Source organism: Triticum aestivum, chromosome 5B (genome assembly GCF_018294505.1).
Source record: "Triticum aestivum cultivar Chinese Spring chromosome 5B, IWGSC CS RefSeq v2.1, whole genome shotgun sequence".
Lineage (NCBI taxonomy): Eukaryota > Viridiplantae > Streptophyta > Magnoliopsida > Poales > Poaceae > Triticum > Triticum aestivum.
The window spans coordinates 379,326,165-379,387,112 of NC_057807.1; the positions used below are offsets into that span (position 1 = coordinate 379,326,165).

The 60,948-nt window shown below is 49.9% G+C and overlaps 2 protein-coding genes across 2 annotated transcripts; one reads left to right on the plus strand and one right to left on the minus strand.

Moving 5' to 3' along the window:
* The first annotated feature begins 32,962 nt into the window (after window positions 1–32,962).
* On the plus strand, window positions 32,963–42,329 carry LOC123111946 (probable aspartyl aminopeptidase). Its single transcript, XM_044532829.1, has 11 exons — window positions 32,963–33,191; window positions 33,304–33,442; window positions 33,557–33,635; window positions 33,811–34,013; window positions 36,852–36,924; window positions 37,479–37,565; window positions 37,686–37,841; window positions 40,231–40,407; window positions 40,782–40,856; window positions 40,938–41,078; window positions 41,961–42,329. The coding sequence occupies exons 1-11, from the start codon at window positions 33,125–33,127 to the stop codon at window positions 42,180–42,182; spliced, it is 1,419 nt and encodes a 472-aa protein (XP_044388764.1). The 5' UTR covers window positions 32,963–33,124; the 3' UTR covers window positions 42,183–42,329.
* A 3,260-nt stretch (window positions 42,330–45,589) lies between these two features.
* On the minus strand, window positions 45,590–53,117 carry LOC123111947 (O-fucosyltransferase 35). Its single transcript, XM_044532830.1, has 9 exons — window positions 52,382–53,117; window positions 48,786–48,920; window positions 48,621–48,690; window positions 48,461–48,531; window positions 48,290–48,378; window positions 48,068–48,200; window positions 47,756–47,988; window positions 46,473–46,949; window positions 45,590–46,331 (listed from the first exon to the last, which is right to left on the minus strand). The coding sequence occupies exons 1-9, from the start codon at window positions 52,868–52,870 to the stop codon at window positions 46,130–46,132; spliced, it is 1,899 nt and encodes a 632-aa protein (XP_044388765.1). The 5' UTR covers window positions 52,871–53,117; the 3' UTR covers window positions 45,590–46,129.
* Between the last annotated feature and the right edge of the window lie 7,831 nt (window positions 53,118–60,948).

Genomic DNA, 60,948 nt, shown 5'->3' on the forward strand with positions numbered 1-60,948 from the left:
GCCTATCAGGCCCTTCATGGCCTGTTCGGCTGCCTTATGAAGCTCGACCAGCTACTTCAGCTGGTCGCTCAAGGGCACCGGGTGTCCGGCCTCAGCATACTGGGACCAGAACACTTTCTCCGTCGAGCTTCCTTCCTTGGCCCGGTAGAATGCGGCAGCATCGGATACACTGCGGGGCAGATCTACGAATGCTCCTGGAGAGCTCCGGATGCGGGTAAGTAACAGGTAATTTACTTTTACATGCTTGCTTTGCATAAAGAATGCCTTACCCGCCACAATTCTTTTCATCGCCTCAATCTCCTGGAGGGCTTTTTGGGCTTCGGCCTTGGCAGACTTGGCACTTTCAAGTGCCGAGGCAAGCTCGGACTCTCAAGTCTTCGAGTCACGCTCTAAACTCTCATGTTTCTCCGCGAGAGCATCTAGCTCTTGCTGCACCTCCGCCGCCTTCGCCTCTTGCTTCTCTCACTCTGTGCGCTCCATGTCCGCATTATTTTCGGCCTTGGAAAGCGCTTCCTTCAGGGTTGCCACCAGAGTTGTGGCCCCTGCAACATTCACATTGGTCCTGTCATTATCTGCAACCAGGTATTTTTTTTATATACTAACATAAGGTGTTACATACCTTCCTTGTCCTCGAGCTGCTTCTTGGCACGACCGAGCTTGTTCTCGGACCGCTCGAGGCTCTACATCAATGCATCGACCTCCGCAGTCAGTGCGGCAGAGGTCAGCAGCGCAGCCTGCATTCCCATATTGACATATTTATATTAGACTCCTGCGTATATCTTTTTAGATCCTCAGTCCGGCTTTTCTTTCCGAACACCAAACTGAGCATCAGGGGCTACTGCCTATGCGGTAACATTTTCATATGTTTTGAATACATACCTCAAAGCCTGTTATCAGGCTTGTACAGGCTTCTGTCAATCCGCTCTTGGCGGACTGAACCTTCTGAATCACCGCACTCATAATAGTGCGGTGTTCCTCGTCGATGGAGGCACCGTTAAGCACCTCCAGCAAATTGTCCAGCGCCTCCGGTTGGACGGAGGCCGCCGGCGTTGTAGGCTAGCCCTTCTTGCGAAGGCGCCGCCTGCCGGACTCCGGAACTACTGAAGGTTTCGGAGCGGTGTCCGGCCCAGGGCCGGACTTAGATCCCTCTGGGGCTTCATCCCCTTTGGGCCTGGAGTCCGGGAGGTCGCCTTGCGGCGCCTCCTGGACCACCTCCTCCTGGTTTAGCCCCTTTCGGGACTCCACCTCGGCATCGTCCGTAGGGCGAGGGGAGGAGGCCGTCGGGAGTGAAGCGCTATTCACGTCTGACGAATCCAGTGAGCCGCTCGACGAATCGCCGAGCTGAGCCTTGGGCAGACTGCATGATTAAATTTGGCGTCAGAAGATACCGTACAATAGAGGAGCGCCATAAGTTATTCTGCTATCCGGATACTTACGATTTTGCCAGGGGCTTGACCCTGGATGGCCATTCCTCCCCGCCGTCTTCGGCATCGGAGGCGTAGTCCGGCAGAAGGGTCCTCCCCTTCTTGGACCCTCCGGCCTCCCCAGTTGGGGCGGCCTTCCTTTTCTTTCCTCCCCCGCTAGAGGGGGAGAGGCTTCTTCTTCTTCCTCCTCCTCCTCGTCCTCAGAGGCGGAGGGTGCTTCGGGGTTGTCAGGCGACGAATCCAACACCACCTGGCGTCGGGAACTCTTTCGAGTCCCCATGGCCTTCTTCTTGGCCTTCTTCTCCGGCACCACGTGAGGTGCCAGAACCAGCAGCTTCGTCAAGCGTGCATCTGCTGGGCCTTCGGACAGAGGGGCCGGATAGTCAAACTGTTCGGATGTCCTCTTCTAGTCCTGTCAAAGGAACAGGAGTTTAGATCCTACATAAAGTCAAATTATGAAAATCAAGTTTCCCGTAAAGGACTAAAAGCAAGCTTACTTCGGAGGCTTGGCGCTTGGCGCTTGGCGCCGAATCCGTGATCCTCGGTGACGGGAGGGGAGACCTCGGAGCTCTTGAAAAGCACCTTCCAGGCGTCCTCGTGCTTTGTTTCGAAGAGCCGGGACAAGGGCTGGTCCTGGGCCGGGTCGAACTCCCACAAGTTGAAGGCCCGTCGTTGACACGGGAGGATCCGGCGGAAGAGCATGACCTGGACTATGTTGACAAGCTTAACCTTCTTGTTCACCAGGTCTCGGACGCAGGTTTGGAGTCCGGTCACCTCTTCCGGACTACCCCACAACAGGCCCGTCTCTTTCCAAGATGTGAGCCATGTGGGGATGCCAGATCGGAATTCGGGGGCCGCTGCCCAGTCAGGATCACGCGGCTCGGTGATATAGAACCACCCCGATTGCCACCCTTTGATGGTTTCCACGAAGGCGCCCTCGAGCCATGTGACGTTGGCTATCTTGCCCACCATGGCGCCTCCGCACTCCGCTTGTCGGCCGCTCACAACCTTCGGCTTGACGCTGAAGATCTTCAGCCATAGGCCAAAGTGAGGCTGGATGCGGAGGAAGGCCTCACACACGACGATAAACGCCGATATGTTGAGGATGAAGTTCGGGGCTAGATCGTGGAAGTCCAGGCCATAGTAGAACATGAGCCCCCGGACGAACGGGTGAAGAGGAAAGCCTAGTCCGCGAAGGAAATGGGGAAGAAACATGACCCTCTCATGGGGCCCGGAGGTGGGGATGAGTTGCCCCTTGTCTGGAAGCCGGTGCGCGATGTCGTCAGACAAGTATCCGGCCTTCCTCAGTTTTTTGATTTGCCCCTCCGTGACGGAGGAGGCCATCCATCTACCTCCCGCTCTGGACATGATTGGAGAAGGTTGAGGTGGGAAGTGCGGACTTGGGCGCTGGAGCTCGAGTGCGCAGGAATGGATAAGCAAGGGAGGAAGAAGGCGTAAATGGGAAGGGTGGATCCTTATCCCCTTATATGGGCGGCCGAAACTATGAGCCCCCACCATCCTAGTAAAACTTGCTTATCTCCCAAGCGCCGCGGTTAAATGGCGCGGTTAGGTTACCCACGCCCGTATTGATGAGAATCCCGGAATAAGGGGACATGATCTCTGCTTTGACAAGACGTGCCAAGGAAACCGCCTTGCTAAACGCGCTGAGGTGAAACAGTAAAACGATTCGTAAGGGCTTGGCCGTGGCGTGATGTCACGTTGCAGAATACGTCAGCAGATTAGATTTGTGCAGATATTATTCTCTCTACAGTGGTACCTGGAACTTATTTTGCAGAGCCGGACACTATCCTTATGTTCAACATCTTCTATGAAGTATTCAGAGGAACCCGCCTTGCAATGCCGAAGACAATTTGCGCGCCGGACTCGTCATTGAAGCCTGGTTCAGGGGCTACTGAGGGAGTCCTGGATTAGGGGGTGTCCGGATGGCCGGACTATGACCTTTGCCGGACTCCCGGACTATGAAGATACAAGATTGAAGACTTCGTCCCGTGTCCGGATAGGACTTTCCTTGGCGTGGAAGGCAAGCTTGGCAATTCGATATGAAGATCTCCTCCCATTGTAACCGACTCTGTGTAACCCTAGCCCTCTCTGGTGTCTATATAAACCGGAGAGTTTTAGTCCATAGGACGAACAACAATCATACCATAGGCTAGCTTCTAGGGTTTAGCCTCTCTGATCTCGTGGTAGATCTACTCTTGTACTACCCATATCATCAATATTAATCAAGCAGGAGTAGGGTTTTACCTCCATCGAGAGGGCCCGAACCTGGGTAAAAACATCGTGTCCCTTGTCTCCTGTTACCATCCGCCTAGACGCACAGTTCGGGACCCCCTACCCGAGATCCCCCGGTTTTGACACCGACACGGGCACTTGAAGCGCTCCTGCTCGATGGGATCCTCAGGCACGATAAATTCTTCGTCGTTGAGGCTCACCTCGTCTTCGGAGAGAGGCATATAATTGTCGTCCTCCAAGTCTCCATCCGTTGCTTGTTCATCCGGGCTAGCTTGCCCATCCTCCCGTCCGGCTTGCTCAGTGCTTTGCTGGGCAGGGTTGTTTTCGTCCTCGGCATCATTGTCTCGCATGCCGGTATCACTATTTTTGCTATGGCAGGGCTTAGAGCGGCGTCGATGATGCCGGTGCTTAGATTGTTTCTCAAGGGGATTATCCTCTGTTACCTTATCGCTATTGCTTTCTTTAGGTGTATCTACACTATGTATATCATATGATGAGGTGGCTTTCCAGCACCCTATGGGCGGTGGTTCCTGTTCTTCTCCGGCATCGTCGTCCATAACGTCGATGTCTTCGGAGTCAAAGTCGAGCAAGTTGGTTAAGTCATCGATAGCCGCTACTAAGTGGGTGGTGGGTGGGTAACGAATTTCTTCATTGTCCGCTTCCCACTCAAGCCAGACATAGTTCGGCCAAGAGTCTCCTGATAGAGAGAGAGACTTTAACGAGGTTAGCACGTCACCCAAGGGTGAGTGCTGAAAGATATCCGCGGAGGTAAACTCCATGATCGGTGCCCAGTCTGATTCGATGGGCATAGATGCACGCGGTTCGGAGCCTGTGGCCGAAGACGAGGCCGAGGGTCCGATGACATAGGCCTCATTGGAGGTGGAGTCTGTGTTTGGCTCTATCGCCGATGAGTATGCGGCCTCCGAGGCAGGGTCTATCAACCCGTCCCTGGATGGCACGATCTGCTCCGGACTCAGAGCTGGAGCAGCTGCAGATGCGGTCTCCTGGGCACAGTCCGACGAATGATCTAGGTCATGCTCATCATGATCGTGCATTGTACCTATCATGGGCTCTAATCCGTCGAAGATCAAGTCTTCGTGGATGTCGGCGGTGTAGTTCAGGCTTCCAAACCTGACCTGATGGCCAGGGGCGTAGCTATCGATCTGCTCCAGATGGCCAAACGAGTTGGCCCGCAGTGCAAAGCCGCCGAATATGAAGATCTGTCCGGGGAGGAAAACCTCACCCTGGATTGCATTGTTGTGGATGATTGAAGGAGCCATCAAGCCTTATCATGACGACACAGTGGAACTCTCAATGAAAGCACCAATGTCGTGTCAAAACCGGTGGATCTCGGGTAGGGGGTCCCGAACTGTGCGTCTAAGGCTAATGGTAACAGGAGGCGGGGGACACGATATTTACCCAGGTTCAGGCCCTCTCTATGGAGGTAATACCCTACTTCCTGCTTGATTGATCTTGATAATATGAGTATTACAAGAGTTGATCTACCACGAGATCGTAGAGGCTAAACCCTAGAAGCTAGCCTATGATTATGATTGTTCCTGTCCTACGGACTAAACCCTCCGGTTTATATAGACACCGGAGGGGGCTAGGGTTACACAGAGTCGGTTACAGAGAAGGAGATCTACACGTCCGAATCGCCAAGCTTGCCTTCCACGCAAAGGAGAGTCCCACCCGGACACGGGACGAAGTCTTCAATCTTGTATCTTCATAGTCCAACAGTCTGGCATAAGCATATAGTCCGGCTGTCCGAGGACCCCCTAATCCAGGACTCCCTCAACTGACACTGACTGTAATGTTACTGTCTACAAAGCTCGACTTATTGTGAAAGGTTTTCGACAAGTTCAAGGAGTTGACTACGATGAGACCTTCTCACCGTAGCGATGCTTAAGTTTGTCCGAATCATGTTAGCAGTTGCCGCATTTTATGATTATGAAATTTGGCAAATGGATGTCAAAACTGCATTCCTTAATGGGTTTCTTAAAGAAGAGTTGTATATGATGCAATGATACGTATCCAACGTATCTATAATTTTTGATTGTTCCATGTTATTATATTACCTATTTTGGATGTTTATGGGCTTTATTTTATACATTATTATTAATTTTGGGGACTAACCTACTAACCGGAGGCCCAGCCCGTATTGCTGTTTTTTTTGCCTATTTCAGTATTTCGAAGAAAAGGAATATCAAACGGAGTCCAAACGGAATGAAACCTTCGGGAGCGTGATTTTTGGAACGAACGTGATCCAGAGGACATGGAGTGCAAGTCAAGCAACAGCCGGAGCCTCCACGAGATAGGAGGGCGCCCCCCCCTGTAGGGCGCGCCCCCTGTCTCATGGGCCCCTCGGGTGTCTACCGACGTACTTCTTCCTCCTATATAAGTCTATGTACCCCGAAAACATCCAGGAGCCACATGAAGAAATATTTCCGCCACCATAACCTTCTGTATCCGCGAGATCCCATCTTGGAGCCGTCGCCGGCATTCTGCCGGAGAGGGAATCCACCATGGAGGGCTTCTACATCAACATCCTTGCCCCTCCAATGAGTTGTGAGTAGTTTACATCAGACCTACGGGTCCATAGTTATTAGCTAGATGGCTTCTTCTTTCTTTTTGGATCTCAATACAATGTTCTTCCCCTCTCTTGTGAAGAACTATTCGATGTAATCTCTTTTTGCGGTGTGTTTGTCAAGATCCGATGAATTGTGGGTTTATGATCAGATTTATCTATGGATAATAATTGAATCTTCTCTGAATTCTTTTATATGATTGAGTTATCTTTGCAAGTCTCTTTGAATTATCGGTTTGGTTTGGCCTACTAGATTGATCTTTCTTGCCATGGGAGAAGTTCTTAGCTTTGGGTTCAATCTTGCGATGTTCTTACCCAGTGACAGAAAGGGTTGCAAGACACGTATTGTATTGTTGCCATCGAGGATAACAAGATGGGGTTTATATCATATTGCTTGAGTTTATCCCTCTACATCATGTCATCTTGCTTAATGCGTTACTTTGTTCTTATGAACTTAATACTCTAGATGCATGCTGGATAGCGGTCGATGTGTGGAGTAATAGTAGTAGATGCAGGCAGGAGTCGGTCTACTTGTTATGGATGTGATGCCTATATACATGATCATGCCTAGATGACATCATAATTATTCGCTTTTCTATCAATTGTTTGACAGTAATTTGTTCACCCACCGTAAAACTTATGCTCTCGAGAGAAGCCTCTAGTGAAACCTATGGCCCCCAGGTCTATCTCTTATCATATTTGCTATCAATCTACTTTTATGTGCATCTTTATTTTCTGCATCTATATTATAAAATACCAAAAATATATTTATCTTATCATACTATCTCTATCAGATCTCACTTTCGCAAGTGGCCGTGAAGGGATTGACAACCACTTTATCGCGTTGGTTGCGAGTTCTTTGTTGTTTGTGTAGGTTCGTGGGACTTGTTGAGAAGCCTCCTACTGGATTGATACCTTGGTTCTCAAAAACCGAGGGAAATACTTAAGCTACTGTGCTGCATCACCCTCTCCTCTTCGAGGAAAACCAACGCAAGCTCAAGACGTAGCATGCAACTAGAAGGTTTTGTTGATCCAAAAGGTGCTAACAAAGTGTGCAAGCTCCATTGATCCATTTATGTACTGGTGCAAGCCTCTCGGAGTTGGAATATACGCTTTGATAATGTGATCAAAGCATATGGTTTTATACAGACTTTTGGAGAAGACTGTATCTAAAAGAAAGTGAGTGGGAGCTCTGTAGCATTTCTAATATTATATGTGGATGACATATTGTTGACTGGAAATAATACAGAATTTCTGGATAGCATAAATGGATACTTGAATAAGAATTTTTCAATGAAAGACCTCGATGAAGCTGCTTACATATTGGACATCAAGATCTATAGAGATAGATCAAGACACTTAATTGGATTTCACAAAGCACATACCTTGATAAAGTTTTGAAGAAGTTCAAAATGGATCAGTCAAAGAAAGGGTTCTTGCCTGTGTTACAAGGTGTGAAGTTGAGTCAGACTCAATGCCCAACCACTGCAGAAGATAGAGAGAAAATGAAAGTCATTCCCTATGCCTCAGCCATAGGTTCTATCATGTGTGCAATGTTGTGTACCAGACCTGATGTGTGCCTTGCTATAAGTTTAGCAGGGACGTACCAAAGTAATCCAAGAGTGCATCACTGGACAGCGGTCAATAACATCCTGAAATACCTAAAAAGGACTAAGGATATGTTTCTCGTTTATGGAGGTGACAAAGAGCTTGTCGTAAATGGTTACGTCGATGCAAGCTTTGACACTGATCCAGATGACTCTAAGTCGCAAACCGGATACGTATTTATATTGAATGGTGGAGCTGTCAGTTGGTGCAGTTCCAAGTAGAGCGTCGTGACGGGATCTACGTGTGAAGCGTAGTACATAGCTGCTTCGGAAGCAGCAAATGAAGGAGTCTGGATGACGGAGTTCATATCCAATCTAGGTGTAATACCTAGTGCATCGGATCCAATGAAAATCTTTTGTGACAATACTGGAGCAATTGCTTTGGCAAAGTGATGTAGGGCGGAACCCTATGGGGACGATCTTTCATGTTTGGAGTGGATCCTACGGGGAAACACAAAGAACGCGCGGAAGAACACAAGGGAAATCACGGGGAGGAACGAGAGAAACACTCAATCGACAAGTGATTGATTACACAAGGGCTAGATCACCGAACATGTAAGGTAGCACAAGATTCAAAATCAACAAAGGAAAGATGCAATAGTAACCGTTCTTCTCCGTGAGGAGGTCTTGGGGTCTTCCCTTGAAGGGGTCTTGAATCCGCTTGGGGAATCTTCTCCGAAGAGGTCGTGAGCTCTAAGGAGAAGTAACCAAGTGGATGAGCAAGGCTCTCACAAAAAATATGAGCTAAACCAATGCTAACCCTAAAACATACGGGAGGAGGGAGTATATATAGTCAAAGGGGCAAAGGGATACATGGGTCATGGTCCAAAGGAGCTGCGCGCAGGCAGAGGGCGCCGGATGTCCGGGCGTCGGGCCGGATGTCCGGTGGCTCGTGTGGCGCCGGATGTCCGGGCTGGAAGGGCCGGATGTCCGGTGCTTCTGGATGGGACGGATGTTCGGTGCATAGGCCGGATGTCCAGGTTGTTGGGGCCATCTTCTGACATTCGGGACGCCGTGTCCAGATATCCGGGTGGGAGGCCAGATTTCCGGTGGGGGGCCGGATGTCTGGGCTGGACGCCGGATGTCTGGTCGCTGTAGTTTCTTCTGCAGAGGGTTAGCCGTGTAGATCTCCAGGGGCCGGATGTCCGGGGTCCTGGCCGGATGTCTGGTGCCTGGAGGCTGCTTTTGCCTTCTTCCATTGGTTCTTTTCTTCCTTGGACTTGGGGTCTTGGCCATCTTCATGTGCATCCTCGGGAGGGTCCTCTTGGTACCTAATCATGCACAACATTCCGGATTGAGGTAGTAGCCATGTCTCGAGAGAATCATATGATATGTCACTAAGGAGAGAAGTCCCCTCGGTCTCGAGAGCTCTAGCTCGTGCCCTAGTCATGGGTCCTCTTGGTGCTTGGTGAGACGACAGAAGGTCCATGGGAATGACCGAAGGATGCTCTGCATCATCTTCCCCCCTTGGGAAAGATCTGACCTCGGATCAAAATCCTCATCACCATGGTACGGGGAGAGATCGGAGACGTTGAAGGTGTCGCTCACGTTGTACTTGTCATGTGGGAGGTCGATTTTGTAAGCGTTGTTGTTGTAGTGCACTAGCACCTTGAAGGGTCCATCGGCTCGAGGGAGAAGCTTGGACTTGCGTTCATTGGGGAAGCGGTCCTTGCGAAGGTGTAGCCACATGAGGTCTCCAATGTTGAATATCATGGGATGCTTTTTGACGTTGAGCTTGGTCGCGAGTCGTTGTACTTGGCACTCGATGGTGTGCCTTGTATCTTCATGCATCTTCTTGATGTAGCTTGCACGGGCACTTGCGTCGAGGTTGGTGCGCTCTTGTAGAGGAAGAGGTAGAATGTCCAATGGGGACAACGGGTTGAAGCCGTAGACGACCTCGAAGGGGGACTTGCCGGTCGTCGAATGTCTTGCATGGTTGTAGGCGTACTCGGCGATGGGTAGACACGCCTCCCACTCCTTGATGTTCTTCTTGATCAACACACGAAGGAGAGTGGAGAGTGTATGGTTCGTCACCTCCGTTTGGCCGTCGGTTTGAGGATGGTATGCCGAAGAGAACAAGAGCTTGATCCCTAGCTTGGCGCATAGCGTCTTCCAAAAGTAACTCAAGAACTTGACGTCGCGGTCCAAGACAATCGTCTTTGGCACTCCATGAAGTCGTAAGATTTCCCTACAAAAGAGATTGGCAATATGTGAAGCATCATCTATCTTGTTGCAAGGAATGAAATGTGTCATCTTAGAAAATCGGTCCACAACAACAAAGACGGAATCCTTGCCATTTTGAGTTCTAGGCAAACAAAGTACAAAATCCATGCTAATGTCTTCCCAAGGTTGATAAGGAATAGGAAGGGGCCTGTAAAGACCATGGGATTGAGCTTTAGACTTAGCTTTGCGACATGTAGAGCAACGGTTGGTGAAGCGTGAGACGTCACGGAACATCTTGGGCCAAAAGTAGTTCTTGGAGAGCGTGGCGAACGTCTTGTCGCATCCAAAGTGTCCCATGAGTCCGCCTCCTTGAGCCTCTTGCAAAAGGAGCAAACAAAGAGAAGACTCGGGAATACAAAGTTTGTTAGCTCTCATAAGATAATCATCCTTTAGGTAGTATCGTTCCCAAGACGTGTGTGTCAAACACTTAGCATAAGGAGTAGCAAAAGAAGGATCATGCTCATACAAGTATTTTATATGCTCAAAGCCAATAACATTCAACTCAAGTTTAGTGACTAGTGTGCAAATGCGTGAAAGTGCATCCGCAACTAAATTTTCCTTACTCTTAATGCACTTGATCACATAGGGGAAAGATTCAATAAATTCACTCCATTTGGCATGACTCTTGTTTAACTTAGTTTGACCTTTTAAGTACTTAAGCATTTCATGATCGGTGTGTATGAAAAACTCGTGTGGTCGAAGGTAATGTTCCCAAACATGTAGCACACGCACTAAAGCATACAATTCTTTGTCCTAGATGGGATAGTTAAGTTGAGCACCGGAGAGTTTTTCACTAAAATAAGCAATGGTTCGCTTTCCTTGCATTAAAACTCCGCCAATTCGGGTACCACTTGCATCACAATGAACCTCAAAAGTTTTGTTAAAGTTGGGCAAAGCAAGAATCGGAGCATGAGTAAGCAAAGACTTGAGCTCATCAAAAGCGGTTGATTGCAAAGATCCCCAAACAAAAGGAGAATTCTTCTTACTCAAGGCATGCAAAGGAGCAGCGATAGTGTTAAAAATTTCACAAAGCGGCGATAAAATCCTGCAAGACCAAGAAAACTACGCACTTGTTGCAAATTGGTGGGTTGGGGCCAAGTTTTAATTTCCTCAATCTTAGATTCATCAACATGGACACCTTTGGAAGATACAACAAAACCCAAGAAAACCACTTTGTCAACACCAAACATGCATTTTTTTCAAGTTTGCATAAAGACGTTCCTTGTGAAGGGTTTGCAAAACAGCCGTAACATGATTTATATGCTCTTTCATGGTTTTGCTAAACACAAGAATATCATCGAAGTAAACCACAACAAAGACTCCAATGTAAGGTCGAAGCACATAATGCATAAGACGCACGAAAGTACCGGGAGCCTCCGATAAACCCATAGGCATAACTAACCACTTATATAAGCCTAATTTGGTTTTGAAAGCAGTTTTCCATTCATCACCCTATTGTATGCGGATTTGATAATAGCCACTTTTAAGATCAATTTTTGAGAAAAAGTTGGCTCCGCTAAGCTCATCAAGCATATCATCTAAGAGAGGAATGGGGTGCCTATATCGAACGGTAATAGCATTTATAGGTCTACAATCGGAACACAAGCGGAAGCTTCCATCTGGCTTAGGCACAAGTATAACGGGAACGGCACAAGGGCTTAGGCTTTCACGTACATGACTGTTGTCGATGAGTTGTTGTACTTGCCGTTGAATCTCCTTAGTTTCTTTGGGTTTGACACAGTATGGAGCTTTGTTTGGAAGAGGTGCTCCAGAGATGAGGTCGATTCGATGCTCAATGCCTCGTAGAGGTGGTAGACCCGGAGGTAGCTCATCAGGGAAAACATCTTGGAATTCCTGCAAAAGAGATTGAAACACTAAAGGTAGCTCGTGAGAGGTGTTAGCTTTTGGTTCCCCATCCTTGCACACAAGGACAAAGTGCATAACATTAGATGGGTTCTCACACACTTCTCTCATCTCACGTTTTGTGGCAAATAGGATTAGGTTTTTCTCTCTAGGCGAAGAGGCGCTCAAGTTTGGCTTGTGGCTCTCACTCACTTTTTGGTGGATCACTTTCTCACTCTTCTCTCCATGATAGTTGGCTTGTTTGTCGGCTATCACTTGACTAGGAGACATAGGTCGTAGAACATATTCCTTCCCTTTCATCTTGAAGCTATAGTGATTGGTACGCCCATTGTGGATGACACCACGGTCGAATTGCCATGGCCTACCAAGAAGGAGGTGGCAAACGGTCATTCGGACCACATCACACTCCAAAGTGTCCTCATATGCACCTATTTTGAAGGAGACTTGGACCGTATGCTCAACTCGTATAATGTCAGAGTCACTTAGCCATTGAACCTTGTATGGGTGCGGGTGCTTCCTCTTGACCAATTGAAGCTTGGAGCATAGTTCTTCACTTGCCAAGTTGTGACAACTACCTCCATCAATGATGACCTTGACGGATCTTCCATTGATGCCGGCCTTTGTGTGGAAGATGTGGCATCGTTGGTCTTCTTCTAGTTGATGTTAAAGAGTCAAGACCTTGGAGACAACAAGAGCAGGGCTTGGATCCTCATCACAAAAGACTTGATCATCTTCATCCTCATTCATGCGCCGATGCATGTCCACTTGCTCAAGAGCTTCCATTTCCTCTTCACTCATGGAGTCATAAGTACCATCGTCGTTGAGGATCATGGTGCGCTTGTTTGTGCATTGGTAGGACTTGTGGCCTCGGCCGCCGCAAGTGAAACACTTGAAGGAGCTTGTCTTGACGGTCTCATCGGTCGGAGTAGATGATGAAGCACGCGGCTTGAAGTTGCTTGTAGTAGGGAGAGGAAGACTTGAGCTTGTCGAAGTTTTCTTGTAACTTGACTTGTCGTCATTGCTTGTAGATGGTTTGGTTGAAGTAGAATTTGGAGGAGTTGTTGAAGCTTGGTTGTTGGAGAAGCCGTAGGTCTTGGATGAGTACTTGGCATACTTGAAGTCATCTTGCACTTGGCGTTTCGCCTTGGTAGCTTGATGCACGAGCTCAATGAGGTTGGAGTAGGGTTGGAAGTCGGCGATCTTCTTGATGGGATGATTGAGTCCATTCAATAATCGTGCCATTGTTTGCTCATCATCTTCCGTGACATTGGCTCAGATCATGGCTATCTCCATTTCCTTGTAGTATTCTTCAACACTCTTTGTTCCTTGCTTGAGGAGTTGTAGCTTCTTGAAGAGATCACGGTTGTAGTAGGTGGGCACAAAGCATGCTCGCATGACATCCTTCATTTGAGCCCAAGTGGTGATTGGAGGTTCACCTCTTACTTGTCGGTGCTCAAGGACTTGTTCCCACCATATGAGCACATAGTCTTGGAACTCAAGTGATGCCATAGCGATCTTCTTCTCTTCCTCATAGTTGTGCAAACGAAAAAAATTGTCGACCTTCAATGCCCATGAGAGGTATTCTTCGGGATCATTGCTTCCGTTGAACTTGGGCATTGTGAACTTGAGCTTGTCGTAGCGTTCTCTTCATTGTATTGTTGGCGATGGTGATGATGACGCCCTTGACGTGGAGGATAATCAATCTCATGTTGCTCTTGGCGCAGAGGAAGTTCATGATCAACTTACTCTTGTTGAACTTGATGTTGAAGTGGAGCATGACGAGCTTGTGGAGGAGCTTGAGGAACATGACGTTGTACTCGCGGTTGGTAGTTCCTCTCTTGGAGTTCTTCTCGAAGGGCTTCCTCTTGATTGCGCCGCTCGTGATTGCGGTTGGCGATGGCTCGACTTGATTCTTGAAGGGCATGTTGCGCCTCAAGAGCTTGTGCTTCATGTTGTTGTTGTTGAAGACGTTGAGCCTCGGCGTCTTGTTCCTCTTGGTGTAGACGCGCTCATTCTTCCTCTTGGCGACGTAGACGTTGTCGTTCTTGAGCTTGTGCAAAAGCAACTTCGTGTGGTGGAGGATGAGGTAGATGCTCGTTGACTTGCTCTTGTGAATGCTTGTCATGTAGCGGATTGCGAGCTGCATGGCGGTCTTGACGCGCGGCTCGTCGAAGAGTGTTTGATGACGGTGTACTTGAGTCGGAGAAGGTGTCGTCGGAGTGTCGACTCGAGCGACTCCGTCTTGAAGATGAAGAAGTGGAAGGATGGCGGTTCCTCATCAAGGCGCGGATCTCGTCCATTCTTGCATCATTCTCTTGCTTGTGAGCATCGAACTTGTTGTCTAAGTAGTCTCTTGTACGTTGCTCGGAGAGTCGCAAGTCGGTGGCGAGGTTGTCGATGCGGTCGCTCATTGCCTGTTGCTCTTGGTGCAATGCCCTTTGAGCGCCAAAGAGGTGGCTCTTGGTGACGAATGATGACATGTCGTCGCCGTTCTCGATGAGGGGTGGATTGGTAGAAGAACTTGGCCTATCCATCATTCCAAACAAAGTGTAAGTGGTAGACAGAGAAGAACTTATACCAAATGTACCTTGACCGATGTTGAAGATGAATCAAGTTCACTCAAATGCGGACAATGAAATAGCACTTTTGGTACCAATTCTTGTCGGTTCTCACACCTACACAAGGAAAAGCTTATGGTGGAGCTTGGTTAGGATGGTGGCACAAAATTTGATGCAATTGTAAGTGAGCTTCAATAATCTTGGAAAAGATTCACAAATTTGCAAATGCAACAAGTAGACCAAGCAAGTTATTGTACACGGAAACACACACGCAATTAGATAGATGGGATTGTGCAAACCAAAAGTGAGCCAAAATGTGGAGTCCCCGAAAATGCTCTTGTTGCACAATACTAGAGAGACGCTAGCACGATTGCACAATAGGCGGATACGTAACTTGTGCACAACCTACTAAGCAAAATGCAACGATCTCTATCCCAAGTATGCTATATGTTTGGTGTCTCGGTGCTATGATCCAAGATGATCGGATATGACAATCTTAATGTAGTATGATGCTATGGTTCTTGCTTATAAGCTCTTTGCTTATCTTTCCTCTTTGCTTAAATGCTTGGGTGGCTCTTTCACTTTTGAGCTCTTTTCTCATGCAGAACTTCACGAACCAAGATAGCAATTGTGTATGCGATGACAACTTTGTGACACAAGATGATAACAAGATATATGCACCAATATGAGATGGTATGTATGATATGGAGTATGATCACTAAAGTGCACAAGTCACGTTGCCGGCAATACTCAATGGCTAGTCTCGACGGGTAAGCAACGCAAAAGATGGGCTATGATGGTTATCAATGCAATCGCAAACTATGACAAAGATGTCGTCGAGGTTACCGTCCTTGGCGATGATGAATAGTCGATGGAGATGAGCGGTGGTGATGTTGAAGTCGAACCGTACCTAGATAGCCGAAAGACAATAGGACACGGGAACCACAACCCAAACTCTCAAAGACCAAAACGTTTCAAAATCGACATAAGAGGTAGCAGTGAGCGGTGGTGGTGCCTGTTGAAAGCAGTGTGGGATGCGGAAGTAGTCGTGGGCATAGGGCAAAATTGGGCGAAAATATGGTGGATGATGGTGCGGGGGGTGGAGTTGCTGTTGCCAGGGGCCGGATGTCCGGGCTAGCGGCCGGATGTCCGGGACGCCGGATGTCCGGTGGATTCGGCGGATGTCCGGGCTCCTGGATCGGGGACGAACACGATGAACTCCGCGGGAAAAATTGCAACTCCGGGGCAAAATTCAGACAAATTTGTGGATGGAAATCATGGGAGAGGTGGGGAAAAGCTAGATCAACCTGATGCAAAGCAGATCCGTAGATCAAATCCAACAAAATTTCATCACACCAACAAATAACAAAAAAAATTGGGGGCTATTTTTGGTGGGGATTTTCGGATTTAGGACGAAAACAACAAAATCAAGCTAGAAAACACGGGGTAGGGGCTCCAAAAACGTGATCAACGTGGCTCATGATACCAAGATGATGTAGGGCGGAACCCTATGGGGACGATCTTTCACGTTTGGAGTGGATCCTACAGGGAAACAAGAAGAACGCGCAGAAGAACACAAGGGAAATCACGGGGAGGAACAAGAGAAACACTCAACCGATAAGTGATTGATTACACGAGGGCTAGATAACCGAACACATAAGGTAGCACAAGATTCAAAATCAACAAAGGGAAGATACAATAGTAACCGTTCTTCTCCGTGAGGAGGTCTTGGGGTCTTCCCTTGAAGGGGTCTTGAATCCGCTTGGGGAATCTTCTCCGAAGAGGTCGTGAGCTCCGAGGAGAAGTAACCAAGTGGATGAGCAAGGCTCTCACACAAAATATGAGCTAAACCAATGCTAACCCTAAAATGTACGGGAGGAGGGAGTATATATAGTCAAAGGGGCGAAGGGATACATGGGTCACGGCCCAAAGGAGCTGCGCGCAGGCAGAGGGTGCCGGATGTCCGTGCCTCGGGCCGGATGTCCGGTGGCTCGTGAGGCGCCAGATGTCCGGGTTGGAAGGGCCGGATGTCCGGTACTTCTGGAGGGGCCGGATGTCTGGTGCATAGGCCGGATGTCCGGGCTGTCGGGGCCATCTTCTGAGCATTCGGGACGCCGTGTCCGGATATCCAGGCGGGAGGCCGGATTTCCGGTGTGGGGCCGGATGTCCGGGCTGGACGCCGGATGTCTGGTCGCTGTAGTTTCTTCTACAGAGGGCTGGCCGTGTAGATCTCCAAGGGCCGGATGTCCGGGGTCCTGGCCGGATGTCCGGTGCCTGGAGGCTGCTTTTGCCTTCTCCCATTGGTTCTTTTCTTCCTTGGACTTGGGGTCTTGGCCATCTTCATGTGCATCCTTGGGAGGGTTCTCTTGGTACCTAATCATGCACAACATTCTGGATTGAGGTAGTAGCCATGTCTCGAGAGGATCATATGATATGTCACTGAGGAGAGAAGTCACCTCGGTCTCGAGCGCTCTAGCTCATGCCCTAGTCATGGGTCCTCTTGGTGCTTGGTGCGACGACGGAAGGTCCATGGGGATGACCGAAGGATGCTCCGCATCACAAAGGAATCCAGATTTCACAAGAGAACCAAACACATCAAGACATGCTTCAATTCCATCCGTGATCAAGTCAAGGAGGGAGACATGTAGATTTGCAAGATACATATGGATCTGAATGTTGTAAACCCATTGACTAAGCCTCTTCCATGAGCAAACCATGATCAGCACCAAGACTCTATGGGTGTTAGAATCCTTACTATGTAATCTAGATTATTGACTCTAGTGCAAGTGAGAGACTCAAGGAAATATGCCCTAGAGGCAATAATAAAGTTGTTATTTATATTTCCTTATATCATGATAAATGTTTGTCATTCATGCTAGAATTCTATTAACCGGAAACTTAGTACATGTGTGAATACATAGACAAAACAAAGTGTCCCTAGTATGCCTCTACTTGACTAGCTCGTTAATCAAAGAAGGTTATGTTTCCTGACCATAGACATGTGTTGTCATTTGATGAACAGGATCACATCATTAGAGAATGATGTGATGGACAAGACCCATCCATTAGCTTAGCATAATGATCATTAAGTTTTATTGCTACTACTTTCTTCATGACTTATACATGTTCCTCTGACTTTGAGATTATGCAACTCCCGGATACCGGAGGAACACCTTGTGTGCTACCAAACATCACAATGTAACTGGGTGATTATAAAGATGCTCTACAGGTGTCTCCGAAGGTGTTTGTTGGGTTGGCATAGATCGAGATTAAGATTAGGTATCTCCGGGCCCTCTCAATAATGCTCATCACTATAGGCCTTGCAAGCAATGTGACTAATGAGTTAGTTGCGGGATGAAGCATTCCGGAACGATTAAAGAGGCTTGCCGGTAACGAGATTGAACTAGGTATGATGATACCGACAATCGAATCTCGGGCAAGTAACATACTGATGACAAAGGGAACAATGTATGTTGTTGTGCGGTTTGACCGATAAAGATCTTCGTAGAATATGTAGGAGCCAATATGAGCATCTAGGTTCCGCTACTAGTTATTGATCAGAGATGTGTCTCGATCATGTCTACATAGTTCTTGAACTCGTAGGGTCTGCACGCTTAATGTTCGATGACGATTTGTATTATGAATAATGTGTTTTTGATGACCAAAGTTTGTTCGAAATCCCGTGTGAGATCACGCACATGACGAGGAGTCTCGAAATGGTCCAGAGGTGAAGATTGACATATTGGAAGGTTATGTTTGGACACCTAAATGGTTTCGGAAAGGTTCGGACATTTTCTGGAGTACCGGGAGGTTACCGGAATCCCCCGAGGGCTAATGGGCCTACATGGGCCATAGTGGAGAAGAGGAGGTAGCGGCTAGAAGGTGGCGCGCGCCTCCCAAGCCCAGTCTGAATGGGGCAAGGGGTGGGGGCGCGACCCCCCTCTTTCCTTCTCCCTCTCCACCTTTCCCCTTCTCCCCCTCCGGAAAAGGAAGGGGGAATCCTACTAGGACTAGGGAGTCCTAATAGGACTCTCCACACTTGGCGCGCCCCTAGGCCGGCCGCCTCCTCCCCTCCTCCTTTATATACGGGGGCAGGGGGCACCCCAAAGCGCATCAATTGTTCTCTTTGCCGACTGCGGTGCCTCCCTCCAGTGTTTACTCCTCCGGTCATAGTGTCATAGTGCTTAGTGAGGGAGTCCTGGATTAAGGGGTCCTCAAACAGCCAGACTATATACTTTGGCTGGACTGTTGGGCTATGAAGATACAAGATAGAAGACTTCTTCCCGTGTCCGTATGGGACTCTCCTTGGCGTGGAAGGCAAGCTTGGTGATTCGGATATGTAGATTCCTTTCTCTGTAACCGACTTTGTACAACCCTAGCCCCCTCCGGTGTCTATATAAACCAGAGGGTTTAGGCTTCTAGGGTTTAGCCACAACAATCATAACCTCATAGGCTAGACTTCTAGGGTTTAGCCATTACGATCTCGTGGTAGATCAACTCTTGTAATACTCATATTCATCAAGATCAATCAAGCAGGAAGTAGGGTGTTACCTCCATAGAGAGGGCCCAAACCTGGGTAAACATTGTGTCCCCCGCCTCCTGTTACCATTAGCCTTAGATGCACAGTTCGTGACCCCCTACCCGAGATCCGCTAGTTTTGACACCGACATTGGTGCTTTCATTGAGAGTTCCGTTGTGTCATCACCAGAAGGCTTGATGGCTCCATCAATCATCTACAACAACGCAGTCTAGGGGGAGATCTTCCTCCCTGGTCAGATCTTTGTATTTGGCGGTTTCGCACTACGGGCCAACTCGCTTGGCCATCTAGAGTAAATCGATAGCTACGCCCCTGGCCATCGGGTCAGATTTGGAAGCCTGAATTTTGTGGCCGATATCCATGGAGACTTGATCTTCGACGGGTTCGAGCCCATGACGACTGTCCACGGCCACCATGATGAACATGACCTAGATCTGTCATCTGGCCGCGCGCAGGAGATAGCGCTTGTGACCGCCCTGGCCCTAGAGCCGGAGCGGACTGCGTCATCCGAAGACGGGAAGCTTAACCCCTCCACAGAGGCCGCAGACTCAGCGGCACTAGAGCCGCACACAGACCCAACATCGGGCTGGGCTTGTGTCACCGGAACCTCGGACTCGTCTCCGGCGATGGGTTCCAGACTGCGTGCATCTGCGTCCATCAAACCTGATTGGGCGTTGATCTTGGAGTTCAGCTCCGCGGACATCTTCCAGCACTCGCCTTTTCGCGATGTGTTAAACTCATTAAAATCCCTCTCCTTGTCAGGGGACTCTAGGCCGAACTATGTCCGGCTCGAATGGGAAGCGGACGACGAAGAACTTCGTTTCCCACCCACCACCCACTTTATAGCCACTGTCGACGACTTAACTGACATGCTTGATTACGACTCCGAAGACATCGACGGTATGGACGACGATGCTGGAGAGGAGCAGGAACCACCGCCTATAGGGCGTTGGACAACCACCTCCTCGTATGACATATACATGGTGGATACACCCAAAGAAAACAACGGCGACGATGAAAATCCAGTCGAGGATAAACCTCCTGAGATATCGCCAAAGCACCGACGCCAGCGGTGCCGCTCTAAGCCACGCCGTAGTAAAAACAGCAATACCGTCACAAGAGAAAATAACACTCTGGACGACGCCGAAGACAATGAAGACCCCGTTGAGCCAACCTCCGAGAAGGAGGAACGGGAGGATGGGCGAGTCAGCCCCGGTGAATAGGCCATGAATGAAGACTCGGAGGATAGCAACTACCTTTCGTTCTCCGAGGACGAGGTGAGCCTCGGTGACTAAGATTTCATCGTGCTGGAGGAGCCCGCCGAACAGGAACGCTTTAAGCGTCGGCTAATTGCCACAACAAGAAGCCTGAAAAAGAAGCAGCAGTAGCTTCAAGCTGATCAAGATTTGCTCAATGAAAGATGGACTGATGTCCTAGCAGCCGAGGAATATGGCCTCGAGCGCCCAACCAAAAGCTACCCGAAGTGCAAACTGTTACCACAGTTCGATGACGAGGCGTTGGAGCCTGTCCTTCCAATGCATAATGCGGCTAACCGACCACCTACGTGGCCGGGACAAAGTGGCACCTCGAACCGAACACCAGCCCGCACCACCTCGCTGAACAAACAAAAATACAACAGCTCGGGGATATACACATGACCTGCAGCATGACTTGGAAAATAGAGCAGGTCAGACAAGATTGATCTACGGATCACAGGGGCATGCCCCTATGCGCTATGACAGCCACCTGGCCAGACGTGACAAACATAATCACGACCGGCCGAAAACCGCAGATGAACTCATTCCGAGCTACGTCACGACTTGGCCCAATATAGAGGCGCCACACATCCCCTTTGCTTCACTGATGAAGTAATGGGACATGATTTCCTAGAAGGGTTTAAACCCGTGAACATCGAATCATATGATGGCACAATAGACCCCGCAGTATGGATTGAGGACTTTCTTCTCCATATTCATATGGCCCGCGGTGATGATCTTCACGCCATCAAATACCTCCCGCTCAAACTCAAGGGACCAGCTAGGTACTGGTTGAACAGTCTGCCCGAAAACTCCATTGACAGCTGGGAGGACTTGGAGGACGCCTTCCTCGACAACTTCCAAGGCACATATGTCCGAACTCCGGATGCCAACGACCTAAGTCACATAATCCAACAGCCCGGAGAGTCAGCCAGGAAATTCTGCACTAGGTTCTTAACTAAAAAGAACCAGATCGTCGACTGTCCGGACGCCGAAGCCCTAGCGGCCTTTAAGCACAGCATCCACGATGATTGGCTGGCCAAACACCTCGGCCAGGAAAAACCGAATTCCATGTCAGCCCTTACGACACTCATGACCCGCTTCTGTGTGGGCAAAGATAGCTGGCTAGCCGGTAGCAACAACAATACAAGCGAACCTGGCACTTCTGAAGCCAGAAACAGCAACGGCAAGCCCCGATGCAATAGACATAAGCGTCGAAACAACGGTGACAACACCGAAGACACGGCGGTCAACGCCGGATTCAGTGGCTCTAAGTCCGGTCAGTGGAAGAAGCCATTTAAGAGAAATAATTCGGGCATGTCCAGTCTGGACCGCATACTAGATCGACCATGCCAAATCCATGGCACTCCTGATAAACCAGCCAATCATACCAACAGGAAATGTTGGGTCTTCAAACAGGATGACAAGTTAAATGCCGAGAATAAGGAGAAAGAGTCGCAAAGTGATGACGATGACGAGGAACCCCGACCACCAAACACAGGGGGACAGAAGAAATCCCCCCCCCAAGTCAAAACGGTGAACGTGATATACGCCACCCATATCCCCAAGAGGGAGCGCAAGCGTGCACTCATGGACGTCTACGCAATGGAGCCAGTTGCCCCAAAGTTCAACCCATGGTCGTCCTGTCCGATCACCTTCGATCGCAGGGACCAGTATCCGTCATGGCAGTTCAGCCGCACTGGTCCTCGACCCAATTATTGATGGATTCCACCTTACGCGAGTCCTCATGGATGGTGGCAGCAGCCTGAACCTGTTATATCAGGATACAATGCACAAAATGGGTATCGATCCCGCAAGGATCAAGCCCACAAAAACCACCATTAAAGGTGTCATACCATGTGTAGAGGCCTGTTGTACGGGCTCAATCACACTGGAAGTGGTCTTCGGATCCCCGGACAATTTCCGAAGCGAAGAGTTGATCTTCGATAACGTCCCCTTCTGTAGTGGCTATCATGCACTGCTCGGACGAACCGCATTCGCTCGATTCAATGCGGTGCCGCACTACGCCTACCTCAAGCTCAAGATGCCCGGACCACGCGGTGTCATAACGGTCAATGGAAACACGGAACGCTCCCTCCATACCGAGGAACACACCGCGGCCCTTGCAGCAGAAGTACAGAGCGGCCTTTCTGGGCATAACCGCAATTCAACGGCCAAGCTCCCGCGAGTACGAACTACTCTGCAGTAGGACAGTCCAGCTCGTCCAAAGCTTGACTAGCAATTCGGCCTCCGTCCCAGTCCCAATCAAGTAGTGACATTTGTGCCACGCGTACATAATTACGCACTTAAAATACCATGGGCATGAACGGAGGCACAACTAGACCGTGGTCCATAATGCGGCTCAACCGCCGTGGATCCGCATACCTTCACTTTTTCTTTTTCATTTCAGTTTTTTCTCTTCTCGAGGCTTTTCTAATAACCTGATCATCGGACCTATCACAGGACAGATACACCAAGAAGGCAAGGAGCTTTGACGTATAAGGGAACCCCCAGGTGGTCTCTGCTAACGATCGTTATACCTATTTTAAAAAACCCGCACGCAGCTCGCCCTTGGTCGTGGCATGTCAAATAGCCTTATTTGCTTATCGCATTACTTGTACAAATACACCTTGACGTATTAATCAAATTACAATGGAAAATAATTTGCGGTGTCCTTGTCTTTATATTTTTTTATCAATTGCACCCGTACACTCTGGTACGCCTTAATTCACCAGGGGCTTCATCATACCCCATAACACGGCAATAAAGTCAAAACACTTTTATAGTACAGTTCAGCACCCTGAACTTATAGCATTATATGCATCGGCTCCGAATCATGTCTTTGGTCAATAGTTGGGTTGGTCGGCTCCTGTGCTTACTACCTTATGTTCCGCTATATCGGCTTGGATAGTAAAGGGAGAACTACTGCAATTGTGTCCCGGTTCTTCCGGACGAGCACCTCAGTAGAGAAAGCCGAAAACTGACTGTCATGATGCGGCGAGAGCTGGTCAGCTGTTCGAGAGGTTTCAAATCCTTAGAGATTTTTCCCGCATTATGCGATGAGTCGGTTTTTATCCGATTAGGCGTGTATAGCGCCCCAAGTTTGGACTTCTGAACACCAGGGGCTGCGTCAAAATTTTCGTTGTCAAACTCCTATGGCTAAGTGAGGGTGATAAAGGCGTATAGTCCGATTGCCTTGTTCGTTGCGCTAAACACCTCCTTTAAGTACCAAAATTTGGAATAAAGAGTGTTTAGATTTATCCCGAACACCCGCATACTATCTACGTGAGGGCAGAAGCCGACGACTGGCCAACTCTCAGATTTCATAAACGGACGCACAAGAGGTAAATTTTTAAATAAACAAGCATTATATTACATAACGATCTTGTTTCATATTACAGGATAGGATAACATGAATGTATTCATGGGAATATGATATCCTTAGCACATTGCCCCGCTACAAGGCGGGATCCCTCCAGGACACTGTCAAAATACAGTTGGGGTCTGCGGTGCTCCTTGCCCTCGGGCGGTCCCTCGGTCATCAGCTTCGTGGCGTCCATCTTCTCCCAGTGCATCTTGGCGCGGGCAAAGTCCATTCGCGCACCTTTAATACAGACCGACCGCTTGATGGCTTCAAGCCGAGAGCAGGCGCTGACAAGCTGCTTCACGAGTCGGAAGTAGCTGCTAGGCATGGCTTCAACAGGCCATAGCCGGATTATCAAATCCTTCATGGCTAGTTCGGCCGCCTTATGCAACTCGACCAGCTGTTTCAGCTGATCGCTAAAGGGCACAGGATGTTCTAGTCCAAGGTATTGCGACCAGAACAGCTTCTCCGTTGAGCTCCCCTCTTCGGCTCGATAGAATTCCGCAGCGTCTGACACGCTGCATGGCAGATCCACAAACGCCCCTGGAGAGCTCCAAATCCGGGTAAGTAAGAGGAAGGTTTCCTTCACATATCTTTGCATAATGAAAGCCTTACCCGCCGTGATCTTCTTGGCCGCCTGGATTTCCTGGAGGGCGCCCTAGGCTTCAGCGCGGGCATCCTGTGCGCTTTGGCGGGCCTTGGCAAGTTTGGACCCTTGCTCCTTAAAATCACGCTCCAAGGACTCATACTTCTTGACGGTGTCCTGGAGCTCTTGCTGGATCTCACTGACCTGAGCCTCATGCTTTTCACGTGCGGCCTTTTCCTTAGCCGCCCTGTCCTCAGCCTCGGCTAGCGACCTCTTGAGAGCCTCTGCCTAGGTCATTGCCCCTAAAAAAATATTATGACACTTCAGTCAGAACAGATCGTTCATTAAACCTGAATTCAGACAAGGTTAAATACTTACCCTTGCTTTCCTCCAGCTGCTTCTTCATGCGGCCGAGCTCTTCCTCGGCCCGCTCAAAATTCTGCTTCAGTCCAGAGACTTCTGCAGTATGAGCGGACGCAGCTAGTAGCGACACCTGCTTGTTCACATAGACATTTTAGATTAGACTCCTGCAAAAATTATTTGATCCTTTGTTCGGCTTTTCTTTCCGAACACCGGACAGAGCATCAGGGGCTACTGTCTATACTGTGACATTCTTTTTATAATGGCGTCGCTTACCTCAAAGCCTGTTAGAAGGCTCGTGTATGCTTCGGTCAGTCCGCTTTTCGTGGACTGGATCTTCTCAATCACCATACCCATAAGGGTACGATGTTCTTTAACAATGGAAGCGCCTCGCAGCGCTTCCAACAATCTATCCGGTGCATGTGGATGGACAGAGGTCACCGGTGGAGTTGGCTCACCCCCCTCTTTCGAAAGAGGCGGCCTGCCTGAGTCCAGAGCCATATGGGCCTCCAGAGCTGTATTCGGCTGGGGGCTGAATTGGATACGGCCCCCATCGTCGCTGTCCATGGGGGTTTGCTCCCCCATGTGTTTGGCAACCGAGGTTTCACCCTCCGGCACCACCAGGACGGCTTCCCGAGCCTCTCCCTGGCCTGGGATCCTTCGAGACAACACCTCGGTGTTGTCCACGGCCTTGGGTGAGGAGGCCGTCGGAAGGGACCCGCTGTCCATCGCCGATGGGTCCAGTGACCCCTCCGAAGAGGAGGATAGCTCGATGTTGGACTGAACCGGACTGCAAGTGCATGATCCAACACGTTAAAAATAATAAAGTAAAAAGGTCGGATATATTACCGTGTTCGGACACTTACGATTTGGCCAGGGGCTTGTCCCTGGCCTCCCACTCCCAACTGCTGTTGGTGGCCGCTGCGGAGTTGTCCAGAAGGGAAGCTTTCCCTCTCTTGGACGTATCGGCCTCCAGGTGCGTGGAGGTCGTCCTCTTCTTTCTCCCCCTTGCAGGGGGGATGGATTTCTTCTTCTTCCTCCTCCTCCTCTTCCTCGTCGTCTTCAGCGACGGAGGAGTGATCCTCGGCGTCTTCGAACATTGTGTCCGAAGCGCCCTTGTGACGGAGACCTTCTCTGGTCACCTTGGCCTTCTTCTCCAGCACCTCATAAGGCGCCGAAAACAGCATCTTCGTTAGAAGCGGAGTTTCTGGGCCTTCGGGCAGCGGAGCCGGACAATTAATCTGCTCCGCTATCTCTATCCAGGCCTGAAAAAATTGATAGGGAGGCTTAGATTCCTTCATCAAATATGCCAGTAAAGGGTATACCTTGAAAACATGAAAGAACTTGCCGGATTAGCCTGGCGAGTTAAGCTAAGCCCACAATCCTCGGTCGTGGGCGGTGGTGTCTCGCCGGCCTTGAAGAGCACCTTCCAGATGTCTTCGTGTGTCGTGCATAAGAGCTCTAGTAGCGTCTGGTGCTTGGCCGGATCAAACTCCCACAAATAGCAAGTCCGGCGTTGGCACGGAAGGATCCGGCGAACAAGCATAACCTGGATCACGTTGATGATCTTGATTCTCTTGTTTATCATGTTCTGAACGCACGTCTGGAGCCCTGTCAGCTCGTCCGAAGAGCCCTAGGCCAGGCCTTTCTCTTGCCAGGAGGTGAGACGCATCGGGACTCCGGATCGGAATGCGGGGGCTGCCGCCCAATTGGTGTCGCGCGGCTCGGTGATATATAACCACCCCGATTGCCACCCTTTGACCGTCTCCACAAAGGAGCCCTCGGGCCATGTGACATTGGACATCTTGCCCACCATGGCGCCTCCACACTCTACTTGTTGGCCGCTCACCACCTTCGGCTTCACATTGAAGGTCTTCAGCCATCGGCCGAAGTGAGGTGGGATGCGGAGGAAGGCCTCGCAGACGACAATAAATGTCGAGATGTTGAGGATAGAGTTGGGGGCCAAATCATGGAAGTCTAGCCCGTAGTAAAAGATTAGTCCGAGGACAAACGGGTGGAGGGGGATCCCAGCCCGCGGACGAAGTGTGTGAGGAATACCACCCTCTCCTGGGGCTCCGGGGTGGGGACGATCTGCCCCTTGGCCGGAAGTCGGTGAATGATTTCCTTGGCTAGGTACCCGGTCTCCCGGAATTTCTTGATGTCCTCCTCCTTGACGGAGGAGGCCATCCACTTGCCTCCTGCTCCGGATCCGGACATGATTGGAGTGCTTTTTTGGGCGGAGAAGGCGAGAGCTTGGAGCTGGAGCTCGAGAATGGATGGGCAGAGGAAGGAGAAGGCGTGGGTGAAAAAGGTGAATCCTTATCCCTTTATAGAGACAGTAAAAGTCATGCGCCTCCCTACTCGCCTTAAAATTCGCCTATTCCCCAAGCGATGGGTTACCCATGCTCGTATTGATGAGAATCCCGTGATAAGGGGACACGATCTCTGCTTTGACAAGATGTGCCAATAAAACCGCACCTCGAAATATGGAGCGGTAGGCTAAAAAATGGTTTGAATAATGATCGAGCAGTGGCGTGATGTCACGCTACAAAAAGTTGTCAGCGGATTGAACTCGTAAAATATTATACTCTTCACGGTTGTGTGTGGTACTTGTTTTGCAGAGCCGGACACGTTTTCTATGTTCGGAAGGCTATGTTGGAATATTCGGAGAAGGAACCCGCCTTGCAATGCCGAAGACAATCTGCGCGCCGAACTCATCGTCATTGAAACCTGGTTCAGGGGCTACTGAGGGAGTCCTGGATTAAGGGGTCCTCGGACAGCCGGACTATATACTTTGGCCGGACTGTTGGGCTATGAAGATACAAGATAGAAGACTTCTTCCCGTGTCCGGATGGGACTCTCCTTGGCGTGGAAGGCAAGCTTGGCGATTCGGATATGTAGATTCCTTTCTCTGTAACTGACTTTGTACAACCCTAGCCCCCTCCGGTGTCTATATAAACCGGAGGGTTTAGACTTCTAGGGTTTAGCCACAACAATCATAACCTCATAGGGTAGAATTCTAGGGTTTAGCCATTACGATCTCGTGGTAGATCAACTCTTGCAATACTCATATTCATTAAGATCAGTCAAGCAGGAAGTAGGGTATTACCTCCATAGAGAGGGTCCAAACCTGGGTAAACATTGTGTTCCCCGCCTCCTGTTACCATTAGCCTTAGACGCATAGTTCGGGACCCCTTACCCGAGATCCGCCGGTTTTGACACTGACACTTAGGCAAAGCCCTGCGCGGATCACATCATCAACACCGTCACCATGCCATCGTGCTGACAGAACTCTCCCTCGACCCTCTACTGGATCAAGAGTTCGAGGGACGTCATTGAGCTGAACATGTGCTGAACACGGAGGTGCCGTATGTTCGGTACTTGGATCGGTTGGATCATGAAAGACGTTCGACTACATCAACCGCCTTAACTAACGCTTTTGCTTTCGGTCTACGAGGGTACGTGGACACATTTTCCCCCTCTCATTGATATGCATCTCCTAGATAGATCTTACGTGAGCGTAGGATTTTTTTTGAAATTACATGCTACGTTCCCCCAACAGAGATGTCCATCAACGCCACACCAGCGTGTGAGTTCACTCTGCTGCAGGCGAAGCAATAGTACAACCTAGCCCTTTGGGAGGAGCACCTCACGGAAGGCGCCAATTGAGGTCGATCGCGCATCCACCGCTGTCGGCGCGACCATCGTTCAGACGAACCCAGACATCGATGTCAACCAAGAAGTGCCTGCGTACGTGGAGAGCGTCCGCACATTCTGCCACAAGTGCTGGCAGGCGGAGAACAACGACACGTCGGACCAACATGGCGATGATGTCAAAGAGGTATCTGTCGTCAGCTTTGCATCGCTCATACTAGCCGCCAAACGACGATAAGGCGAAACATCCGGCATGGGGTTCCTTGACCTCACCTCGAGGAGAGTAGGAATTTTCAGTTCCTTTTTAGTTGTTTTAGGTTATTCTCCTATGTAAAGATTGATTCAAAAATCAATGAAAATGCGGTGACTGTTTGTATTTGGTGACTTTTTTTTAACATCAGTACAGACGCAAGCGTCCATATATATGCGCATAACCCCTATGAACGCATACACGCACACCCTATTCGTGTGAGCACCTTCGAGAGACTGAGCCGGCATATCATCTTGAGATTTACGAAGTCACCATAGGTCCATTGTCGTCGACGGAAACGTCCCATCTCACTGAAAGCGTATCGTCAAAAATTCTAAAATAAATCGAAAAATAATGTGAACACCAAGACTTGAAACCTGGTGGGCTCAGAATACTACTGTCCCTCTGTAACCCATCTACACATGTTGAGGGGCGGAGCCAGCCCAGCGAGACGCCCCGAGCCCCAGGCTTGCTAGAGTGCCACTACAGTGTCAAACAGTGCCCGAGAAGCTGCAATCAACAAAGGAATTCCTCCCCACGCCCGGAGCCCAGGCCCCCCCGGCCTGGGTCCTGGATCCGCCACGTTGGTGACTTTGGTTGGATGACCTTTGTTTCGTTGGGTCCGGACTAGTAAGCTTGCACGTGCAAATGCACGTCTCGACTAATATTACATACAAACATATGTGAGAATTAACATAGATAGAAAGATATTGTGTTTGTACCAAAAGTATTACAAATCAAGAAAATACGTTAACGTAACATATTATGCATATAGCCCAAAAAATAGGTAATGTTGTTTCCGTCGCCATTTAAATTAAGCTAACTGTTTCCAACAAGAAAAAATTTAATCAAGGTAAGCTTCATGAACACCAAAACAAAGAAGTTCTTCTCATAGATATGCACACGAATGTTGGATGATGATAAAGCAATCCAGCAAATGTGTGTACCTTAACCTCAACATTCGTCAACCCCAATGATGGCTTTTGTTGCAGTGTTATAAGTAACCTTGTGCACGGAATAGCCGACATTCATCATCATCGTCATCATCATGGCAGGTTTCTTCCTCTTTGGTGGTGTCCGAGCATTCTACGAGAACACAATTATTGAAATCAAGTAAACATTATGAATGTGGTTAATATTATGCTATACGGAAAGACAATACACCTTCAAGTTCAGCAGCCTGCCCCACAGGCTCGGAAATTCCATGTGCATCGGAGTCCTTGGAAATGTTTACTTGAATGTGGTCAATATTATGCTATACGGAAAATCAAGTAAACATGGCTGTCAATGACGCAACCTCCTTGAAAATGTGTCAACACCACCCAGAAAGAGCGGAAAAGTTGTCAAATGGAGCAAGGCATCCGCAATATGAATATGAAGTGGCGAATGCATGAAAATACACAGGCGAAGAGCTGAAGATTACTTGGTGAGGGGATGTTTGATCCACCTGGCGCCTCAGGATTGTTGGATTGGTCAGATAATGGGACAGTATGGCATTTTCCCATCTTGTACACACACTTCTTACGCAACACAGCTTCTTTATCTTCTGCCTTTATCCCAACATATTGTTCTCTCATTCGCCGTTGTTTCTTCTGAGAAGATGTCTCTGACACAGATACATGGTTAGAATACTATATCTGTAAAATCAAAATGAGACAGTCAGTAAGGACTCGTGAGTCATGAGTATACCTGTCATTTGGGCTGATCGAACTGAGTGTTTGACTGTTTGTACATGGCACATCCAGCAACGAAGGACCATGTGTTTCATGGACCTACTCATGGTCAATACTAACCAGAGATGCAGACTTCTTTTTTGAGTGGACCTCCCGGCGCTTCTGGTTGTATTCCGCTCTCTTGTGATCCGACATATGGACCCACCAATTTGGATCACTCTTTCGTTTTTGCTCCCACGAATCGTCGCCCGCTTGATTTGCATTCACATGAATATAGGCTTATTCATCGGCTCTTTAAACGGGCAACGTTCCCCTGATCATAACGGGGATGGAGGTGGATGATGATTCTCCTTCTATGTCATGTTTAAAGAAACAATGGATTAAAAAACAAATGGTGAACTTCTTTTATCATGCCAAGCACATAATGATGGTAAACCTCTTGACTAATTTATAATACACTTTGAATTTTGCAAGTTTTTTCTTAGTACTCTTTGATGTTCACAAGCTTTTTAGGACTCCCCCGTGGTATTTATATTTTGACAGCCATGTTAAGACGTTGTAAAACTCAAATCAAGCTCTATCCCTTAACAGGCTCAGTTTGGCATTCCGTTTGATTATAACAATTCAGCTTATGAAACCAGCTTTTGATGTTTGTTTGACCAACCATTAGTTGTGTGGCTATTTTCCCACAAGTGATTATTAAAATTGACATTTTTTTAAGAAACATACATCCTATAGTCTGTGGTAGACTTGAAGAAAGTTGCTACATGCAATCTGTACACACTTGAGGCAAGCATCTCAGAGAAAACTGAAAATGAAGCTTGAGGTCGCTGGGGGCGACCCCCACGGAGCAGCAGCGCCGGCATCCAGGGATCCCCTCCTCCGTCTCCCAGGCCAAGCACCTCCGAGCGACCAAAACGATGGCCCCTTGATCCAGATTCAAACCTGACATGATGAAGAAGAACGATACCAACTCTTGGTCTCCAGGACAAGGAAGTTTAGTTTTGCTCCTATACTTTCCTATGTACAACAACAATCAGTCTGTCTCTGCTGAATTCGAGTTTACGAATTCAGTCTGTGGGTTCTCTATCTAGTCCAGTCCAGTCCAACAAGACTTTATTTGATTTGTGTTAAGAGATTTGTGAGACTGGTGCTGTTAATGAGTGCATGCGCGCCGATACATTGCAAGCAAGCTCCTTGCTGGACCTAGTCAATTTCCACCTATGTGCTAAGCTGAATTAGCAAACTCATGTTATCTCTATTACTGCTAATTAAGTACCATTCATTTACATGGTGGACCTTTAGCTCTACAATTCTCAACAATTACAGCTAATCTAGTCTGAATAGAAAACAAAAGCATGAGTTTCTTCTAATTATTCTAATCTGTGGTTTACCAAAAGGGAAATCACATGAGTTTCTTATAATTATTGTAATCTGTAAACACTTCAAGCAGGCAAACATCTAACAAAAAAGTGAATATGAAGCTCATTGCAGTGGTTTTCCAAACGAAAAATCACATGAGTTTCTTCTAATTATTCAATCTGTACACACTTCAAGCAGGCAAAAATCTAACAGAAAACTGAATATGAAGCTCATTGCAGTGGTTTTCCAAAAGGAAATTCACATGAATTTCTTCTAATTATTCTGTTGGCCTATCCTTGGTGTTTCATGAAATCAGAATCATTTGCTTGCTATTGAGTATGAGGTACACCCAAGACCCAACTGAGGGTTTGATGTTAAGGTAAAGAAAAACCTGATAAAAATTTGCCAGCTTATTAGTGGCTAGGGCCTGAACGTGGTGGCGGTGGCAGCACCCGAGGAAGAGGAGAGCCGCCGGCGGTGAGCCCGTGGGGCAGGAGAGGAGGAGCGGTGGGCGCTCACCGCCATGGGAGAAACAGCCGACCCAGAGCAGAGCGGCCGGCGGCGAGCCCGTGGGGAAGCAAAAGAGGAGCGGCGGGAGGCGGCGGCATCCCCTCTGATCGAAAAAAAAGAGGAGGAGCGCCTAGCGGCGACGGCGACGGCGATCCGCGCTCCCGTCTGTGGGGAAGCAGAGAAGGAGCGGCAGGCGGGGCGTCTGTCGGGCAGCAGAGAAGGAGCGGCGGTCGGGAAGAGACCGGTGTTCCACGCTGGGCAGTGCGCGCCACGGTCTCAGGTCCGGCCAGACACGTTGGCCAGCGCCCGTTCCGCGCGTGTGATTGTTCCACGTTCGTCGTTCTCCCTCGCTGCATCAGCCCGCGCCTCGTCGGCCGGTCGAAGCGCGCCCTTGCCAGGCGCGAGGGCCGGCGGCGGAGGAGGCGGGGAGAGGGGCGGCGGCGGGGGGAGGCGCGCGGGGCGGCGGCGGAGGAGGCGGGCCGCAGGGGCGGCGGTGCGCGAGGAGGCGCGTGGGGCGGCGGCGGAGGAGGCGGGCCGCAGGGGCGGCGGTGCGCGGGGAGGCGGCGAAGGCGGGGCGGTTGGGGGCGCAGGGGTGAGGCTGCGAAGAGCCAGGGGAGCGGCCGTCGGGAGGGTCGTGGCCTCGTGGGTGAGGGAATCCGGACGTTTTTTTTTCATTCAAATCCTCCTGTTTAGCGGTAAGACGTGGTTAGTGGCTTGGTGTTAAATATGGAATGAATCTGGGACGTTAAATCTGAGAAAGGTACGGTGCAGATTGTCTGGATCTGCCCCTCTCTTCTTTTTATAGGGGTAGTAGATAGATGTGCTGGTCGATGTCCGTTTTCGTTTGGTATCCGCGTTGAAGACCTCGGAGATACACATTGTAATACGTTACGTATTCGAAGTCGTGCTACACATAATATACGAGATTATATACTTCAAAAGAAAAACATAATATACGAGATACGGCGGAGCAAAACATACGACCCTGCGTTCCGACCGATCGTGTTTCCGTCAGTTCCCACCTCCACGGTTCCGCCCCTACCGCATCCCGCCGCCCATGGCCGCCGTCGTCTCCGACCTCGTCGACTTTCTCAACGCTTCGCCCACCGCTTTCCACGCCGTCGGTACGCGTCCTGTCCCGCTCCCCTCTCGTTTGTTCGTAACTGACGTGAAGTGAAGTGAACTGAACTGATCTGGACTGGATCTATCTCCTGCTGCTGCTTCCGGTGGGAGAAGATGAGGCGAAGCGACTGCTGAAGGCGGCGGGGTTCGAGCAGCTTTCGGAGCGGGAGGAGTGGTCGGGGCTTCAGCCCGGCCGGAAGTACTTCTTCACACGCAACCACTCCGCCATCGTCGCCTTCGCTATCGGCGCCAAGTGAGTCTGCTCTATCAACTTCCTCTCCTTCGGTTTCCCGACGCGAAATGCACACTCTTTTGTAAATGGAAAAATGAATCTAATCCAATACGATTGGGTATCGATTTTTGGTAGGTACGTTGCCGGTAATGGGTTCCACATCATTGGTGCACATACGGACAGTCCATGTCTGAAGCTCAAGCCTGTCACCAAGGTGAGCTCTTAGTTATTGATTTCAGAGCAATTGTGTCCTGAAACAACGATTGATAATGCTTTGCAGGAACAATGGTTCATGTATCATTCAGATATCCTAGTTTGCTGTTTAGTCTTACTTATTACGTGCTAGATTTTGATGATTTACTAACAGAATCTTGCTTCTTCTTTCACAGATAACCAAGGGAGGTTATCTCGAGGTTGGAGTCCAAACTTATGGAGGTGGATTGTGGTACACATGGTTTGACCGTGATCTTACTATTGCTGGTAGGGTGCTTGTGCGAGAGAAGAAGGACGGTGTGGTCTCTTATGGGCATAAGCTTGTAAGGGTGCAAGAGCCTATCATGAGAATCCCCACTTTGGCTATTCACCTAGACAGGTTGGTGATAAAAACTCTTTTTTAATACAGATATAGATATTTCAGTATTGTGAAGCCTTTGAAATTACTCCTTCATTGTGAAGCAGTTCTTTGCATCTGAGAGCTTTTTATTATGCAATGAATGAATCCTAAGATTGTTATTATGAATGAAGCCTATGAAAACAGTCAAAGGAAATGATCTTTAGATTGCAAATATTGCACTTCTGTATCTCAATTCAGTTTCTTGTGTTAACCCTTGTATCTCATGCACCATCTAAAAGACAACCTTCAATTATCCTTTGTACAACCACATAAGTTTCATACTCTTGTATAAAACTTGGGAAAACTAGTTATCATGTGTTTCCTTAAACTGAAGGGCTTTCATTATCGTGCCTTGTTACTCGGTAGTTCATCCAGTTGGATCATATTATCCAATATAGTTGAAGAGCATTTGGAGCCTATAGTTTAGAACACTATTCTGGAAGTTTCATCCTGTTCTTTTGCACGAAGAGAAATAGCTAAATATTGGTTTTGATATCTGGTCCATACTGCAATGTAAATTCGGTATCATTGTTCTCCACTTTTTGAACTTGTGTATTTGTGAAGTATTATCACTAGTTGTTTACAGATTGCAGTGCTAGATGTAGAATTAAATATTATCTTTTAGTGCTTCACCTAAGGGGTATGTGAAACTTCCTATTCAGCTTTCATATATTGCTTGAATGGAAGTTCTGAAAATGTTATATACTCCCTCTGATCGAAAGTAAGTGTCGTGGTTACCTTTAAGCTAAAACCACGACACTTATTTTGGATCGGAGGGAGTATCTAATTTGCTATGTCACAGTGCCAGTACTAAATAATCGTAGCCTCATTATGGAATTCCGTACTATAATGCAACCTATGTTTGGATTTAACCCTGGTGTTTTGTACGCTTAGTGTTATGGCGCTGCTAGAAGGAGGGCGCGAGAGGGCCGGCTGGGGGCCTTTCTGCCCACGGCCGGGCAAGAGGGAAGGGATTTCCTTCTTAATTCTTGCTTGATTAGATTGATACATCTCCTCTCTTTATATAGAGAGGTTTACTTGACTCCCAAGCAAGGCTTACTTGACCCCTAAGCAAGTGACTCTTATCTCTAATTAACCCTAAGACTAACGGGCCTATTAGGCCCATTACGTACTCTAACACTACACCCCCTGGACATGTAGCTTGTCCTCAAGCTGCAGCCTAACCAACTTATAACCATGACTCGACGCAACACAAACCTAACACCTAAAAACAAGCCTTTTACATCTCGGCTTGTTTTATTATTCTCAACCTGAAATGGACTAGGACGCTTTATTTTGGACCCCTTAACAAAAAGTGGACACCATCCGCACGTCGGACGTGCACGTGTACAGCCACCTGGATCCCATGGACACCATCTGGACAAAAGGAGTGCATGTGTAGGACCACCTGGTAGTGGTCGCAAGAGTGACCAGCAGAGGCGCCCTCGCGGCGGCCGGTGACGGAATGCAGTGGTGCTACGTGGTGCGCTGCTGTCGGTGACACCATGCCTTCTTCCTGCCGAACGGCTGTTGGTCTGCATCGCACAGGGAAGAAGATCCCCGGCGCAGCGGATGAGACCGAGGTCCTTTGCGTAGCGAAGGGCAACTTGGAGGAGCGGCAGCTGCAGACCACGCATCTCCCGCACACGCCGACGCGCTAGGAGGCCGCGCGCAGTAGCCTGCAGCCTCACCGCCGCCGACACGTGGCGGGTAGCGATCCAAGACGGAAGCGATGACGGCGACTGGACTTGGTGGAGCGGGACTCCCGCCGGCGCGGTCGAGGCGGGGCCGAAGCTGACCGGCGGTGGCTGCTGCAGCTGCGGCAGTGGCGCACCGGGCAGCGGCAGCGGCTGCTGCGGTGGAGCGCCGGGCAGTGGCAGCGGCTGCTGCGGTGGAGCGCCGGGCGCGGCGGAGGCCGCCAGGAGCGGCGGCTGCCACTGCAGCCAGGGCTGGGCAGTGGTGGCGATGGATGGCAGTTGCAGTGGCCCGGCGAGCGCGGCGAGGGCCACTTGGTGCGGCGGCTGCCATAGCAGCCACGGCGGCGCGGGGGCTGCGATGGGCGCTGGAGGCGCGGCGGGAGCCGGCGCCGGCCACTGCGGGGCGGCGGCGGGCGGCAGCTGCAGCTGGGGCAGCAGCGTCCCAGCGAATGCCGCGGAGGCCCCTGGATGCGGTGAGTACCACGGCAGGACCGGCGGTGACGGTCAGCGGCAGGGGCGGCGGCGGCCCGTAGGGGCTGGCCGGGTACAGCCGGATCCCCTGGACGGCTGTGACAAGGTCATTGAGGACCCCGATGATCTCCTCTGGGGTGTAGATGGCGGACGGTGGTGCGGTGGAGGGCGCCGGCATCTGGGCGGTGGCGGCGCCGGAGGATGCGACCAGCGGCGCGGACGGGGAGGGCAGCGGCGTGGTGTAGATGGCCAGCGGCGCGGTGGTGACGGTCGGCAGCGGAAGCGACGGGGTGGGCGGCGACGAAGACATGATCGGAACTGAGCTACCTGATACCAAATTGTTATGGCGCTGCTAGAAGGAGGGCGCGAGAGGGCCGGCTGGGGGCCTTTCTGCCCACGGCCGGGCAAGAGGGAAGGGATTTCCTTCTTAATTCTTGCTTGATTAGATTGATACATCTCCTCTCTTTATATAGAGAGGTTTACTTGACTCCCAAGCAAGGTTTACTTGACCCCTAAGCAAGCGACTCTTATCTCTAATTAACCCTAAGACTAACGGGCCTATTAGGCCCATTACGTACTCTAACACTTAGTCTGTTACAAACTCACTTACAATAATACTTCTCATGTGTCTTATTCATATTTTGCGCAGGACTATGTCCTCGGAAGGTCTCAAGATTAACAATCAGAATCATCTTGTCCCAGTGCTGGGCACATTGATTAAGGTGATTTGACTGCATTGATCAGAATCTGATCTTCGTGCTTTCAGTCAGCTTGTTTGTTATTTATTTTACTTGATGATGGGCATGATATCTTTGAGCCAAGGAATTAACTAGCATGAATTTTTTGTTATTTCACCATACTTTTCAGTTTGAAGAGGCATAGCCTCTGTATAACATCAATGTCAGTTGTTCCGCTAGGATATTGATACACCTTGTGATGTTGTATTCTCTATGTAAGAAGCAACACTTGCTTGCACATTGTGTACATGTCTTCTACTCTTCTTCATGTTCACACGTTGTGAACAAAACTGTGTAGTATCAATTTCTTCAAACGATTAATAGTGCAAAACTTCAGGCCTCTTTCGTTATCTTAGAATGCTCCACCTAGTTTATCCAGAAAATGTTAAATTTGGAAATTAATATGTTCATAGGAATGCCATTATTGTCCTTTAATTATTTGAAATTAAACTATTATGATAAAATAACCATAGAACACTTATCTTCTTTTGTTTGCTTTGAAAATTTGAACTTGATTCAAACTTTTTTTTTCTTTGCAGCATGAAATGCAGAAATTAGTGAAAGGAAATGTTCCAGGGGAGTCATCCGGTGGCGAAAACACAAAGCACCATCCACTATTGTTGCAGGTTATGTATTTCTAACATTACGTGGAGCCAAGCATTCTCACTTATTAAATATCAAGAGCCCTTGGATTTGAAAGTATGTTTTAGTTTTTACTTAATGTATGTTACTTTCATTTTTTGCAGTTGATTGCTAAAGAGGCTAATTGTGAAGTTGATGAGATCTGTGACTTCGAGCTGCAGCTGTGTGATACCCAACCAAGCGTTGTAGCAGGTGCCATGAAAGAATTCATCTTTTCGGGAAGGCTTGACAACCTTTGCATGTCATTTTGTTCACTGAAGGTTTGTTTGTCCATTTAAGTTTTTGCATGTAGACTATGGAGACCATATTTGCATATTCCACATGTTTTGAAAGTACTAAAATTCTTTTCATCTCACACTATTTCAAATATTTTTGCATACATGTGTCTCTCTGTTGAACCCCATCTCCACTTGTCCCATAAGGCCCAGCCCATGTGACTGACCTAGATGAGGAGGTGCTGGCCTCGCTCTGCGCCGCGACTGCTGGAAAAGAGCATGATGTTGGTTTAGAAAGGGTTGAAGGGGCTAGGACTCGGAAGGAATCAGATGCGGGCTTCGTATCGGGCGGAGCAACCTCCCAGCAGTGCGACGGGGTGTGCTGCCCGAGTCGAGGAAGACGGGCTCCCAGGGGTTGTCCTTCGGCTGGGAGTCAATTGGGGGTGTGCAAAGGTGGTGGGGGTGCTTGGGTGGTGCTCTGAGTGGTTGGAGGTAGCTCTCCACGGATGATGTCCGGTTGTTGTGCGCGGGGCGACGGGGAGGCTATAATTTGGGTGCCCTAGTCTGGGGGGTGAGCAGGGGTATCTTATTTTTAGATCAACAGGGAGAGAACTCCGCGGCTCCATTTACTCAGAAATGAAGCCTGCCAGCAGGTCCATACAGCGAGAACAGGTACCAGTAGTATCAGGCAAACAAATGCCAAAACAAAAAACCTAACCCAAAAGCCAACAAAGGCATACAAAAGTCCAACGAAAGCTATGACGATCAAAGCATTAGGATTTTCAGAGATCACGACATCTATGAGGGCACGATAGCTAGGAGATTGGCATCACAGGAGATCCTGGAGAGACGAGGTGCGGGGGGGGGGGGGGGGGGGGGGGGGGGGTAGCTTTTATAGAGAGTAGGGGGTGCTCTTGTGCAGGTAGAAGTGAAAGAGAGTCTGTCGAGCGGGGTCTCATGAATTCCAGCCAGCTCGTTGACAGGGCTCTCTCCGTGGGTTTGTAGGGGAGAGAAGAGAGGGGAGCGAGCTGAGGCTTGGCTGACGTGGGGGAAAATAAGGACGGCATGAGGGAGAGATCCTCTCGGCTGGCGGGTGCGATTTTGCACCGACTGCAACACATGACAGAGCTCTCTGGTTGGGCAGTTACCACATGGGCTGGCGCCAGGGGAAAAAGCTCCTCGTCGTTTGGCTGGTCCTCTGTGTGTCAGGGGGCTTCAACGGCCTCCTCTGGTGCTGCAGGCACGTGAATTGGGTCGAGCGCCTGCTCGTGGCCTCGGCATGCGCGAGCTCTACCTGTGTCGTGGAGCATTTGGTGTGGCCCTGTGGCTCGATTCACTATTACATGCGGGTCCCACTAGTCAGAGCCAAGCTTCTAGAAGCTAATGTGTTGCTGGTTTGGTCGAATGGATTTGAGTTCAAATTCAAACATAAGGTATGAATCTGGGAAGTGCATGGTTGGCAACTTCCTGGTTTGAACTTGTGTAGGGGGTTGCGGGCTAAGTTACTGGCTTGAACTTGATGTCTAGGAGGTTCCTGGTTTGAATATTCTTGTATTTTTCAGAAGATTGGTCAAAGTTCGAGCCAAAACTGATTTGATCAGATTTCGAACTTTTTGAGAAGGGACTTGGTGAGTTTTCGGCCTAGATGGCTTTGGGGGATCCAAACTAAGCTAAGATTTGTTTTCTAGGATTTTTGTGCTAATAACATACCCTTGTTTTTAGGGTTTATGTGCTAATAACATTTTGAGCTAGTCTTGTGCCGCCAATAATCTCAGAAAAAATATTACATGGTCCAAGATGCCCTTTTATGAACTCAGGTGATTTTTAAGTTCCCAAATTTGCCTTTGCAAAATTTTACTTGTTTACGCAACAAAATCCAAATAAGAAAAAGATCCATGTTGAAACACACCAAGTCTTTATCTTGCTTATATAGGTGATGGTCACACACACCCAAACCTAGGATGTTACAACACAAAAATGTGTGGATTCTGCAATTTAGGAGAAAATGGGGAAAACGCCTCAAAGGTCCAAACAACACTTCATGAAGCTTATTATAGTGTTGCTGGATTTGGATACTCGTACTCCCTACAATATCTCATTTTCTTATGGATGATTGTACCCATTGCTTCTACATTGCCTCATATACCCACCTTTGATTCGTTCTTGATTTGACCACACAGAAACCCTACCTTGTCAAGAATTGCAATCCTGATTGTGATAAGAGTTGATTACTATTAATTATAATTTTGATATCATAATTTGGTTGTTCTTTATGATATTAATTGTTCCATGACATGCGTATGATCCCTATGATTCTAATACAAAGTGTAGTTGGTCAATGAAGCTAACACATTTCAGTTTCTAACAAATACGTATTACTGTCCTTATTTTGCAACAAAGTCCCGATATAACGAGTTGTCTAATACTTTTTCAGGCCCTAGTGGAGTCAACTTCTACTGACCACTCTCTTGATAATGAATCTGGCGTCAGGATGGTGGCTCTATTTGATCATGAGGAGGTTGGTTCTGATTCGGCTCAGGGAGCCGGTTCCCCTGCAATGCTGGATGCTTTAACAAGAATCACAGGCTGCTTTAACCATTCAAATTCCAAGGTACAAAACTAACTTCCTTCACCCAGCACCCAATCCACTGACTTTATTTCAGCTGGCTACTGGATTTGATTTTTCACATTACCTGATTTTATGTCATCATTTTGTTTCTGCTTATCTGCTAACCATTCATGGCACAACCTATAATATTCATTTATTTAAAATTATTATAACAGTTATTGCACACCCTTAATGGAATTCAATTTTAAGTTAATTTGTCTATAGCTCTTCATTCCTAAAAAAGTACCTTCCCTGCTCAGGTATACACATTTCTTTTATGATTCAACTTCACTTTAAATGATTTATGCCAGATTGTGTGTAGTTTACTGCTCCAAGTTGAGTTCCATATTCTGACTATCTGCTTTCATTTTTTTTAGTTGCTAGAAAAGGCTATTCAAAGGAGTTTCCTTGTATCTGCAGATATGGCTCATGCCTTGCACCCCAATTATATGGTAATAATAGTATTTTTGGACCAGTTTATGGGTTCACAGGTATGCAGTAATATTCTAATAGAAAATGATTTATCTTTCCAGGAAAAGCACGAGGAGAACCACCAGCCAAAGTTGCATGGTGGACTTGTGATTAAGCACAATGCTAACCAACGATATGCTACAAATGCCGTGACAGCTTTTATTTTCCGAGAAATTGCTGAGAGGCACCAGTTACCTATCCAGGTTAGTACATGTAAAAAGGAGGAACCCCTATTACAATTGTGGATTAGCTTGCCATAACTGCCCTTCTCAACTTATACTTGATTTTGTGATTGCAAAATAAGAGTACTAACGACAAGATACCCCCTACTCTTATGTTGTTTTCACACCGACAACAACAACAACAATATATATTTTATGATGAGTCTAATTAAGTTAATTGGCATTGTAGATGATGATGATATATTTCTCTATAGGCCTGGTCAAACTTAAATAAGTGTGACTTGGGACAAAGCTAGAATTTCAATTAATTTGGAACAATGGGAGTACTATCTAGTGGACCACGTGGAAAAAAAGGAGGAATAATAAAATGTTTTCTACTTATTAGGAGAGCCAATTCGTATGAACAAGTTTGCCCAGTAAAGCATTGCTTTGAGCTCCACCAAACATATATACTAGGCAGCTCCACCAAGATGCATGTCGTTTTAGCTCTACCAAACAGATATCCTGGGCAGCTCCACCAAGACACGGGTCGTTTTAGCAAACGTATTGTCTATGTTTTAATATTTTAACCTATTTTACATAAAAATACTTTGATTTGTACATCAGAAGTGCTTGTATCCCATATGATTATACAAATAATTTCTGTAGCATATAATTAGAATAAGCAATAGTCAAAGGTATTAGACTGCATCGACATCTAGAAAAACAAGTAAAAATACAACTTACTCCCCCTGTAAAGAAATATAAGAGCGTTTAAACGCTCCTATATTTCTGTACGGAGGGAGTATTAGATAAGCTCTTGGACTGGTGGGTGGTAACAGATTTTTAGCCAATTGCCGATCTTGGTACCTGATTACATCTTACTTTATTTCATCTATCAATGCTATGACTTTAATTTTGCAGGATTTTGTTGTTCGCAACGACATGGCTTGTGGGTCAACAATCGGGCCAATACTCTCTAGCGGTGTTGGTATTCGTACTGTGGATATCGGAGCGCCACAATTGTCCATGCACAGCATCAGGGAGATGTGCGCCGTTGACGACGTCAACTACTCGTATGAACACCTCAAGGCATATTTTGAAGAATTCACTGAATTGGATAATAAAGTCAAAGTAGACTGCTGAGGTGTACTAGTAGGCAACCATATTGGGTCGGCAGAACCTGTACTTCTACAATCATAACTACAATGCATAATAATTACAGCAGTAGTGTCGGATTATGTATGTTAGTGAAGACATGATTAAATAATGGAAAAATATGATTTTCTTTTCCTTTCTTGTTTGGAGAGTGACTAGCATATTTATATGTTCACTCACGTTTTTCTAGCCCGAGAATATGTACCATTTCATTAATTTGTAAATTAGACATTGCGCTTTGTTACAGAACGGTAACCATTTGCGCTGAAATAGTTCTTGCGCCGAAATGTGCGCATTTAGCACAAGACACACCCCACCAATACTCTAAACTATAACCATCTTCTCACATATCTGTCTAGACCTCCTGCACCGCCAATTCCAATATGCCCACTCCGTAGAGTGCCTTGGGTCAGTGAAGACTCGATCATTTCTTTATTTCCAAAGTTGCCAAGGGATGAGAATCACCAACGAGTCGAAGCTCCTTTTGCCCTTTTATTGAAACTTCTTGTGAGCAGTAAGCCACCATTTCTCGAGCGTGTCAATCGGTGTGGTGCAGATAACTACTAACATTGATCTGAAACTCATTGAAAACCCTATGCGAAGTCGCACTTGTTGTCGTTGGCACACTGATACGGGGCAAGCCGCAAAGGTGGTCCAATCTTCATGAAATTGGAGGTGTTTTGAGAAGAAACACAAGGATCAAGGGCAGTCAAAGGGAAAATATAAGAGGAAAACACTCAAGGACAAGATCCATACCAATTACTCCTCAAAACCCAAGTCACGTCTTAGATCCAAAAACAACAAAGGAAATAAAGGTAAATAACAGGTAGTTCTTGCCCAAATCTCTATGGAGGTCTTGGTGGTAGTCGTCCTCAAATCTCAAGGATAGATAGAGGTCATGAAATCCATAGGGTTCTTCTTCCTTGGGAGGTCTTAGTTATGCTTTGCTAACCCTAGAAAATGGAGGAGGTAAAATCACCACAAAATCTAATCATGTTCTCAGACAGCCACTAACGTGTTTATGTTTAGCCAAATCTGAAAGACCTACAGTATTACAAAACATGCCTCATGTGAAAACTCGGGTTGGAGTGAAGACCTTTGCCTTTATGAACGTTCTTTCGTTTCCTTTTTGAGGAATGAAATTTAGATTTTCCACGTAGGTATTGTAAAGTCACAAAACATGGACTCAGGTCTTGCATCGTCCAATTCAACCTCGGTAACTACACCAACCAGGTGGGAGAGGAGCGGACCATCATATGCACTAGTATGATGTAAATTTGCTTTACAATCATGTGACTTGAAAGAGGCAGACCGCTTCACAAGCTCACAGCACATAATTCTGGAACCTCAATGTTTCTTCTACAGCCTCTGTGAAGAAGTACCCATCATGCTGAAGTTAGTGAGCGACTGAAATCGGCGCGAGGAGCATAAGTTCAGGGGTGATTTACAGTTGCATAAAGGCAATTCTAGCCTCCAGGAGATCCATAATGTACAGCTGCTAAGGGCATCTCCAGCCGCGCCCCCAGGAAGGCCTCTCCAGGCGATTTTTTCGCGCCGGCGCCGAAAAAACGGCCCAGTCGCGCCCCAGAAACCCGATTTTCGCCGGCTTGGGCCGAAAATAGGGCCGGTGGACCCAGCCCGAACCCGGCGCGCTGGGGGGCGCCGGGGCGAGCTGTTTTGGCGCGAAAAAGACGCGGGCCAGCCGCGTCAGCGACTCGGCGCCTCGTCTTCCCCCAACGGCCTCGGTTCCCGCGGGGAATCAATGGCAAGGCTGCCGCCGGTCAGCCTTGCCATTGATTCCTCACGGGCGGCGCTTCACGGGACGGCGCGCCAACGCCTCCCCTCCCTCGCACGCGTACACACGGGCGCGGCCCGGCTATAAAAGCCGGCGTCCTCCACTCGCCTGTGCCCACACCAGCCCCGCCCCTCGCCGCCGTCCAGCCCCTCCCTCTCCCTGCCTCTCCCGAGCGCCGCCGCCCAGCCCCTCCCTCTACCTCTCCCGAGCCCGCCCAGCCCCGCCGTCGCCATGGCAGAACGCTTCCCCGGAGACGAGGCGGCGGCCAACGGCTTCGGCCGCCGTTCGCTCCGCGAACAGGAGTCCTGGCTCCTGTTCCAGGCGAACATCCCGGCGCCGCCGGACATGCGCGCCGGGCCAACGGGGTGGAGACTCAGCGCCGGGGGAGTGCCCATTCCCCCGTTGCCCGACGCCGTGGCGAAGCCGAAGTACTTCGCCGAGGAGGTCGAGATCGTGCGCGCGTCCCTCACCGACGCCCAACTCTCCCTCCCCCAGTACGCCGCCGACAACCACGCGGCCTGGGCGGCGTATTTCGAGCGCCGCCAGCAGCAGCGATTGGCGTCCACCAACGGCGCGCCGGTGGTCGGCGGCCGGCAGAACAGCGAGGGGCGCCACCTCTGGTGGGGCGTCCCCGGCCGCACACTCGAGGGCGTGCTCACGTACCTCGAGGGCGGCAACGACCCGCCGTTGGCGTACCCCCCGGCGCAGCACCGACGCGTCGGGCCATGGGCGCCAAGGAGGTTCGGGTCCTCCTCCTCCTCTTCCTCCTCCCGATCCTCATCGCACTCCTCCGGCACTCCGGCCCTGCTCGGCGTCAAGGCCGAGCCCGCGGCGGAGTCGCCGCTCGGCCGGCGCACTCGCAGCGCCGGCATCGTCATCAACGAGGGCGGCCGGCGCGCCTCCTCCTCGTCGGCTCCTCCGCGCTTCGTCAAGCCAAAGACGGAGCCGGGGCTGGCGCCGGTGAAGACGGAGCCGGGGCTGGCGCCGGTGAAGGCGGAGTTCGACGACGACGACGCGGCCCTAGAATGGGCGCGCCAGGACTCCATTGCGATGGAGAAGGCGCGCCGGGAGAAGGTGAAGGAGCGCCAGCGCGCCGCCCTGCGCCGCTTCGAGGAGCGCCGACGCGGCCGCGATGAAGACGGGGTCGTCGTCCTATGCGACAGCGACGACGACGACGACGACGCGCCGCCGCCAGTCCGCCATGGCGACGCCGGGTCCAGCAGGGGCGCCCGCGTCAAGGAGGAGAAGGCCGACGACGACGATGGCGGCGACGACTTCAGCCCCTTTCTTTTTTAGATTAGGTTAATGTAATGAAAATGCGCGAATTTCGCCGAAATTTGCCATGTTTAGCCGAAATTTAACTACTTTTTATCATAACTTCGCCGAACGGCCCTTCTTTTTTTTTAATACGCGCCTGGGGGCGGCCCCTTGGGGCCGACGGCTGGGGACCGACTCGCCCCCAGGGCTATTTTTTGCGCCGGCTCACCCCCAGGCGGCGCTTTTAGACGCCCCCTGGGGGGCCAACGGCTGGAGATGCCCTAATGAGCATAAGTTCTTGTAGAATCGGTACAGAAACAGGATAAGTAAGTAGTATTCGATGTGAGCCTCTCCATTGTATATTTCTTCATATATCTGAACAAAATACAAGTGGCAAAATTTCCAGTTGTACAGGTAGGGGCAAAAGGTTACCCACATTTTGAACAACTGCACACGACCAATGTTGTCTACACAAAACACTACTCGTACTTAGCAGCAGCAGCAGCAGTAATCGGCACAATATAAGTGCAACAAAGAAAAGAACATTTACCAGGGATACCTACACGGACTCCGCCAACTCGTAGTTACTTCTTAGATACCGCTTCAGATCGCTGCGATATGCCTCACCCCCACGTGCTTTGGTCGTATGAGAATTAGTTTACCACCGCCAATCGCTTGAATATTTTGATCGCCTGTCAAAATTTTCTTGCACTGAACTTCAGGGGATACCCTTGAAAATGTAGGCGCAAACGCCCCATGTCTCGACTATGAATGATCAGGGACGAAGAAACTATGCATGCTGCAGCTGGTAGGAAAGCAGAGGCCCTATATTCTCTGCTGGCACAGCTTGTCAAAGAATCATCGATTGAGCTGGGTTACTTGTTCATTGTTCACTATGTTTCTCACATATACAGCCAGGCAAGGGGTTTGCAAAGAAAGACTCCTCCAGCTTCGGAAACTCTCCAGGCTCCCTGAAATATGGAGCTCCTGTTCTATCTTTGTGCAACCTTTTCACTTCTGAACTGAATTCCTCCCAAGGGATCCTTCCTTCATCAAATTCATCTACCAGGTTCACAAAATCCATCCTGCAGGAGAACTTTCACATTCAGAAAGAAAAAGGAAAGTACAAAAAGTACAAGTCATATGCAACACCTAAAATTGGGTTATTGCCTGTTGGGTCATTGGGACATATGCACATAGTACTTCTAACAAGGGAAAGGTGTTACCTATCTGGATTAATTGTCTTCCTGAAGTCCTCGAAACGCCTATGGCCTTGCACAGCTTTTGCCATATTTCCATCGTATGTGTACATGAAGACATCACTCTGGAGAGCTACAATATAGTCAAGACCAGCAAGCATGTTTTGATGATTTTTGAAGGGCTCAAGTTCCTCTTCTGTTGCAAGGGTAGAATGAGAATAGATATAGGGAAAATCGTCCAGCAGCGCTTGCATGCTTCCATTGCCAAAAGCTTCTCCTGCAACTAAGTAAATTCTGGTGTCCCGTGTGAAACCCAATCCCTTCAACAGGAGTGAAGTTTCCCTTGGAGTCAAAGGACAGCCACCAATACTTCTTCTCTCGGTTCCGTTAATGTCTTTCTCTTTCCAATGACTGACCTCATACCGCATCTTACGTAACTCCTCTTCCTCATCCGATGTCAAGCCATGGCTGCAACCAGTAAAAGCTAGCATATCCTTCTCATACCTGCAAAACATAGTATTATTAATTGGTTAAAGAAAGCCTCCTCATGTTTCAAGTACATAAAAGAACAACTAATAACAACAATGTTAGCCCATTTTATTTTCGTGGAAGTAAATGCCGCAGTATGTACTACATGGTTTCTCACTTCTAAGTGTTTTAGCTGGTGCATCTAGAGAGAGTTCAGTAAAACATTAAAATGTTATGAAAGATTTCAAGAAAGGGTCTGCTGGGCTACAACATAGCTCAACAACTTCTGGAATGTTGGCGCCATAGTTCTGTGGCATTGTTTGCTGCTGTAGTTCCAAAAACTTAAGAGTAGAACTTCTCAATAAACCTAATGATTTGAAGCAATCCAGAACTTCTTCACAAGATGATTTTGTGAAATGTGTGCCAACTAGCACGCCTAGATCATTCACCAGTGATGTACATAGGCACTCTATTTATCAATAAAACATAACTAAAATGAGACTCGCTTCAATTCAGGGTTCATGAAATCACCTATCTTTACTGGCGAGATCAACAGACAGGCCCTAATAGATTCACCTGTGCTAGCACGGACATAGACTTGCATAATATGCCGACAGAAAATTAATATGTTCAAGCCAATTCCAGCTGCATGTATATTTTAGAGACAGGTAAACCAAGATTTCATTTCATGGTCAGATGGAAATGATAAATCAAAGCTACAACACAAACTACGGTAATCAAGATGCCAAAATACTAGAAGAATGCTGGTAAGTATACAAAGTGAGAAAAAAAATTGTGCAGACAAAAGCATCCTGAGATGAATGTAGGAGCATAGAGCTTGCCTTAGATGAAGAGCAAGATGTGGGCTTCCATCCTGGCGCATCCTCGAAACTAAGGTAGCACCAAGATCTTCGATCGTATGAGAATACTTCAAAGATCTGTAGTTAACTCGGCATCTTAGCTTCTGAATATAACTAGGAAGGTCATTATTTGCTAAGCGAGAATCTGTATGTGTAAAGTAAATGACTCTGTGTTTCTTCAAGAGAGGGAGTATTTCATCTCTGTAATAATTCACCTGCCAGGATAAAATACTTAGTGAGCCTTTCCACCATATATCGATGTAAATATAGGTTAAAATTTTTCTAGTTTTTAACCTTTGACCAGGATATCGGAGCTTTGGCCAGAGGCTCTATATGCTTGTATGCAGGAGGTAGTGTTTCAACAATATCAATGTCTTCTTTCAGTGATTCAATGAAGTGTCTCCAATTGAAAAGATCCTTAAATTCACTAAAAAATGGAGGAAAGGGATATATGAGTGCATTGATTAACAAGCTATAGGGGATTAGGAATGAAGAGTTAAGGTTAAAGGGGCCCACCTGTCATCTGCCCAGTAGGATGTATGATCAAGTGAAGGTAGAACCAGTGTTGCCTTCAAAATCTTAGCAACAGCAACCATGTCACATATCTGAGATGTAAAAGAGAATCAGATACCATGGCAAAGAGTACTAATGGATGCACAAAAATGATTTTTAGGGTAGTAGTCACACCCCAAATCGCATTTGATTCAGACCTCCATTTGCGTTTATGAGAATGTAACCATTACTGCGAGAATCTTGCTCTACAAATTAAGAACATGCGACCATATCATGTTAACAAATGCATAGAATATATAGAAAAAACATGTTTGTGATATATGAGCCAACTTACTTTTATGAGAGTTTGAAACAATGCACTGTCTGAAATTTTCACTGCTTGGCTGGGACCAGACATCAGAGGCCTATATGAAGCACAAACAAGAAGGGAAAGAAAGGTTAATTCCACTAATTAGTGTATCGAACAAAGGAACAGGTTTAGCAGCTATATATTACTAGCCTCAGCCACACTGCTTTGTCTTTCACCAATGCTAGATTCCACTGCCATCAACATCCTGTCACTCTCTTTCGCCCCCATGTATCCAAAGTGGTTAACTTGATGCCCTTTATCACTGGAGAAGGAAACAGAAAGATCCTAGAAACATGTACAGAAGATAGCAATTTAGATTGTAATACCTAAGCTTTTCTTTCCTAAATGTATGACATAGAATGGTAGATCAAATCAATAACCTGGGATAACAGAGAGTTATGTTCACTAATATAAACTTCATGCGGTGTAGAAACAATCAAATAAGCTCATCATATTCATAACTATAACTATGCCCAGTTAATACTATGATGCAGATTTTGAGCTATGGTGAAGCAAAGTGTAGAAAAAACTGGAGCCCTGCTCCCCCCGCGTCGCTCCCGCGAGGCGACCGGGGGGCAACCCTAAATCCCGCCGGTCTCCGCCCCCTCTCCCCTCCTCCTCCTTCACCACCGCCCGAGGGTGCGGCCGGGCGAAGCCCAACCGTCGCCGGCAGCGGCGGGGCCTCGTGGTCCTCCTGTTCGGGCGGTGCTGGCGTGGGCCGGCGCCTCGGGTCGGAGCGTGGAGCTGTGCCGGGCAGAGGCGGAGCTCCGGTGCCTCTGTTCCCCCGCGGCGGGCGGCCAGGTGATGGTGCGTGCTCGGCTCTCCAAGATCGGCGGCGGCGCGGCCAGATATGTGGCCGGGCGACGCGGGCCGAGGGTGGCATGGGCTGCAGCGTCGCAGCAGCGGCAGGTCGGTGGACGGGCTAGCCGGCTCCAGGTGCTCCGGCTGTTGGGCGGCGGCGGGCAGCGCGGATGGGCTCCCTGGTGAGCTTTCTTGGTGGTCGGCGGTGGACCTTGGGGTTTTCCTTGACGGCGGACGGGTGTGTGTTGGTGGCCTTGCGTGGAGCTGTGCCGGCTGCCGAGGTGGGGCGACATAGGGGGTGTCCGGTGGGGAGTTAGGCTGGAGGGATGGGAGGCGCCGGCGAGAGCTCGGGCCACCCGTCACCGGCACGGGGGTGTGCCGGTCGTGGATGCGTCCGCTCCCCCTCCTCCCCCTTTCCCCGGCCGGGTGCGGGCTGATGCAGCTCCGGCGTTGTTCGAGGCGGGACGTATGCTGCGGTTTCGGCGGTCGGGTGTGTCCTTTGGACCAAAGCCGGTCACTTTGGCTGGTCTTGGGGGTGTCTGGATGCAGGGCGGCAGCCCTGGTGGTGGGAGACGCGACGTTCGTGAGCGGAGCATGCGTCTCAGGTGCGGGTGCGCAGCCATGGCCACGCGTCCGCTCCCCCTCCTCCCCCTTTCCCCGGCCGGGTGCGGGCTGATGCAGCTCCGGCGTTGTTCGAGGCGGGACGTATGCTGCGGTTTCGGCGGTCGGGTGCGTCCTTTGGACCAAAGCCGGTCACTTTGGCTGGTCTTGGGGGTGTCTGGATGCATGGCGGCAGCCCTAGCGGTGGGAGACGCGACGTTCGTGGGCGGAGCATGCGTCTCAGGTGCGGGTGCGCAGCCATGGCCACGCGGGTGGTTTGGTTGCGGGTGGTTGGCGGAGCTAGGGTGCGTCGAAGGGGTGTGAGCGCCGGGGTACACCACTTGCTCAGGGGCCGACGGTGGCGACGTCCGTGGACGCCGTATCCTTCATGAAGGCTTCGTCGCGGTGTTCCCACTCCTTCGTGATGCTCCAAGTGAAAACTTGATCTTCGATATCGGACAGTGGCGGCTACACATAGTCGTGCCCTTCTGGAGGCACCGTCTTGGAGTCCTTGCTCCGTCGTTATCCACCTCGCCTCTCCTTGGAGGATTGCAATGGAGGTCTCCGTTGGCTCCAAGCGATTCATGTTGTTTGGTAGTCGTTGGTGTGGTGTGGCTGTGCTCGGCACCTTTGTATCTTGCCTTGGGTGTGTGTTGTGTGCGGTGGTGGCATGTGTTTGTATCGGTGTGCTTGTATGGTCGGTGCTTTATATATAAAGCGGGGCGAAAGCCTTTTTCAGTAAGCAAAGTGTACAATCCGTGTTTCCAATTTGTGCACATATTGAAATTTTCATCAGGTTGCAACATGTTACTACTAATATGAATGTAATCAAGACTAGGCGACGAATTACCAACTTTTAACATAAATGTGGACATTTGGATTAAAAGATCAGCTGTATAACATTTTTCTATGGACAATATGGTTGGTTGGAAACCTGGGAGAAGATTATTACTGTTATGAAACCTCATGCAGTTTTCAACTCGATATTGCTTGATTCTACCAATTTTTAAAAAATGCCCAGTTGTGGCTGTGCGCAATTTCATGCTATTAGCATTAGTTTCACTGCTATTAGCATTAATTTAAATGCTAGTTTTATATACTGGCAAATGGAATATTTAAATGTAGTGTCACCTTAATCATCCATGCAGTATTTCTGCACTTCGAATAGATATTATGTATAACAAGTTAGCAACTAATTTTGTCGAGGCATCTACCTTGGACAGGGACACAAAAGGCACCTTATCAAACTAGTTTTCCTACAATTTGCATCGCCAAAGCACTAACTATATAGAACAAGGGCTGTTTGTTAGAAGGAAACGTTGAAGTCGGATGGTTTTATTTTCACCAATGAAGTCCTGAATTAAAGATGACTATTTATCTGAATAAGCCCAACTAAGGATACCTACTAGTACAATATATTCCAAGCAAGAAGACAGTAAGGCATACTTCCAAAGTTCTTATGGACATAAATAATATTCTGCCCAATTTGGATAGACCACAAGATCATAAAGTCTATAACAGCCAACTGCCAACAGCTACAAGCACCAAAGTAACAAGTGCTTTAATAGTAAACCAACTGGAAAGGGACTAAAAAACCTCCAACAAAGGAGGAAACGTCCTAAAAATGCTAAGCTTCTGCTAAAAGATCCTTGCTTAAGAAGTTCCAAATACAGCTACAAAGCATAGAACATATTGATTGCATGCACCAACCAATTCTCGCAACAGTTAAGCTGAGGAAAGATGGCCGGACATTAAACTCCAGCTGTCCAAGTCCAACATAATACTACAATAAACCCAGCCTAGCAGTTTTCAAGCAGACCAATTGCATAAGCATCACATTACATTATGCTAAAACATGCCCAGATTCTTACTACTTTTAACAATGAGAATCAGATTCCATCAGATTTCTTTTTCAATTCTTGTTTGACTTGTCCAGAACAACAAGAAAAATGGTAGAGAACTGGGCAAAATTGCATGTTAAAGTTAGAATGCCAATGATTGATCATGAAAAAATGATTATTATGAAAGAGTGGCCGGTGAATCTAGACAGTTAACAATTTAACATGATTTCCATTACTCTAGCTAGTCCTCGTAACATCTCAGTTCCTAATCAACATCATTACTACCAGACGGGAAATGCTATACTATATTTGTAACTCTTCGTAAAAAAATGTGTTCATGATAAGAACTAAGAAGTAGTAAGAATGAACACATTTTTAGTGCAGAAAAAATGCAGAGTTGGTCGAGCACCAGGTGCCGTTGATTGTAAAGAAGAGAATATTTGCAGCGAAATGGCAGCTAGAATCATAACCCAGTAAAATGCAATTTGTAGCTTCCATACATACCTGCAAATCGTCGCCAGCTGGTAGTGCTGACCGGCCGCCGGCCCAGATCTTGACGACGCCGAGAAGCAGGCAAACGCCGCAGAAGGCGAAGAAGAGCAGGTTCCCGAGCTTCCTCCTCTCCCGGATCCCCAGCCCCAGCACGACGTCGCCGGCGCCCCCGCCGGCGCCCGGGCGCTTGAAGAGGCGGAACCGGAGCTGCTGCTGGTGGTGGAGGCCGCCGGGGGAGGCGCTGGAGGAGGAGGCCTCCGCCGCGTCCTTGGGCGGGCTGCCCAGTCCGTCGGTCCGCGGCGAGCGCGGGGAGCCGCTGATCTGGAGCTCGATCTCGCCGCCGGGGCAGCGCTTGAAGGAGTTGGCGCGGCGGGTCATGTAGCCGCCTCCGGCGACGCGGGGGCTGTGCAGGCGCGGGAGGTGCTCACCGGTACCGGCACCTCCACCTCCGCCGCCCGCGGACCCGGAGGCGCCGCCGCCGTGCTTGGGTTGGTAGCCCATGTGGCGCGGGGAGCTCCAGCAGTCCAAGTCCCGGTCCGAGGACCTCGAGGTGAAGGAACTAGTGGCGCTGGGTTCCGAGTGGTGCCCCAGCTGGTCGTCCCTGTACCATGATATGATGTGACGGCTAAATGAGGGGAGGCGCCATTAATGGAGCTCGGTTGGGAAGTGAATGGGGCAGTGAGGTCTCGGGGAGGAGGACGCGTGAGGGAGACGGCGACGACGTGAGGCGCGTAGCGTAGTGGGATACGCACGGAAACGGAGACGGTCAGGGCGGAGGGCGCTAATTACGGCCCTGCCATGCCATTTGGAGGCGCCGCCGACGCCGCCGGGGATTTGATTTTGATTATTCTTTGTTTTTCCGACGTACTTACTCCAATAAAGGCCGTTATTGTCCGAAGGGAGAAAAGGGCGCCAGTTGCGTCGACGCTGTCACGTGCGCCGCGCGTGCTTTGGCCGGTACGCTGCATCCTTCCTGCTTGTGAGACGAAACGAGGCCCAGGGAGAGGGGGCGTTTACTTTGGACTTTGGGGCTGTATCTAGTCTCTACTGGTTGACGCGCAAAGTGGTTCACGTGGGTTTTCCACCTCCAATCTTGCCGTTTATGGGATCGAGCTCACGCACGATCAGGAGCTATCGTTGTTGACCAAATAATTCTTCGTTTACTACCAGTTGTCAGTGTTGTTTTATTGCTCAACATGCAAAGGTTTCTACTTCCTCCGTTCCTAAATACTTATCTTTTTAGAGATATCAAATGGACTATCACATACAGATGCATATAGACATATGTTAATATAGATTCATTTATTTTACTCTCTATGTAGTCATTTTTTGAAATCTCTAGAAAGACAAATATTTAGGAACGGGGGGAGTAGTAGTTTCGGGGGAATCTACCCTTGTCACGTCGTGCTCCCCTCGGAGCAAGAGGAGAATTCGTAGGCAATGTGAAGATCTCTATACATTCGATGAGTGTCTATTATTGCAGGGCATCTCCAAAGCTGACTCCTAAAACTGAGACGACATTGGCATCGGTGCATTGGCCGCTCTTGTCTACATTTGGCTATATTTGACTCGTTGTCGCTCTTGGCCGGCGCGCCACTTAAATGTCGGCATCAGTGAGAGGTCGTGTCCACTCTGGGTCGATATGAATATGGTGTTGGCGCTTTTGGAGCGGCCCTAAGCGATATGAATGCACGGTATATGGGTCTGAGGACAAGATCACATATGAGGAGGAGTGGATTTCTCAGCACTGTCCCTGGACGGATTCAGAGACTGAGCAGCCTACTGCCGATGACGGAGGCGCGAGCGGCCACGCGGGAATGTGATGATGGAGATCCTCGGCTTTGCTATCACCTGTGACCGTAGCAACACTCTTTGCCCTTTTGGTGTATCGATGCTAAAGGGGGGGGGGAGTTTAGGAATTTGTCGACTTTGTCGAGTTGCGAGTGTGTCTTATTTGCCCTGTCTTTCTCTCTCGCAAACTCTTTTATCAGTATCGCTGGGCCTAGCAGCAGTACCACTGCGGCCAGCGATAGTACCACTTGCTGCGAGCTAAATGAGGGGATAACGGTTGGATTGTTCCTCCCACCATATAAGGGGGGGGGTCTTCTTCCCCAAGAAGACCCACCTCTTTCCCCCAAGCTTCATTGTTGCTCCAAAGCTCATTCTTGCCCGATCTCTCTCCCTAGCCAATCAAACTTGTTGATTTTCTAGGGTTTGGTTGAGAAGGCCCGGATCTACACTTCCACCAAGAAACATTTGATTCCCCCCACTAATACCTTGCGGATCTTGTTACTCTTGGGTGTTTGAGCACCCTAGACGGTTGAGGTTAACTCGGAGCCACATTCCATTGTGGTGAAGCTCTGTGGTATCGTTGGGAGCCTCCAATAGTTGGGGAGATTGCCCAACCCTATTTGTAAAGGTTCGGTCGCCGCCTTCAAGGGCACCACTAGTGGAATCACAACATCTCGCATTGTGTGAGGGCGTGAGGAGAATACAGTGGCCCTAGTGGCTTCTTGGGGAGCATTGTGCCTCCACACCGCTCCAATGAAGACGTACTTCCCCCAAAGGGAAGGAATTTCAGTAACACATCCTCCTCTCCACCGGCTCCACTTGTGGTTATCTCTTCCCTTTACTTTACCGAAAAAGGCTTTCGCCCCGCTTTATATTATAAAGCCAACCGCACAACAAACATCCAACATAGTCCAACACAACGCGCACACACACACAGACGGAGGTCCACAATAGCCCAAGCAGTACAACCTAGGGACAAAGCTGAGGGCACAGCACAACAAGCCCTGAAATCACAAAAAACGCACGCCACACACCACAAGGCCGCCAGGCGGTCTAGTCAGGCTCGGGAGGAGGAGGCGGCAGCGGGGGGACCACGCAGAGCGCCATCGAGCGAAGATCGGAGATGAGGGCGGTGATGACGTCCCGGTCCTGGGGGCGGCTAAGCGACCGCCAAAGCTGCAAGTAGACACACAGTTTGAAGATTGCATCAGGCGCACGACGAAGGGGCACCTTCTGAATAACAAGCTTATTGCGGATGTTCCAAAGCGTCCAGGCAAGAACCCCTACGCACAGCCATCTAATATGGCGGTAGCGGGCAGGGCAGGCATTAAGCTCGGCAAGCAGGTCGGGGAAGTTGGTATTACACCACTGTCCGCCAGCCGTTTCGCGGAAGCAGGCCCAAAGGAACTGGGCAGAATGGCAGGAGAAAAAGATGTGGTTAGCATCCTCCATGGTGCCACAGATGGGGCACCTCCCATCACCAGGGCCATTTCGCTTGAGAACCTCAACACCCGAGGGGAGCCGGCCACGGATCCATTGCCAAAGGAAGATCCGGATCTTCAGGGGGAGACGGATGTCCCAGATCAGGCTAAATGGTTCCGGGGCCGCCGAGGGGGCGATGGCACCGTATAAGGACTTCATGGAGAAACGACCGGAGGAATCGAGGTGCCAGGACACAACATCCTGGTCCTCCTCCACCTCCATCGGCAGCAGAGCAATATCTTGGAGGAGGGAGTCCCAGGCGGCCACCTCCAGGGGGCCAAACAGACGCCGAAAGGCGAGACGCCCTAAGTCAATAAGGGTCATCTCGACCGAGACCCGAGGGTCAACCGCAATGGCAAATAGCTCTGGGAAATGCACCGCCAGGGGGGCGTCCCCTAGCCAATGGTCGAACCAAAACAGGGTCGAGGCTCCCAATCCAACAGAGATAGAGGTGCCAATGCGTAGTACGGGCATGAGCTGGATCACAGACTACCAAAACTGAGACCCGCCCGAAAGTTGGCAAAAGGCAAGAGGTTGGCCACGCAGGTATTTATTGCGGATGATGGTGAGCCAGAGGCCTCCCTCCCCATTAGCAATACGCCACAGCCAACGAGTCAGGAGGGCAATGTTCATGCGTCTAGATGAGAGGATCCCAAGACCCCCATGGTCTTTGGGATTACAGATGTCGGCCCAGCTCACCATGTGGTACTTCTGTTTGTCGTCGTCGCCGGCCTAGAAGAACCTCGACTGGTATTTGTCCACCTCCTGGTGGAGGGTCTCATGAAGGCAATAGAAGCTCAAGAGAAACCAGAGGAGGCTCGCCAGCGAAGAGTTGATAAGGATCACTCTGGCCGCCTTCGACAGCCAGCGTCCCCTCCAGGGTTCCACTCTGCGCTGCATCCTAGTCACCGTCGGTCGAAGCTCCGTGACGGAGAGACGGGAGTCACTAATGGGCACCCCCAAGTAAGTGGTGGGGAAGGTGCCCAGGCGGCAGTTAAGCCGGTCCGCAATGGACAGGGCTTCGTCCGGGTTGTAGCCAAGGACCATCACCTCGCTCTTGTCAAAGTTAATGGTGAGTCCGGACATTTGTTGGAAGCATAGGAGAAAGAACTTAAGGTTGGCGATGTCGGACTCGGAGCCTTCCACCATGATAATGGTGTCGTCCGCATACTGGAGGAGGGAAACCCCTCCCGCACCCACCAGGTGAGGGACAACGCCTCGAATATGGCCGCTGGCCTTGGCCTTATCTAGGATGACAGCAAGGGCATCGACCACCATGTTAAAAAGAAACGGGGAAAACGGGTCCCCCTGGCACACCCCACAGAGTGTGGGGAAGTAGGGCCTGATCTCACCGTTGATGTTGACCGCCGTCCGGCCGCAGGTGACGAGTTGCATAACCCGTGTCACCCAGCGGTCGTCAAAGCCTTTCCGGAGCAAAACTTCCCGAAGGAAGGACCAGTGAACCGTGCCGTAGGCCTTGTGGAAGTCGAGCTTAAGGAAGACCGCGCGAAAATGTTTCGCTCGAACTTCGTGGAGGACTTCGTGGAAGACTAGCACCCCATCCAAAATAAATCTGCCTTGGATGAAGGCAGACTGGTTGGGGTGGGTAATAGAATCCGCTAGAAGGGTCACCCTATTGGCGTACCCTTTGGCCAGGATCCTGAAGATCACGTTAATCACGGTAATGGGACGGAACTGGCGGATGTCCGAGGCCCCCGGGACTTTAGGGATGAGGGTAATGACCCCATAGTTCAGGCGCCCCAGGTCCAAGTCCCAGAGAAGAACTCGTCGAAGAGGGCCATGACCTCCGTCTTAATGGTCGGCCAGAATGTTTTAAAGAACAATACTGGCAGTCCATCCGGGCTCGGGGCCGAGGAGGGATTCATTCCCTTGATGGCCGCAAGGACTTCCTCCTGCGAGAAAGGAGCCACTAAAGCACCATTGGCCTCGGTAGAAACAAGCTGGTCCTCCGACCAAGTGTCGGGGGCCAGAACCGCCCCACCCCGCGGGGTGGGGGTAAAAAGGGCTTTATAAAAGCCATCAACATGCGCGCGGATATCCGAGGGGCGGACAAGCTGAGAGTCCCCCGCCCACAGGGAATGAATGGAGTTGCTGCGTCGTCGGCCGTTGGCAATCGCCTAGAAGTAGGCCGTGTTAGCATCGCCCTGAAGCACCCAACGTTGGGTGCCGCGCATCCGCCAGTAGGCCTCCTCGTCAGTGTAGATGGCCGAAAGCTGATCCTCGAGATCATACCTCGACATCCACTCATCCAGGAAGAGCCCGAATAGGTCTACACGTGCGTCGAGGGACTGGATGGCGCTAAGGATGGCCTTCTTACGCTCGCGAATATCCCGACTGAGGTTCGCGCCCCAGCCTTTCATAAACTGGCGGGCCAGCTTGGCACAGAACTGCCAAGAGTCGACCGCGGACATGGAGCGGTAGGGGGAGACGCGTGCGGCGGACCACTTGGCCGCAACCGCCTCGCGGAACCCAGCTTGGTTAAGCCAGAAGGCCTCGAACCTAAACCGGGGGGGAATGGGGGGCGTTCATCAGCCGTGGAGAGGAGGAGGAGGACATGGTCGGATCCGATCCTAGTAATAGCCTGAACAGAGTCCAGGGGGCATCGGAGCTCCCAGTCCGGGGAGACTAGGACGCGGTCCAGGACAGACTGCGTCGGGTTCACCTGGCGGTTAGTCCGGGTGAACCGGGCCCCTGAGCGTTCAAGCTCACGGAGGCCAAGCTCTGCTATACAATCATTAAACATCTGCATCCGAGGGCGATTAACCCTGTCATTATTCTTCTCATCCGGAGAGCGGATGAGGTTAAAGTCGCCCCCCACCACAACGGGAAGGGGGGACGCAGAGATCTTCTGCTGCAGCTCGGCGAGGAATGTCGGGGAGCGGCTGTGATCCGCCGGTCCGTAGACGATAATGACCTCCCATTTGAAGTTGAGCGCACGTTCGAAGATCTCCATACTAACAAAGAACTCACCCCGGTCCATGCCTCCCACCTCAAAGGTGGCATCCTTGACACCTAAGAGGATGCCACCTGAGTGGCCATTGTTCCCACTAGAAGGGAGCCAATGCCACGCGAACAGGTGGGAGCTAAGCCTGTCAAGCTCGGGGAGGCAAAAGTCCGTGCGCATTTTCTCCTGGATTGCAATGATGTCAATGTGTTCGTCCCTGATGTACTCAACAAGCTGGCGGCGACGGCCATCATGGCCAAAGCCGCGAATGTTCCAGAAGAGGGCGCGCATCTAAACCGCCATGGAGGGGCTGCTTGACCCCAGGACGGTGGAGGCACTGCGGGCTCGAAGAGCGGCAGTGCGAGAGCGAGTGCGGCCCCGAATCTCCTTGACCAGCGCCCCCGAAGGTTGGGGACCCAGAGTACGGAGGAGGCGGGCCCGTGTCTCGGCAAGTTTCCCATCTAGAATCTCACGGGCTTGGATAGCCGCAATCTGCTCCAAAGGGGGGCCAACCTCCCCCCTGAAAACTATGGCCGAGTCATGGGCCACCTTGGCCAGACAGCCAAGAGGGACGGCTTCGAGAGCGGAAAAAGAACAACTGGAAGAACTAGAGGGAGTGGCAGTCGCACCTGTCTCGAGGTTTCGGGCCGCAGCCCGGATCTCAGCCCGCTCGGAGATGGACGGCGCCGGAAGGCCGGCCGGGCGGTCCGCGTCAAGCCGGGCGCTGCGGCGGGAAGCCGTCACCGGGGTCGACGCGGCCCGAGCCCGGCGGACGTAGGACACCGAACGAGGCGGGTGTGGGGTAACGGGGGTGACCACCTCCCCGGAGGCCACCAATAGCAGACGAGTCGGAGAAGCAGACGCCGGGGGGATCAGACAGGCACCGGGCACCGCCAGGGAGGTAGGCGGGTCCAGGGCCGATGGATCGGGGGCCGACTCGTCAACCACCGGGGTCGGGGAGTGGGCCAGGGGAGAGTCGGGGAGAGGCGGTGCATCCTCCCCAGCGAGGTCCATCAGGGGGGCCCGAGGGGGGGAGGCACCGGCGACGGTGAGGGGGGGGGCACCGACACAGACGATGTCGGCGGCAGCAGAAAAGCCAAGGTCGGAGACGGGGGGGCCGTCGCCACCACAGGCAGAGCACCCGGCGAGCGCGGCGAAGATGCTGGTAAGACGAGGAGGCTGACGCTGGAGATGTCGCTGAGCTCGGCCGAGGAGGAGGGGGAGGGGGTAGGCAGTGCGGGGGTAGCGTCCACGGAGAGGAGGGCCAACACACGCGACCGGCCCGCACCCGAGCCACCCCGCCTCGGGGGTGGAGAGGGGTCCCGAGAGGGGGAGCGGCTGCAGCCGGAGAGCTCGTCGTCGTCCTCCGGGTCCTCATGGCGGGAGGGGCGTGGCCGGCGGTAGTGGGAGTCGTCGCGGGGGTCTGCGCCATCCCCACCGAAGTGACCCGCAGCGTAGAGGCGAGGACGGCCGACGTTGTTGGGAGGCTCGGGGTAGATCTTGAGGTCGAATCCCTGGTCGTTGAAGAACACTCGGACTGTGGCGCAGAGGGTGGAGGAGTCCAGGCATTTGACCTTAACGCGGACCTCCTCCTCCTTGCGGAGTGTTGGTGTCAAAACCGGCGGATCTCGGGTAGGGGGTCCCGAACTGTGCGTCTAGGCGGATGGTAACAGGAGACAAGGGACATGATGTTTTACCCAGGTTCGGGCCCTCTTGATGGAGGTAAAACCCTACGTCCTGCTTGATTAATATTGATGATGTGTGTTACAAGAGTGGATCTACCACGAGATCAAGGAGGCTAAACCCTAGAAGCTAGCCTATGGTATGATTGTTGTTCGTCCTATGGACTAAAGCCATCCGGTTTATATAGACACCGGAGAGGGCTAGGGTTACACAGAGTCGGTTACAATGGTAGGAGATCTACATATCCGTATCGCCAAGCTTGCCTTCCACTCCAAGGAAAGTCCCATCCGGACATGGGACGAAGTCTTCAATCTTGTATCTTCATAGTCTTGGAGTTCGGCCGATCACGATAGTTCGGCTATCCGGACACCCCCTAGTCCGGAACTCCCTTAGTAGCCCCTGAACCAGGCTTCAATGACGACGAGTCCGGTGCGCATGTTGTCTTCGGTATTGCAAGACGGGTTCTTCCTCCGAATAATTTATAGAAGATTGTGAACACCAGGATAGTGTCCGGCTCTGCAAAAATAAATTCCACGTACCACCGTAGAGAGAATAATATTACACAAGTTCAATCTGCTGACGTATTTTGTGGCGTGACGTCACACCACTACCAAGCCTTTACTAGAATCGTTTTTATTGTACCACCTCAGCGCGTTTA

Coding starts and splice junctions, on each gene's coding strand:
- LOC123111946 (XM_044532829.1), top strand. CDS start 33,125: ATGGCCGCCGTCGTCTCCGACCTCGTCGACTTTCTCAACGCTTCGCCC. Junction 36,925..37,478: donor TGCTGGGCACATTGATTAAG/GTGATTTGACTG, acceptor TTTTCTTTGCAG/CATGAAATGCAGAAATTAGT. Junction 40,408..40,781: donor TTAACCATTCAAATTCCAAG/GTACAAAACTAA, acceptor CATTTTTTTTAG/TTGCTAGAAAAGGCTATTCA.
- LOC123111947 (XM_044532830.1), bottom strand. CDS start 52,870: ATGGGCTACCAACCCAAGCACGGCGGCGGCGCCTCCGGGTCCGCGGGC. Junction 48,691..48,785: donor GACAAAGCAGTGTGGCTGAG/GCTAGTAATATA, acceptor TGCTTCATATAG/GCCTCTGATGTCTGGTCCCA. Junction 47,989..48,067: donor CTCCGATATCCTGGTCAAAG/GTTAAAAACTAG, acceptor TTATCCTGGCAG/GTGAATTATTACAGAGATGA.